The sequence below is a fragment of the Saccopteryx leptura genome, chromosome 3 (genome assembly GCF_036850995.1).
Source record: "Saccopteryx leptura isolate mSacLep1 chromosome 3, mSacLep1_pri_phased_curated, whole genome shotgun sequence".
In the NCBI taxonomy this organism is placed as follows: Eukaryota; Metazoa; Chordata; class Mammalia; order Chiroptera; family Emballonuridae; genus Saccopteryx; species Saccopteryx leptura.
The window spans coordinates 80,918,152-80,979,099 of NC_089505.1; the positions used below are offsets into that span (position 1 = coordinate 80,918,152).

The 60,948-nt window shown below is 50.2% G+C and overlaps 2 protein-coding genes across 5 annotated transcripts in view; both read left to right on the forward strand.

Annotated features, from left to right (window-relative positions):
* Positions 1–5,776, forward strand: part of EPN1 (epsin 1) — a 15,461-nt gene extending 9,685 nt beyond the window's left edge. For all 4 annotated transcript variants that reach the window (XM_066374561.1, XM_066374560.1, XM_066374564.1 and 1 more), the window contains 6 exons: positions 275–358; positions 1,827–2,121; positions 2,422–2,532; positions 2,638–2,724; positions 4,397–4,654; positions 5,216–5,776. In XM_066374561.1, the coding sequence (XP_066230658.1) occupies positions 275–358; positions 1,827–2,121; positions 2,422–2,532; positions 2,638–2,724; positions 4,397–4,654; positions 5,216–5,424 (1,044 nt within the window). In that variant the 3' untranslated portion in view covers positions 5,425–5,776. The remainder of the gene's footprint in view (positions 1–274; positions 359–1,826; positions 2,122–2,421; positions 2,533–2,637; positions 2,725–4,396; positions 4,655–5,215) is intronic.
* A 26,691-nt stretch (positions 5,777–32,467) lies between these two features.
* NLRP9 (NLR family pyrin domain containing 9) lies at positions 32,468–56,170 on the forward strand. The gene is made up of 9 exons (XM_066371968.1): positions 32,468–32,747; positions 36,322–37,891; positions 40,564–40,725; positions 41,245–41,406; positions 49,940–50,110; positions 52,793–52,963; positions 54,308–54,478; positions 54,963–55,133; positions 56,038–56,170. The coding sequence occupies exons 1-9, from the start codon at positions 32,468–32,470 to the stop codon at positions 56,168–56,170; spliced, it is 2,991 nt and encodes a 996-aa protein (XP_066228065.1).
* The last annotated feature ends 4,778 nt before the right edge of the window (positions 56,171–60,948 follow it).

A 60,948-nucleotide genomic window follows, 5' to 3' on the forward strand; every position in this document is an offset into this window, starting at 1 on the left:
CCCCGGTCGCCAGGGCTGCCCTCCCCCCGACGGAGGCCGGGGCCCTGACAGCCCCACCGGTGCAGTACCCTGCTTCGCGTCCTCGTCCTCTCCACCCCTCACCCCAGCCTATGGCCTGTGGCCTGCGGCCTGCGTCCCACCCCATCTCACACATCGTCCGTGTCCCATTTTAATTTTCAGTTGCCTTTGTCTGGGGGGGGGGAGAGGGTTCTCGGGCCGTGTGGTCACTGAGACTCTGACCCTCCTCTGCCGCCCGCCTTCGCGGCCCAAACAGGAGGAGCGAATCCGGCGCGGGGACGACTTGCGGCTGCAGATGGCCATCGAGGAGAGCAAGCGCGAGACTGGCGGCCAGGAGGAGGTGGGTGCGGGCGCGCCACCCGCCCGGCCTGTCCACGCGGGCCTGCTCCTTCGGCCCCTCCTCCGGCCTCCTCGCCCTGGCCGCTGCACTGTCCTAGGTGTCTTCACAGCGCGGCGGGACTCCCGGGCCGTGGCCGCGCATCACAAGGCTGGTCCACGTTTTCGGGGTGGGAACTGGGCCCCCTCCCAGTGGGGGTGGCAGGGGGTTCACGGCCCCTGTGCCCGATGGGCTTGAACAAGGATCTGGAAGCTCAAGAACCGGGGGCTGCGGGGCCTCGATGTGTTGGTCCTTTCTGCGGCTCCTCCCGTCCTGAGGGTTGGAGTGGTTTACCTCTACAGAGAGGGGGATCTGGTCACCTGGGTCCGCACAGGGCACAGGGCAGTGTGTATGGGTGCGTATGCAGTTCTGGAAGGTGTGGTAGAGCGTGTGCAGCCCTGGGAGATGTGGGGGGCGTGCGGTGATGCGCATGCGCAGTCCTGGGAGATGTGGGAGCGCGTGGTTGTACGCATGTGCAATCCTGGGAGATGGGGGGGGGGCGTGCGGTGATGCGCATGTGCAGCCCTGGTAGGTGTGTAGCGTGTGGTTGTACGCATGTGCAGCCCGGGGAGGTGTGTAACGCGAGGTCACGCGCATGTGCAGTCCTGGTAGATGTGTAGCGTGTTGTACGCATGTGCAGCCCAGGGAGGTGTGTAGCGCGAGGTCGTGCGCATGTGCAGCCCTGGTAGGTGTATAGCGCGTGGTTGTACGCATGTGCAGCCCGGGGAGGTGTGTAGCGCGAGGTCGTGCGCATGTGCAGCCCTGGTAGGTGTATAGCGCGTGGTTGTACGCATGTGCAGCCCTGGTAGGTGTATAGCGCGTGGTTGTACGCATGTGCAGCCCGGGGAGGTGTGTAACGCGAGGTCACGCGCATGTGCAACCCGGGGAGGTGTGTAGCGCGAGGTCGTGCGCATGTGCAACCCTGGTAGGTGCGTAGCGCGTGGTCGTGCGCATGTGTGCAGCCCGGGGAGGTGTGTAGCGCGTGGTCGTACGCATGTGCAGCCCGGGGAGGTGCATAGCGCGTGGTTGTGCGCGTGTGCAGCCCGGGGAGGTGTGTAGCGTGCAGTTGTGCGCATGTGCAGCTATGGAGGTCTGGACTGGACGGTGTTGAGCTTGTAGTGGGCCCCGGCCGTGGGTGCTCATGCCGACCTGTTTCGGAGGCTAGGCGTGCTCGTCAGTTGGGCTGTTGGAGGGTGTGGGGACAGCTGTGCATGGCGTCTTGGGCCTCTGTCCTCTCTTGTTCAAGGGTGGGTGGGACGGGCGGGGTGTGGGAGGGCCACTGCTGGGCTTGGGCACCGGGCTCTCCGCGCGGGCCACGTTCCTATCTCTGCACACCCAGCCACTGCCCGGGCTCCTGCGCCTGCTCCCCCGCCCCGCCCCCCGCTGTCCTCCCTGGTCCCCTGTCTACTCACCTCTCACCCTTTCTCTGCAGTCGTCCCTCATGGATCTTGCCGACGTGTTCACGGCTCCGGCGCCTACGACGGCCTCAGACCCCTGGGGGGGTCCAGCGCCCGTGGCCGCTGCCATCCCCACCGCCAACCCCACCTCGGACCCTTGGGGGGGGCCTCCTGCTGCTGACCCCTGGGGCGGTCCGGCCCCGAGCCCGGCCTCTGGGGACCCCTGGAGGCCTGCTGCCCCTGTGGGTCCCCCGGTGGACCCTTGGGGTGGGAGCCAAGCCGCTGCCGCTGGAGAGGGGCCCACACCCGACCCCTGGGGGAGCTCGGAGGGTGAGTGCCAGCCCCCAGGTCCAGGGTGCAGTCCTGGGCACAGCCAGGGGCCCCACGGAGGAAGGGACGCACGAGACAGTCTAGGGGAGCGGGGAGGGGTGGGCTGGTCTGGGGACTTGTCGGTGAGGCTGTCATCCTGGCGGGACAGTGTGACTGAGACAGGTGGGGGAGGGTGTGACCCGGAGGGGGTGGGGGACGGTCTGGGGGTGGAGGGGTCAGGAGGGGAGAGGACCCGGAGGAGCTTGTGCTTGGGGGTGGCCACAGGTGGCCGCCTGGCTCATTACCTCCTTTCTTGTTCAGGTCGGGCCCGAGCTGGTGGGCCCCCAGCCCCTGATCCTTGGGCTCCAGCCCCAGCCTTCTCGGACCCCTGGGGGGGGTCACCAGCCAAGCCCAGCACCAATGGCACTGCAGGTACTGGCTGGAGCACAGAGTGAAGGGCCCAGTGCCCTGGTTCCCGAGGAGGGCGGGGCGGGGGGCTGCCTCTGGGGGAGCTGAGTGGACATCCTGCCCCCACAGTGGTCGGGGGCTTTGACACTGAGCCTGATGAATTCTCTGACTTTGACCGGCTGCGCACAGCCCTGTCGGCCTCAGGGAGCAGCACAGGTAGGTGCCTGCCCACCCAGGCTCGCTGTACCCCCTGGATGCCCGCCCCACCGGGGTCCGAGGTCAGCAGGATGAGTATAGCAGTCTCGGTTCAGGCTCAGCGCCCGTTTTTAAAAACAAAATACTTAGCTTTAATGAGGTGTAATTGGTTATCCTTGCTCTATTTTTAAAAAGAAATTTTAATTTTGTTTTGAAGTAATTTCAGACTTAGAGGAAAGTTGCAAAAGTACATACAGTAAAGAAGTTTTTCAGGCTTTCCCAAATGCTGACCTCTGGCCTCTGAACCCCCTGGTCCCTGGAATGTTCATGAGTGTGTTGTAGAAGCCTCAGATGCTTCGGTGTGTGTGTGTGTCTCCCAATGTCGGGGTTGGGGCTGTGCACTTACACATGTCCCTTCTCCCAGGGCGGTAAGCACTTGCTTGCTTCCTGGTGGGCGGTAGGCTCCTGTCTGGTGGGTGATCTTTGGTTTCGGTTTGTCTCTGCCATGATGGGGGTTCTCATCCAAACCTGTCTTTAATTTTATTTTTTTTAAGTGAGAGAGACAAAAAAGGAGAGAGATGAGAAGCATCAACTCATAGTTGTGGCTTCTTAGTTGTTCATTGATTGCTTTCTCATATGTGCCTTGACCGGGGGGCTACAGCAGAGTGAGTGACCCCTTGCTCAAGCTAGCGACCTTGGGCTCAATGTGGTGACCTTGGGGTTTCGAACTTGGGTCCTGGGTTTTATCCCAGGTCAACACTCTGTCCACTGCACCACCAGCAGTCAGGCTCACTGGAGCATCTTACCAGGAGATGTTGGGTGTCCATTTTCCCACCAGTGGTGATCACCTCTTCTGTCTCGTATTTTTTGTCTATTCCAGTGAGGTGGACTTTTACAGAAGTAGTAATCCCTGGGGCTGACAGGGCCTGCAGGGAGAGGTGGGGCACCCGCCCTTTCGCCTCTCCTCTGGGATTCCCTTAGATCCCTACCCAGCCTTCAGTCTCATTCTCCCGGGCCTTTGGTTCATAACAATTTGTGCTTTTTTGTGTGTGTATTTTTTTTATCTGAAGTTAGAAGTGGGGAGGCAGTCAGACAGACTCCCGCATGCGCCCAACCGGGATCCACCTGGCATGCCCACGAGGGGATGATGTTCTGCCCATCTGGGCTGTTGCTCTGTTGCAACGGGAGCTATTCTAGCGCCTGAGGCAGAGGCTATGGAGCCATTCTCAGCGCCTCAGCCAACTTTGCTCCAGTGGAGCCTTGGCTGCGGGAGGGGAAGAGAGAGACAGAGAGGAAGGAGAGGGGGAGGGGTGGAGAAGCAGATGGGCGCTTCTGTGTGCCCTGGCCGGGAATCGAACCCGGGACTTCCACACGCTGGGCTGACGCTCTACTGTGTGCATGTTTTTTTAATGTTAGGATCCCTAAATCAACTATCTAAAAAAAAGTTAGAGCTCCAACTGACATCATTTAGCCCCAGAATGGCTGCTGGTCCCCCTATCTGTCCCCACATGCCCCCCCCCCAGTGCAATCTTATTTGGTCTGTGAGCTGGGGAGGCGAGACCCAGCTCACAGAGGTTGCTGCTCCAGAGGTTGTCGCATGGTGTTCCTCCCGCCATGGCCCCTTGGCCTCAGACCCTCCTGGCTGTGGCCCCAGGCTCGGCCCCTCCGCCCTGAGCCCCTCTGCTCCTTGCAGGGGAGCTGCAGCTGCTCACTGGGGAGGGGCCTCCCCCCAGCCCCGGGGCCTTCAACATGAGTGGCGTCGGGGGCTCTCTGGCTGAGGCTATGGGGAGCCCCCCGCCCGCAGCCACCCCGACTCCCACGCCGCCCACACGGAAGACACCGGAGTCCTTCTTGGGGCCCAATGCAGCCCTCGTAGACCTGGACTCACTGGTCACTCGGCCGGGCCCCACACTGCCAGGAGCCAAGGCCTCCAACCCGTTCCTGCCGAGCGGTAAGTGTGGCCTCCGGAGTGCTGCTCCCCCTGCCAGCCCTGTGCCTCTGTCTCTGTCTCTGTCTCTCTCTCCCTTCTCTTTTTTGATTGCATTTGGTGGGGTAGCGTTGGTTAATAACATTACATAGGTGTCTCAGTTGCACAATTCTGTAATATATCACCTGTGCACGACATTGTGTGCTCACCCCAAATCAAGTCTTAATTGTCACCATTGATTCCCCCTTGACCCTCTTTTACCTCCCCCTCCGTGAGTTTTGCTAAATCCTTATTCCCCCAGCCCCCACCTCTGTTGCAGACATTATGGAAAGTGGTATGGAGTTAGATCAAAAAATTAAAGCTGGGACTTAGGATGCAGGGATCCCACTTGTGGGAGTTTATCTGAAGAAACCCAGACAGGGATTGGACAGAAAGCTCAAGCCTGTGTTCACTGCAGTGTCATTTACAATTGTCCGGATCTGGAAGCAGCCCAAGTGCCAGTCCCCTAACTGATGGTACATTCTCACCGTAGAATACTACACAGCCCTGAAAAAGAGGGACTCAAATTCGTGTTTTTTCTTGCAGGAGCCTCAGCCACAGGTCCCTCTGTCACCAACCCCTTCCAGCCAGCGCACCCAGCGACGCTTACCCTGAACCAGCTCCGGCTCAGCCCTGGGCCCCCAGGCCCGGGGGCGCCACCTACATACATCTCTCCCCTGGGTGGGGGCCCAGGCCTGCCCCCCATGATGCCCTCGGGCCCCCCGGCCCCCAACACTAATCCCTTCCTCCTCTAAGCCAGGGCTGGAGGGGCGTGGCCTGGAACAGCTCTCCTCTGCCCCCTGGACACCAGTGTTGTGAGTGCATGTGAAGCGGACCCCAGCACCCTCCCCCCTGGGGCCACTCACACTACACCTCTCCCCACCTCCCCAGGAGACACTGGATGTGGGGGATGCGCAGGGTGCCGGCCAGAGTAGGACTTGTGCATCCCGTGGCATGAGACAGGGAGGGACAGCTGCGACCCGCCCCCCTCTTCCCACTCCTGACTGGCCCTCAATCAGTGTTTGAGCCTCCTTCGCCCCTTGCGCCCTTGGTGAATCCTTGGTGATGATTTTGGCAACTCCAGGAATAAATGGCAATTCTCATGGGCGTGGCTTCCGAGTTCTTTTTTGGGGTTCAGGCAGCCCCTCGCCCTGGACCTAGGTTGTGAAAGCAGTACCCTCTCTCAGAAGTCTGATCTGACCCCTTGGGAGCTAGAGCCGTGGGGTCACGCTGAGCCAGGTGGGGTGGCAGCTGCTCAGGGCCAGGTGCCGCCCGTCTGGGCAGTCAGGTTGGGCAACCACTCCTAGCCAGACCTTGTTCTTGCCCAGGAGACAGTGGGCACAGGTGAGGGGACAGGCAGTGGGGGAGGGCCGGGTTCCAGGTCAGAGGTAGCAGCTAGGCTGGCCACGGAAGGCCAGGGTTGAGGTGGTGGCGTGTGACCCTAAAGGAATGGCATGGGTAGTAGGCACGTGCGGGCAAAGCTGGGCGTCCCATAGTCACCCTTCTGCAGACCGGGCTGATGGGAAGGTGGTTTGGGCTGACCGCAGGGAGTGAGCCACGAGGGCGAGGGCGGCTGGCCCAGGATCGCGGTCAGGACTCAGTTGCCGAGAGGGCGGGGTCCTGTGCTGTAAGGAGCACGTTCCCCGCAGAGCTCCAGCTGTGGCCGTCCTGGCAGCCCTCCAGCTGTGGCCGTCCTGGCAGCCCGTTGGCTGGAGCGGGGAGCCATCGACTCATTGCCGGTGCCTCCCGCCTCGGAGCCGCCTTCTGCTTTAGGGAGACCCGGGAAGGTGGTCAAATGTACTGTGGTTTCCTCCAGCGGGAGGGCTCCAGGTGAAGCTTTCCTCGGGCTCCCTGCGTGTGACTGGGAGAAGAGGACAGAACAGGATGTGGCCGCCGTGCGCACGGGAGGCCTAGTGCCCGCACTCCGTCCCAGGCGCGTCCGCTCAGGAGAGGGACGGTCAGGAGCCCGAGTCCCCGCCGCCCGCTGCGCCTCCTGCACTGGATGTGTCAGCCACCCTTCTCCCTGGGGCTGCCGGTCAAGGTCCCCCACCATGAGGCCTGAGCGTCAGGTCGCAGGGGCGCATCCCATCTGGATGTCACAAGAAGGGTCATTGCTGCGTCGTCGGTTGGCCGCCGCCATGTGTGCTCCGTGGTTTTCCTCCAACTGCATTTTCAGGCGCTGGTGCGGGTCAGATACTGGGCTCAGGGCCGAGCTGCTCGCGCCTGTCCTAGTTGCTGGGCAGGTCATGTGGGTCCAGTTCAGACCGGGGCTGGGGTGGACAAACGCCTGCCAAGGGCTTTCCTGTAGAGGCAACTGACCACGGGGCTCCGGGTTGGGTCTGGCTTGAGGGTCCAGGGACCAGGGCGCGGAAGGGCGTGCTGCCTGCGGCTGCGGGGGGGGGGGGAGGGCGCGGGGGGAGCATCAGAGACTGAGGCCTGGCGAGTCCTGGGGGTTCTCCTAGGCTGGAGCTGGGGAGCCTCAGCCACCGTGTGGGACAGGCCGTCACAGGGCATGCACCCCCCCCCCCCACCTCGTCCCCTCCCGCTCACACGTGCTCTAGAACGTTTGTTCTCTGAACTGGTTCTCTGTGGGACTAGGGTGACCCCTGCTCAGCCACCTGATAGCCCGCGGTGCCTGACCTCGGACATCACTCACTCCCGTGGGTTTCCAACACCCCCCCGCCCCCACCCGAGGACTGTTCTTACTGCTGTCCTTGGTCCCCCCGTGAGTATGTCGCCGTGCTTTTATTCTCCTTAGTTTATGGATCATCCACAGTATTTTATATCAACTCAAACATTTGTCATTTCAAAGATCACTGTGTAACAAGTGCCCCTTAAAACACACCTTTCACAGCTTTCAGTTTCAAGCACAGAAAACCGTGCAGCGTCGTCACCCGCCCACACCTAGGGAACGACCTTGTCTTCTTGCCACAGTGGCTCAGAGTCGGGGTTCGGTGTCCCGCTCCCAGAATCCCCCTCCTGTTCCCCCACGGAGGATGGTGTGACTGTGAAGACGGACACCAGGCTGCGCTCATGGGCTGAACCACTCGGCCGAACCCACGGCTTTCACGGGCGAGAGACCAGCAGGCTGTGACTGTCACAGAGTCATTTTTGGGTTGACATTTGGAGAATTGGTCCCGGTGGACCAATTCACGCCTCCGTTGCACAGCTAAACCTAGTTGAACACCGTATAGTCAAAGCATTGTAGAGGAAATCACGTTGTTTGCGTGACACGCTCAAATTAACGAAAATGTCATAAACTGCGGCGTCGGCGGAATGGGTTGGATCTCTGCACAGGCCTGTCTCCCAGCAGACGTGCTCAAAAGCACTCCAATACAGAACCGGGCGCAGGGCTCAAGGAGGCACTTTTTTTTTTCTTTACAGAGACAGAGAGAGGGATAGATAGGAACCGAGATGAGAAGTATCAATCATTAGTTTTTCCTTGCAACACCTTAATTGTTCATTGATTGCTTTCTCATATGTGCCTTGACCATGGGGCTACAGCAGAGCGAGTAACCCCTTGCTTGAGCCAGCGACCTTGGGTCCAAGCTGGGAGCCTTGCTCAAACCAGATGAGCCCGTGCTCAAGCTGGCGACCTCGTGGTCTCGAACTTGGGTCCTCCGCATCCCAGTCTGACACTCTATCCACTGCGCCACTGCCTGGTCAGGCGAGGAGGCACTTTTGCAAACACACACACACACACTGTCAGGGGGCTTAGGAGAAGATGTTCGACGTCATTGGTCACCCAGGGACATGCAAACCCAAACCGTGGGGAGATAGCACGTCCCACCTGCTAGGATGAACGTGATCAGAATAATGGACACGACCTAGTTTCGGCCAGGATGTGGAGAGACTGGGACCCCGTGCATCGCTGGTGGGCACGTGACACGGTGCCGCAGCTGGGGGGAGGGAAACACTGGTGATATCTCTGACGGGTAAACATAGAACGACCACAGGGCGGCAGTTTCCCCCATGGGGGGAGGTAGACTAAGGAATGAAGGTGAGGACTCGACCGATGTTTGTACATCTGTGTTCATGGCGGCATTATTCACAACGGCCTACAGGGGGATGGGACTCAAGTGTCCATCAACAGGTGATGGATAAACAAAATGTAGGATATATGTAGGAAAGAAGAGACTTTAGCCCTGAAAAGGAACAGAATTTTAATATCTGCTACCACACGGGATGATGACCTTTAACACGTTGTGCTTCGCTAGATAAGGCAGACACAAGGAGAAATTCTCTGTGGTCCCACTGAGACAAAGTACCCAGAAGAGGTACGTTCATAGGGACAGAAAGTACAATTGAGGATCTCTGGAGCTGGGAGGAGAGGGGGAGGGGCAGTTACTCTCCACGGTCAGACTTTTTGTAGGGGGTGATATGTAAGTTTTGAATAAAGACTGTGGTGATGGTCATACAACACTGAATGTGTCTAATGCCACTGGTTTGCACTCAGAAATGGCTAAAGTCATAAATTAGATCTTATGTATTCTTTATAAAAATAACAATTTACAAAATGGGCAATCAGTAAATGATTACTAAATACAGTATTTATGGAGGGTGTAGAACAGTGGTAGTCAACCTGGTACCTACCGCCCACTAGGGGGCGTTCCAGCTTTCATGGTGGGAGGTAGTGGAGCAACCAAAGTATAAATAAAAAGATAGATTTAACTATAGTAAGTTGTTTTATAAAGATTTATTCTGCCAAACTTAGCAAAAATCTGACATAAAGTACTTGGTAAGTAATTATTATTATATGCTTTAACTTGCTGTAACTCTATAAATTTTATAAAGTAAAGTTACTTCCCTACTTTATAAATCACCATTACTGTGGAACCGGTGGGCGGTTAGAAAATTTTACTACTAACAGAGATACAAAAGTGGGCAGTAGGTATAAAAAGGTTGACTACCCCTGGCGTAGAAGCTGATTCCATGCATTTACCCGTTCCGTGGCTTTCACAACTCAGGAGCAGAAGGAGTTCTAGGACCTCTAAGGATCAGCAGGAAGGGGCTCACGGTGGGAAAACAAAAAGCTAAAACATGAGAGGACTGTATCAACCATGGATGAAAATGTAGGAAAACAGTAATACAGTGTGTCCGTAAAGTCATGGTGCATTTTTTTTTTTTTTGTATTTTTCTGATGCTGGAAACGGGGAGAGACAGTCAGACAGACTCTCGCATGTGCCCGACCGGGATCCACCCGGCACGCCCACCAGGGGGCGACGCTCTGCCCACCAGGGGGGGATGCTCTGCCCCTCCGAGGCATCGCTCTGTTGCGACCAGAGCCACTCTAGCGCCTGGGGCAGAGGCCAAGGAGCCATCCCCAGCGCCCGGGCCATCTTTTTGCTCCAATGGAGCCTCGGCTGCGGGAGGGGAAGAGAGAGACAGAGAGGAAGGAGAGGGAGAGGGGTGGAGAAGCAGATGGGCGCTTCTCCTGTGTGCCCTGGCCGGGAATTGAACCTGGGACTTCTGCACACCAGGCCAACACTCTACCACTGAGCCAACCAGCCAGGGCCCATGGTGCACTTTTGAGTGGTCAAAAACAACAAAAGACAATAGAAATGTGAAATTTACCCAAATAAAAGAAAAACTCTCCCAGTTTCATACCTATTCAGTGCAGTTCGATGTGGCTCACGCACAGATTTTTTAGCACTCCTTAGGAAGCTATCCCGTGTAGCCTCTACAGACTTGTCACTGACAGATGGCCTACCAGAAGGGGGTTTCTCCACCAAACTACCAGTTTCCTTCAACTGCTTATCCCACCGAGTAATGTTATTCCTATTTGGTGGCGCTACGTTATAAACGTGCTGACATTCATGTTGCACTTTGGTCACGGATTCGAATTTAGCGAGCCACAGAACACACTGAACTTTCCTCTGTACCGTCCACATCTCGACTAGCATGGCCGTGGGCTGCTCCTCTGTATACACGGTGTTACGTCATCATCTGTGCATGCGCACATGCTGCTACATCATCCTACAGAAACTGGGAGGGTTTTCCTTTTATTTGGTGCAGATTTCACATTTCTATCGTCTTTTGTTGCTTTCCTGTGACCGGTCAAAAGTACACCATGATTTTACGGACACACTGTACAGTATTTTTTTTTATTAAAACCTGGGTGTATTATGGAATCTATGCCAATTTTGCATCCATGTAGAGGAAAAATGAGAGCTCCAGCAGGCACGGGTGGGGGCTTGCCCACACCTCGTCCCCTTTACATGCCGGGTCTCACCACCCTGCCCCAGGCAGCGCCACATTTCTCTGCAAGCACAAAACCCTCCTCCCACCCCATGTAGGCCAGCAGGCCAGGGGACGAGCCACCTCTGGTGGCAGCCCTCAGTCACTAGCACCAGAGTTGGAGTTTCAGTGCTCTTGGAGGTGGGTGGTAGAAAGGTAGATGGCTGAGGTGTGTGTGCTCTGAGGCAGGGGTCTCAAACTCGCGGCCCGCCGAACAATTTTGTACTGATTTTTTTTTTTGTTTTCAACTGCAGTGAGAAAAGTGTTGCGTAACAGTTGCCTTTTGTAGACCTAGTGCGGCCCGCTGAACGGCTGTGATCTTGCTCTGCGGCCCACATGCTGAGTTGAGTTTGAGACCCCTGCTCTGAGGTGTGTCAACTCAGAGCCCTGTATCACTGAGGTGTGCAGGCTCTGAGGTATGTGTGCCTGGAGGCCCGGAGGGAGGCCTGGAGGCCTGAACCGGCCCCGCCCCATCTCGTGCTGCTCTGCACCCCTCCCTGCTGGTGGGCACTAGCTTCCTCTCGCTTGTCATTGGTCAATGCACCGAGAGCGCGCCCCTCCCCTCGCTAGACCTTTCTCCATGCAGGTTCCCCCTGCCCGCACACCCTCCCTCACTCCCTCTTTTCCCTGCTCAGCTGATACCTCACCTGACACGCTGCCTCCTCCTGGAGGCCTGGAGGCCTGGCCTGAACCTGCCCGCCCCATCTCGTGCTGCTCTGCACCCCTCCCTGCTGGGTGGGCACTAGCTTCCTCTCGCTCATCATTGGTCAATGCACCGAGAGCGCGCCCCTCCCCTCGCTAGACCTTTTTCCAGATCAGAAACTTTGGAGTCACACTCGGGACATTCGTCCTTCTGTCCTCGTTCGCCAGGCGGTGACCCTGGGTCCTGCCAGTTCTTCTGTTGGAGCTGCTGGGTTTGGTCCTCTCTCCCAGCCCAGCCAGGGAACCTGTCTTGGCAGCCTCCTCGCTGTCGGCCCCGTCCCCAGTTCGGTCTTCTCTGATCCCTTCTCTGCAGTCACCACAAGGATATTTCTGAAACACAGGCCTGACTGCACACCCTCTCCTGGGAGACTTCTGGTCCTCAGAGGCCATTTCCCCAGAGAGGGCGCCTAGTGGAGCCACGCTGTAGCCTGTGCTCCTCCTGGTCTGGCGGCCGAAGGCGGTTTTCACCTCCTTGCCAGCCTAGGTCTAAGCAACTCACTTAACACCCTAGGCCTCCGTTTCCTCAGCTGTGAAGTGCAGATAATACGTGCCCAGTACACAAGATTGTTGTGAGGGTCAAATGGAGTAAGTTCTATCCAATGTTTACAGACTGGGTCATGCATATTCCGTTGTGTGTGTGTGTGTGTGTGCGCGCGCACGCATGCAGCAATGTGCCAGGGAGCACAGAGAATTGCAGGGTAAACTTGAGGCACTTTCTTATATCAGTTTTACTCAATTCTTGAGACCCAGTATTTACTTATTTATGTATTCATTTATCCAATATACAGTGTGTCTGTAAAGGAAATAAAAGGAAAACCCTCCCAGTTTCATACCTATTCAGTGCAGTTCGATGTGGGCTCACGCACAGATTTTTTTAGCACTCCTTAGGTAGCTATCCCATATAGCCTCTACAGACTCGTCACTGACTGATGGCCTACCAGAACAGGGTTTCTCCACCAAACTACCGGTTTCCTTCAACTGCTTATCCCACCAAGTAATGTTATTCCTATTTGGTGGTGCTTCGTTATAAACGCGCTGACATTCATGTTGCACTTTGGTCACGGATTCAAATTTAGTGAGCCACAGAACACACTGAACTTTCCTCTGTACCGTCCACATCTCGACTGGCATGGCTGTGGGCTGCCCCGCTGTATACACGGTGTTACGTCATCATCTGTGCATGCGCACATGCTGCTACATCATCCTACAGAAACTGGGAGGGTTTTCCTTTTTTTTTTTTTTTTAATTTTTTTAAATTTTTTTTTTTTTTTTACAGAGAGACAGAGAGAGTAATAGGGACAGACTGACAGGAATGGAGAGATGAGAAGCATCAATCATTAGTTTTTCGTTGCACATATAGGTGCGACACCTTAGTTGTTCATTGGTTGCTTTTTCATATGTGCCTTGACAGCAGGCCTTCAGCAGACCGAGTAACCCCTTGCTCAAGCCAGTGACCTTGGGTCCAAGCTGGTTAACTTTTGCTCAAACCAGATGAGCCTGCGCTCAAGCTGGCAAGCTCGGAGTCTCGAACCTGAGTCCTCCACATCCCAGTCCGACGCTCTATCCACTGTGCCACCGCCTGGTCAGGCAGGTTTTCCTTTTATTTGGTGCAGATTTCACATTTCTATCGTCTTTTGTTGCTTTCCTGTGACCGGTCAAAAGTGCACCATAACTTTACGGACACACTGTAGACCAGATAAACATAACATTCAGCACGTAAAAGGTGACAAAGGTGACCACCAGCATCAGGATGGTGTGGGTGCTCTTCACCCCTGGGGCTGTGAATATGCCTCCGTCTCTGATGGTGTCCGTGCAGGAGAAGCACCATGCAGACACTGGGCCAGACCATGAGGACAATGAATATGGCGTCAGAGATGGCCACGATGGCCGTGCCCTCATCGGGACTGGGGGCCGCACAGAACTGCCTACCTTCGCTGTCAGCATCGTTTTGCCTATCCTGTGAATTAGTGACTGTCGCAGGAACGTGGATGTAGATGAAGAAACTGGACACCCAGCAGCAGCCATAGGAAGGACTGATGACCTTGGAGGCTCCTTCTGGGAGCGTTGGCCACTGCGCTTTTGTGGGGATGAGTGTGAAGCACTGACGGGTGCTTAGGAGATGGGTGCCGCGAGCTGCTCTCTGTACATAATAGACACCTTTACACTTGAGAATGGGCATGGGGGTCCTCACAACCATGCCTGCCGACACGTGGGGGACTCCAGAGGGAAGACCCACGAGATGGACCATGGCCATGTGGCGGAGGATTCTGTGTGTGCTGGCTGCAGCCCTCGGCCAAGCGGGAGGGGAGACACATTACGGCAGAAGAGGATGACACTGGCTGGAGCCTCAGCTCCCTTCTGCAAGAGGAGGGTGCTTTTCAGAGCCACTTTCCCTGTGGCTCCTAGGAGACTGTTCTGAAAACTCATGGAGAGGATTCTGAGAATCCCAGAGCAAAGTGGAGGCTGTGCCCATGAGGAGACCAGCAGTCTTTTTACTCAAGCCTCACTGGAGGGACCCTCGCTCTCCTCCTGAGAAGTAAGACAGTGTCATGTCCACAGAAGTGGCTTTCCCTGTAGAACATACACCTGACACCAGTTACATCTTTCTCCATTTTTTTTTTTTTTTTTGTATTTTTCTGAAGCTGGAAACGGGGAGGCAGTCAGACAGACTCCCACATACGCCCGACCGGGATCCACCGGGCACGCCCACCAGGGGGCGATGCTCTGCCCATCCGGGGCATCGCTCTGTCGCGACCAGAGCCACTCTAGTGCCTGGGGCAGAGGCCAAGGAGCCATCCCCAGTGCCCGGGCCATCTTTTTGCTCCAATGGAGCCTTGGCTGCGGGAGGGGAAGAGAGAGACAGAGAGGAAAAAGAGGGGGAGGGGTGGAGAAGCAGATGGGTGCCTCTCCTGTGTGCCCTGGCTGGGAATCGAACCCGGGACTCCTGCACGCCAGGCCGATGCTCTACCACTGAGCCAACCGGCCAGGGCCTTCCATTATTTATTTTACACTTATTTCTATTTCACTTTTAAATTGACTTCCTAGTGAAATGTCAGGACCATGAACTGAGGAACCACATCTGTCTTGGTCAACGATACGTTTGACCTACAGTGGGTGTTAAATACTACGTCCTGAGTCTATGAGTGCATGACAGGGATGCAGACAAAAGGCCACTGCACCCCCACCTCCCCTGAGAGTTCATGGTAGCCCTATTATAAGTACATATTCACTTAAGAAGATGAAACTAAAAATGCAAACATACTATTGAGCTTATAAGAATAACTAACTGGGCCCTGGCCAGTTGGCTCAGTGGTAGAGCGCCAGCCTGGTGTGTGGAAGTCCTGGGTTCGATTCCCGGCCAGGGCACACAGGAGAAGTGCCCATCTGCTTCTCCACCCTTCCCCCTCTCCTTTCTCTCTATCTCTCTCTTCCCCTCCCGCAGCCAAGGCTCCATGTGAGCAAAGTTGGCCCCTGGCGCTGAGGATGGCTCCATGGCCTCCACCTCAGGCACTATAATGGCTCGGGTTGCAACGGAGCAACGCCCCAGATGTGCAGAGAATCGCCCCCTGGTGGGCATGCCGAGTGGATCCTGGTCGGGCGCATGCAGGAGTCTGTCTCTCTGCCTCCCCACTTCTCACTTCAGAAAAATTAAAAAAATTTAAAAAACTATTGAGCTTATCAGAATAACTAAGTGGAATGCAGTTGTCCACATTTGAGGACTAATTCATCAGTGACTGCAGAGAAAAGAACCGTTAAAAAAAAGCAATTGTGGACTTCCGATTTTGGTTCCTCATGTAAGGAGATTGCAAGTCTCCACTTTATCCTGACAAATGATAAAACTGGACTGACTGAAAATGCTTGAATCCATGAGAGAGGTGAGGACAAGGGACATTGCGATCTGAGGGTCTGGAGGGGCCAACAGGTGCAGCAAGGGGTCCGGGATCCCTGGAGCAGAACCACGGAGGGACAGGCCTGCAGTGGCTCAGCCTGATCAGTAATCTAGGAGTTGCTGGAGGCTCCGCAGAGAAGTCTGAGTTAGAAACTCCACACCCATGAAGTGATGGTGGGGGGCGCACCCAGTTTTGTGAGTTGTCCTTCCAGGGACTCAACCTGATTCTCCTATAAATATCCAAGGAAAACCTTTAGAAATGCAGAAGAACCCTGTCTCTTTTATTATTATTATTATTTTAAAGAATTGATTTTAGAGCCTGACCAGGCAGTGTGGTACAGTAGATAGAGCACTGGACTGGAACCCGGAGGACCCAAGTTCGAAACCCCGAGGTAGCCGGCTCATCTGGCTTGAGCCCAAGGTCACTGGCTTGAGCATGGGATCATAGACATGACCCTATGGTCGTTGGCTTGAGCTCAAAGGTCGCTGGCTTGAGCAAGGGGTCACTCGCTCTGCTGTAGGCCCCCCCCCCCCACCGTCAAGGCACATATGAGAAAACAATCAATGAACAACTAAGGTGCTGCAACGAAGATGCTTCTCATCTCTCTCTCTCTCTTCCTGTCTGTCCCTATCTGTCCCCATCTCTCACTCTTTCTCTGTCCAAAATAAATAAATAAATAAATAAAAATAGATTTTAGAGAGAGAGGAAGGGAGAAAGAGAGCTAGAAACAGTGATTTGTTGTTGCTCTTATTCATGCATTCATTGGTGGATTCTTGTACGTGCCCTGACCAGGGATGGAACCTGCAACACTGGCGTGAGAAGAGGAGGCTCTGCCCGACAGAGCTACCAGGCTGGGCGAGCACCGCCTTCTTCACGAGACCGGGAACTCATTAACAGGAGAGCCGCACCTGCAGGGACGTGGTCCAAGCGCCCTGACCTGCGGAGGGAAAAACGCCCTAGTCCGGGCGGGCAGCACGCATTCTCCCCTCGAGAAGGCAAAAGCTCAGCCCCAGGACGGTCCAGCGCCCTCATGGGGGCTGGAGAGAACGGGAGAAACATTGGCAGAGTTTGATCCGGTGGCACGAGGTCCCCGCACTGGCTGCAGAGCGGCTCCTCTCCCTCCCCGCGGGTTACAGAGCGCAGTGCCCCACCGCTCAGGAGGGTGCAGGACGTCGCTTCCGGTTGTCAGGGCAACAGGGCAACACGCGAGCCGCGCGCAGCGGCAGGCGAGCAGCAGGCGCTGAGTGGGCGGGGCCAGAGCGGCGGCCGGGACGCACGCGCAGAGTGTCGGAGCGTGGCAGACCCGGCGTTTAACTCTGGTGCCATGAGGCCACTTGCTGGGGGTTTGGGGGCGCGCGGAGATGGGAGGCGGCTCTCGATGAAGCCGAGGCCATGTGAGGACGTGGGGGCTCAGCGGAAGCAGAGACGCAGAGGTCCTAGCCTAGGAGGGAACCAGCAAAAACGCCTGGGATCAGCCCTGGCCGGTGGCGCAGAGGACAGGACATCCTCCCGGAATCCCAAGGCCACGGTTTCGAGCCCCGGTCAGGGTACATAGGAGAAGCCATCAAGGCCACAACGCGTGGAACAACGAGTTGATGCTTTTTTTTCTCTGTCTCTCACACACACACACAAAAAATGCTAAAGATCAGAAACACTGTCGCAGATGTGAAGAGTACCCTCAGTGGGCTTGTTCTAGATAGGATATGGTGGAGAAAAGCATCTCTGAGGTTGAGATACATCCACAGAAACCTCCCAAAAAAAGCAAACAGAAATAAAACAAAATAGGAAAATAGAATATCCAAGAACCGTGGGACGACTAGCAAAGACGTGACGTACCCATCGTGGGAAGACCAGAAGGAGAAGAGAGAAAGGAACAGAAGAAATGTTTGAAACCAGGACTGAGAATGTCAATAGCAAACCGCGGATGCAGAAGCTCAGAGAATCCCAAGCAGGATAAACTCCCATGCCAACAGTAACCCCCATAAACCTACACCCAGGGATATTGTTTTCAAACTACAGATAAGTAAAAAGAAAAAACTCTGAAAAACAAACAAACCCGCCTTCACCTACTGAAGAGCAAAGAGGGACTTCCAACATCACCAAGACCGTGCGTACGTGCAAGGGAGAAGAGAGCAGGGAATGAAATATTTATGGTGTAGCGAGAAAAATCCCGTATCACTCCAATCTGGGCCCTAAATAGCAACAGTGTGTTTGTATATGCACTGTGTGTGTGTGTGTGTGTGTATATATGTATGTATATATGTATCCTACTCCTTCTGGGGTCAATTCCACAGCCGCCCCTTCCTAGCAGTCCTCCGGATACACCTGAACGAACTCTCACCAGAAGACTGACCAGAACATCAACTCTTCCGAGTGCAGTCCCCTCTGCGTGCAATCACCTTCATGGCTTCGTGGTGCTCCAGTGGGTGAAGGTCCCCTCAGGCCCCAGTGAGTGCCACGGAACCTGCTTGTCTCTCAGGTCCACTGGGGCTCCAAGTCACACCTCCCTGGGACACCTGGTGCATGCAGGGCCCCTCAGCTCCTTGGCTGGCTCACCCACAAACATGGCCCAGGGCTCCTTCCTAGGGGGACCCAGACTCTACAGAGGTGGACAGTTGGTCCAACCTGCTGATGCACATTCTGTGGGGCTCAGAGATCCAAACCTCGAGGTGCGGGGCTTCACAAACACCTGTCCCTGCACGGATGATGACCAGCAGTTCCGTGCAGTCACACCCAGGGGCACAGTCACAGCCAGAGCCAGAAACCAACCACAGGGGGTGCCCTGTGCTGTTGTCCCAAGGAGGCATCTCCCAGACCTGCTACCCCTCAACCCACAATGATTGGGACCAGCTGGTACAAACTGTTTTTGAGGAAAAAGAGAGAACCTGGGAGCCCTATTTTCCAACCACTGCCCTGATGACACTGGTCTTCTCTCACTAGGGGCAGAGCAAGAGGCCGTCCTCCCTCCTGGGCCTGGGCTCTTTGGCTCATGGGCCTCTGTGTCCCTCCTGGATCTTGTGAGGGCTGACTGAGATGACACCCACGTGGGGACAGCAGGGATGGGTCCCCAGGCTGGGCACAGAGGCTGGGCTGGCATGCCCACCTCCTGGGAGGATGTGATGGTCCTGCTAACTGAGCTCGTCCTGTGCTGAGGACAAGGAACATAGGAGTTGGGAACGGGGCCCTGGACAGAGGGACGCAGTCAGAGCCAGGGAGGGTGGCCTCGCATAGGGGAGGGGCCAGGGCTCTCTCTGGAGCCTCTTCTGTAAGAAACTCCATTCACGAGACTCCACCCTCAAAATCTGAGCATTTTCCAGGCCCCACCTCCTACCACCCTCATCCTTGGGGGTTACAATTTTTCCTTCCTTCCTCCCTTCCTCCCTTCTTCCCTCCCTCCCTCCCTCCATCCCTCCCTCCCTCCCTCCCTTCCTTTCTCTCTCTCTCTCTCTTTCTTTCGGGAAGGGCGGACAGTGACACACTCAGGTGGGGGTGCAACTGGGAAGGAGAACTCCAGGTTACAATGTCAACATACAGATTCATGGACAGAAGCATGCAGACCATAGCCTGGCCTATGGTACATTCAGGCCTCCGTATTTCCATACAGAAAGCCCAATGTGGAATTACTGCAAAAGGTATAGTTTTTTTTTCTTTAATTAAAAAAAGTGTAGGCCCTGGCCGGTTTGCTCAGTGGTAGAGCGTCGGCCTGGCGTGCAGGAGTCCCGGATTCGATTCCCAGCCAGGGCACACAGGAGAGGCACCCATCTGCTTCTCCACCCCTCCCCCTCTCCTTCCTCTCTGTCTCTTTCCCTCCCGCAGCCAAGGCTCCATTGGAGCAAAGTTGGCCCCAGCACTGAGGACAGCTCTATGGCCTCTGCCTCAGGTGCTAGAATGGCTCTGGATGCAACAGAGCAACGCCCCAGATGGGCAGAGCATCGCCCCCTGGTGGGCATGCCGGGTGGCTCCCGGTCAGGCACATGCAGGAGTCTGTCTGCCTCCCTGTTTCCAACTTCAGAAAAAAAAAGCATATTTATTTATTTATTTATTTATTTATTGTAATTTTCTGAAGTAAGAAAAGGGAAGGCAGACAGACTCCCACATGTACCCAACCGGGATCCACCAGGCATGCCCACCAGGGGACGATGCTCTACTCATCTAGGGCATTGCTCCGTTGCAACCTAAGCCATTCTATCGCCTGAGGCAGAGGCCATGGAGCCGTCCTCAGTGCCTGGGCCAACTTTGCTCCAATGGAGCCTTGGCTGTGGGAGGGGAAGAGAGAGATAGAGAGAAAGAAGAGAGGGAAGGGTGGAGAAGCAGATGGGCACATCTCTTGTGTGCCCTGGCTGGGAATCAAACCTGGGACCTGCACATGCTGGGCCTGCACTCTACTGCTGAGCCAACTGGCCAGAGCTGTGTATTGATTGATTTTAGAGAAAGAGGAAGGGGAACAGAGGGAGAGGAAAAGAGAGAAACATCAACCTGTTCCTATATGTAACCTGACCAGGGATTAAATCCTTAATCTTTGTGTTATCAGGATGATGCTTTAACCAACTGAGCAATCTGGCCAGGGCTGCAGGAAGTATGGACCTAATGCCTGATTATAATTTTCTTTTTTAAAGTGGATATTGGTTATTTCCCAACATTCACACTGTTCCGGCAGACTTCAAAATCAACTGGACTGCACCCCACCCCAAATTCTTTTTTTTTTCTTTCCTTGTGGCCTCGGGTCAAGAGAGGTCAGAGGGGTGTCCCCATTCAGTTGGAGAGACAGAAATGTGAGCAGAAGTTACACACACAGCATGGACACAGCAGGCGACACTGTGTGTGTGTGTGTGTGTGTCATTGGGTCTTATTCCATCAGGATTTTTTTTTTTTTTTTTACAGAGAGAGTCAGATAGAGGGATAGATAGGGACAGACAGACAGAAACAGAGAGAGATGAGAAGCATCAATCATTAGTTTTTCGTTGTGACACCTTAGTTGTTCATTGATTGCTTTCTCATATGTGCCTTGACCGTGGGGCTAAAGCAGACCAAGTAACTCCTTGCTCGAGCCAGCGACCTTGTGTCCAAGCTGGTGAGCTTTTGCTCAAACCAGATGAGCCCGCGCTCAAGCTGGTAACCTCGGGGTCTCGAACCTGGGTCCTCCGCTGAGCCAGTCTGACGCTCTATCCACTGTGCCACCGCCTGGTCAGGCTCATTCAGGATTTTTAAAGTCATACCCCACACTCTGCATTGAAATTTGCACGCCTGTCTTCACACTCATTCCTAACTCCATGTGGTCTGAGAGAATCAGCATTTTCTCCAGGGTTGAGGACCTTAGTGCTTCCAGACATAAAAGGCTTGACATAAAAGGCACCACGGGGAGCACCCTCAACACCTCCCCACCTCCCCACCTCCCCACTTGCCCAGCCAGGGCCTGAATAGGGCAGCTCAGGACAAGGCAGGGCCAGCACCATCCTCCCCACCCCCACAGCCCTGGGTCCCTCCCGTGTGGACCCCTCTCCTGACGCTGACCTAAGAGGGGACACGAGGAAGAAGATCATCCCTGGCTGGTGTGTGTGCTCTGAGCTCTGTGCAGGGACATGGCAGGCGGGGTGGGCACCTGACCACAGTGACAGGGATAGAGTGCGTGGACCTGCGCTCCCCACGGAGATACCATTCTCCTGTCCCCTCTGCTGTGAGCAACGCTGTCTGCGTGCGGAGTCTGGGGCATCTCCAACGCAAAGCCAAAGATGGCCTCCAGTGAAGAACACCCAGAGTGCACCTGGTGGTGGGGGGTGGGGGAGTGGGGGGAGTTGGGGGGCGGGGTGGGGGGAGTGAGGACCATTGTTGAGAAACGGAGAGTTTCCTGTTCCCTGCGGAGAATGTGAGTTTAGAGTTGATGTCATCATCGATGGACCCCCTGTGCACAGGGGCCCTGCTAGCTGTTTCTCCCTGGGCGCTGTCCTTCCACGCCTTGCCCTGTCCACCCTGCGCCCCCAAGTCCTTTCACTCTGGTTGTCCCTGTGACCTGGAGGCTGTCTCTCCTTGAGTTTCAGCTCCACACCAGCTCCACACCTCTCGCTACTTGTGGCCTCAGGTCTGTGTCATCTGGAAAATGCCCCCAGGGGAAGCCAGTGTCTCCCTGCTCAGGTCCTGGGGTCTCTCTCTGTCCACGTGACCCGAACGGAGCCGGCGATGTGCTTCTACATCACCCACAGAGCCCTGTGCCTGGGGTCTGCATTGGACCACAGCCCTGGAAGGAAGCTCTCCTGGTCAGTCGTACAGGCTGGGATTAGGAATGCTGATGATTAGGAAATACAGAGAAATAGCATCAGAATTCCTGAAGCCTGGCCTGCGGTATCACAGTGGATAGCGCATCGACCTAGAGCGCTGAGGTTGGCTGTTTGAAACCCCAGGCTTGCCTGGTCAAGGCACATATGTCACACAATCAGTGAACAACTAAAGTAAAGCAACTATGAATTGATACTTCTCGTCACCCCCTCCCCCCATATTTCTCCTCTCTCTATAAAATCAATAAATAAAATCTTAAAAAAAAAATCCTTAAAATCGATCACTGGAATTTTCAATTGATCATTAGAAATGTCAGTTGAGAATTAGATCTTAGAAACCAGCTCTTGCCAGCTGGAAGCCATCCTTCCGGGAGACTGCCTGGAAGGATGGACGCAGGACATCGTCCCCGCCTGGGTCCTTCTCCCGAGAGTCAGCCCACTGGACACAGCAGATGTGTCATTTTGTGCACATGGTCATTCAAGATGACACAGGCAGACAGGACATCTCTGGCTTCTGTGAAGTATCCAGCTATGGCCCCTTGCTGGGAAAAAAGAAATACCACCTGAGGTCTAGTCTCCATCTATCACCATTTATCCTTTCTTTACCTTCTTTTCCTCCCCTACCTCCTTCCCCTCCTTAATCCCATCATGCTTTTCCCTCAGCCCCCCACCCCCATCCCCTTGGACCACTGCCTGTCAGTTCTCTATCTGTGAGTTTATTTTGATTTTATGTGTTAGTTCATTTTGTTCATTAGGGTCCACTTCTGAGTGCAATCACATGGTACTTGTCCTTTTCTGACTGGCTTGTTTCACTTAGCACAATGCTCTCCAGGTCTATCCATGCAGTCCCAAAGGGTAAGATTTCCTTTTTTTCCCCCAGTATTTTTCTGAAGCGAGAAGCAGGGAGGCAGACAGACAGACTCCCGCATGCGCCCTACCAGGATCCACCTGGCATGCCCACCAGGGGGCGTTGCTCAGCTGCAACTGGAGACATTCTAGGGCCTGAGGCAGAGGCCATGGAGCCAGCCTCAGCGCCCAGGCCAACTTTGCTCCAATGAAGCCTTGGCTGCGGGAGGGGAAGAGAGAGACAGAGAGGAAGGAGAGGGGGAAGGGTGGAGAAGCAGATGGGCACTTCTCCTGTGTGCCTTGGTCAGGATTTGAACCTGGGACTTCCACATGCTGGGCGGATGCTCTACTACTAAGCCATGTGACTCTTCTTAAATATATGCTATCTTGGTCTTAAACATATCCTAACCTTAAATAAAATCCGATTCCCACAGTGTTTACAGGTGAAAGATCTTAGATGTTTGAAACTAAGGAAAAGTGAAGAAAATCTTGAGTTGTTTTTACTCTGATATGTGGTCCTCTCTTGGGAAATGATTATCAAAAATGACAAAAGATAGTCTCTCTCAATAATGAGATTTAATCTTTTTGAATGTTGGTGACTAATTTGCCCACAAAAATTTTTGGAATCATCAAATTATCAATGGTGATATTTTTTTTTTTTGTATTTTTCTGAAGCTGGAAACGGGGAGAGACAGTCAGACAGACTCCCGCATGCGCCCTACTGGGATCCACCCGGCACGCCCACCAAGGGGCGATGCTCTGCCCCTCCGGGGCATTGCTCTGTTGCGACCAGAGCCACTCTAGCGCCTGAGGCAGAGGCCAAGGAGCCATCCCCAGCGCCCGGGCCATCTTTTGCTCCAATGGAGCTTCGGCTGCGGGAGGGGAAGAGAGAGACAGAGAGGAAGGAGAGGGGGAGGGGTGGAGAGGCAGATGGGCACCTCTCCTGTGTGCCCTGGCTGGGAATCGAACCCGGGACTTCTGCACGCCAGGCTGACGCTCTACCACTGAGCCAATCGGCCAGGGCCTCGATGGTGATATTATCACTTGAGAATCACCAGGTGTTACTTTTTTTTGTTGTTGTTTTAACAATAGCCCCAAACGAGCCTTTTAAACCTCTTTTGTTATATATATATAATTTTAAGAATGTTATTTTAAAAAGAAGACTTTTAAATCATGCTTTATTATTGTACAAGATTGGATATCATGTAAAAATTAATTACATAATAAGAAAATCCTTTTTGGTGTTTGGATATATTACAAAACCTTTTTATTTTTTAAAAAAAGATCTTACTTTTTTTCTTTTTTTTTTACAGTTGATATAAAATGCTATATTAGTTTCAGGTGTAGAACAGCGATTAGACATTTATATAATTGACAAAGGGATCTGCTCACTAAGTCTTCCCACCTGGCCCCATCCATAGCTATTGTATTGCCTACATTCCCTGTGGTACTTTATATCCCTGTGACATTCTGTAACTACAGTGACCAACCTGTACTTCTTTTTTTGACAGAGACAGAGAGAGAGTCAGAGAGAGGGACCAATAGGGACAGACAGACAGGAAGAGAGAGAGATGAGAAGCATCAGTTCTTTGTTGTGGCTCCTTATTTGTTTATTGATTGCTTTCTCATATGTGCCTTGACCAGGGGTTTACAGCAGAGTGAGTGACCCCTTGCTCAAGCCAGTGATCTTGGGCTTCAAGCCAGCGACCATGGGGTCATGTCTATGATCCACACTCAAGCCAGCAACTCCGCGCTCAAGCTGGTGAGCCCGCGCTCAAGTCCGGTGACCTCAGGGTTTCGAATCTGGGTCATCTGAGTTCCAGTCTGACGCTCTATCCTCTGTGTCAACGCCTGGTCAGGCCAGCCTGTACTTAACCCCTTCACCTTTATTCCTCCGCCACCTGATTCCACTCCCACCCAGTGATCATCAACCTGAGATACCTGACATGATCTTGTCTCTCTCTCTCTCTCTCTCTCTCTCTAGGGGAAGGAAAAAAACTCTCTAATTCTAATTTGTGGTTAAGAGGTTGATTTAGGAGAAGATGATTCCTTATTACAGAGGGAAAAAAAAACACAACAAAACAAAAACCCAATGCTCTCCTTTTCAAAAATGATTGTTGCGTGTTTTGTATTTCTCCCTTCCGTCTCTCCAAAGTGTTAACTACTTAACAATGTGAGGCAGTGACCTGTGTTAACGTGAGTTATGAACTTGGTTGGGTCCTCGTTGGAGCATTCTGCCTGGAATCCCACAAGCAAGTTTTATCAGCTGCAGAGAGAGCAGTAATAAGCCCGCTAAAAGGAAAAAGGAATGTTTGGGCCCTGGGGTCTGTCTTTTTTGTGAAATTACATTTATTTTTCCCCCTCCACGGTGGACATGAGCTTGGAGGTGACCCTTCTGGATGACCCCGGGAGGATGAGATGTGGGTTTATTCTACAGATCCCCAAAAAATCATGCTGAGAGTTCACATATCTGAAGCTTGACGGGTGGCATTTGGCTCAGTCCTTTCCTACTTGTTGGGCCTTGGTTGCCCAGATAGAAAACTCCCAGGTAGGATTTGCTTTGGGAGCGACAAGGGCGTATACATACATTCCTAACAACCTTTGATAAAAGGGACTAGTAGAATTCTAAAGTTTGTTTGGGGTGGGCACAGAGGTGACCACCAGGAGGCACCCTCGTCCAGGTCTGGTGCAGCCTTTAGGCCTTTGCTCGAATCTCTGAAACCCCCCTTTAGACGTCCAGGCCTCCCCTGGTTTGCAGGACAGCTCAGTCTAGTAAGTAAACTTTGAAGTCTCTTGATACCTAAGGCCATCTTGAGGCAGCCTGGAATTTTTGATATTCGATAATGGAGAATGTGGCACACCACATCACATTATTTTGAACTTTTCTAACAGCAGATCCCGGGGCAGTTACCAAGGAATCAAACACAACATCACAGAACTACAACAACAACAACAAAAAGGGAAATAAGACACATTTCTCTAATGCGTGTGCACAGTGGCCCAGCCAAGGATGGGTTAGGATGGCAGCGTGAGCATGGTCAAGTCTGATGTTGGGTGGAGGGGGTCTGGGTGCACCTGTAACCGAGATCTTGGGCAGGGAAGACCCACTGAGTCTCTTCGCCCAGCCTCCCTGGAAGGGCCGAAGTCACACTGCCCATTCATCCATCCCAGACCTCTGTAAGCCCCCTCCACCCCGGGGGTCAGTGCTGCCCAGGACTGTCATGTTTGGGCTGGTGGAATAGGAGTGTTCTTCACCCCAATGGCCTCAAGTCCACTTAGTAATAACCTTGCCGAGGCCAGAGGGCCGAAGAGAATCAGGTCTTAGATCATGAGCGCCCAGTTCATGTTAGAGTCAGGGGAGCCAATTAGGACTGTCGGTGGCTGGTGAGGTGATGAGAGTGACCACGAGACAGGGCTCACACAAGTATCCATGATGAGAGTAGGGGGTTGTTCACAGAGACCTTTGATGGACTATATATTATCCAGCCTTAAAAAAAAAGAAGGAAATCCTACCAGATGCAAACAGCACGGGTGAACCCGGAGGACATCACGCCGAGTGAAATAACCAGTCACAGAGAGGCAAATCGGGGAAGGTGACCCTTTCATGAAGTTATCTGAGATAGGTCCCCAGAAACGGAGAGCGGAATGGTGGTTTCCAAGGCCTGGGGGAAGGGGAAAGTGGAAAATCATTTTTCAATGGGTCTGTAGTTTCAGTTATGAGGATGGACGCGTTCTGGAGAGCTCCTGAACAACCCTGTGGGTCTCTGGCGAACAACACCATATCGCACACTTAAAAATAAAACAAAACAGCCTGACCTGCGGTGACGCAGTAGATAAAACGTCGATCTGGAAATGCTGAGGTCGCCGGTTCGAAACCCTGGGCTTGCCTGGTCAAGGCACATGTGGGAGTTGATGCTTCTTGCTCCTCCTTCTCTCTCTCTCTCTTTTTCTTCTCTCTCTCTCTCTCTCTCTCTCTCTCTCTTTCTTCTCTCTCTCTCTCTAAAAATGAATAAATAAAATCTAAAAAACAACAACAACACAACAAAACAAAACAGAACATCCTTGGTAACAGTGAAGAACTCATGTCCAAGTGTTCCTATCACAATGAACAAAAACAGGCATTTGCCAATTCTCGCTTCTCTGCCCTCTTCACCAGGAGCTTGTTACACAAGAATAGCCGTTGATAGCCTCATGCAGGAGAGCTCCATCCCGGGTGCTGCTGTCCAAGTTGGGAAGACGCACGAGACAGCTTCCTCCGGGACGCGGTCGAAGGCCAGGGGAAGCGGGTGCTCTGATTAGGAGCAGAGTGGCTCTCGCTGCCCGTCTCCATGTTGTCCGTCCCGTCATTGGTACCAGGATGAGATCCTGCTCAGAAACCCAGGGATTCTGTGATGGATGGACGAACGGGGACTCTATTAGTGGGATCGTGAGGGGAGTTGTGCCCGAAGGAAGATCGCTCACACCTGAGGGGCCAGGAACATGCCTCACCGGTTCCACATCATCCTCGGAGTCTCATCAGTCAAGAGTCACGCCAGCCAATGGGAGGGGCGAGACCCTATATATAGCCAATCAAAGGGCAGGCTCAGCCTTTTAGGCTGGGCATCACAGATGCTCTTGCTGGGTACCAGCCTGGAGGGACCAGCCACCGGGATTAGGTGAGGAAGTCTTCCCTCTGGTTTCCTTTCTCCATTTTTTCCCTTCCTCTCAGCACTTACAGCAGGTGTGGTGTGCATAAAAAGCAAGGTGGAGGGGTCCCCAACAGAACCAAGTCCTGCCCCCCCCAGGGTTGTGGGGGCAATGGTCTAAAGAGGAAAAGCGTTTAAATTCACCAGAGATGGGGCAACCTGCCTGCGGTTCTTTGGAAACTTCCAGGCCTTTCATGCTCAAGTCGGTGAGAGGAGGGGACTGAGCCTTCCTAGTTTTCTAAAGTGGAACCAGAGACAGAATGGGAGGAACTTGGGTCCAGGAGAAATAGAGGACAAGACCCAACGTCATCGTCTTAAGACTTCGGTTGGTCTCTGTGCTGACGGGGAGATTCATGTCACCTGGGGAAGGCCAATGCAAACCGGGTTCTGGGTAAAGTTGCGGAAGTCGGGGAGCGCACGGGCCAATGGGAGGTGATTGGCTTGCAACGACTGGTCCTTTTCACCGTTCAGGAGTTCTGGGTGGGTTCTTGTTTTAGGCTAAATCATATGTAGATCACTGCGGCCAATGTTGAATTCGTGTGAGGGCAGAAGTTGCAGGATAGCGGGAATGCGTGTCAGGTGGTGTGCGTTGTGGGGAAGGAGGCAGGTTGTGCCGGGGGTGGGGGTGGGGAACTGTGGTGTCTACAGCACAAAGGTGGTGGAACCTGATGACCAACTACTGAGAGTCCCCAAGGTGTCAGGACGTTTGCATGGGGATGCCCACCCCTCGTCTGGACCCTGGGTTGTGATGGGTGGGTGGGTGAGGGGTTAACCAGCCAGCATTGGAAGGGCTTTGGGGGCCACAAGTACCCTTTCACCTAGAAAAGGAAGGGAAAAGGAAAACCTTCCAGCACACGATTTATTCTTTAATATTGCGGTAAAATATGCACAAAAGAAAGTTATCTATTTTAACCATGTTTGAGTGAAATGTACTGGCCTGGTATTTCAGTTAGTTGGAGGGTCGTCCTGATATGCCAAGGTATGGTGGGTTTGATTTCTGGTCTGGGCACATACATGGCTCAACTGGTGAGTGCACAACTCTCTCTCTCTCTCAAATCAATCAATCCATTTAAAAAATTAAAAAATGAAATGTATTGGGGTGACATTGGTTAATAACATTATATTGGTTTCAGGTGTACAATCTCTAACACATCATCTGTATCTTGTATGCTCGGCGCCCCAGGTCTCATCACCTTGTGTCCATATGTTTGAGCCCTTTGACCCTCCTTCATTCTTTCCCACCCCCTGTCTCCTACTTCCACCATGTTTAAGAATATAGTTGGCCTGGCCGGTTGGCTCAGTGGTAGAGCATGAGCCTGGTGTGTGAAGGTCCCAGGTTTGATTCCTGGCCAGGGCACACAGGAGAAGCACTCATTTGCTTCTCCATCCCTTCCCCTCTCTCTTCTTTCTCACTCTCTTTCTTCTCCTCCCCTCCTGCAGCCATGGCTCAGTTGGAGCGAGTTGACTTCCGGGCACTGAGGATGGGTCCATGACTTCTGCCTCAGGTGCTAAGAAGAGCTCAGTTTCTGAGCAATGGAGCAGCGCCCCAGATGGGCACAGCATTGCCCCCTACTGGGCTTGCTAGGTGGATCCCGGTCAGGGCACATGCTGGAGTCTGTCTCTCTGCCTCCCCTCTTTTCATTGAATTAAATAAAAAAGTATAGTTTAGTTGCATTTAAGGGTATTTATGTTGTTACACAACCGTCACCACCATCATCTCAATAACTTTTTTATCCCCAGACTGAAACTCTCCTCTAAACACTCCCTCATTCCCTCTCCCCCAATACCTGTATTCTACTTGGCCTCTGTGACTTTGCCTCTTCTGGGAATTTCATAGGAATGGAATCATACAAAATTTACCCTTGCCTGCCTGGCTTATTTTACTTTGTATAATGTTTCCAAAGACCTCTGTATGGCACATATCAGAATTTCATTCCTTTTTTTTTTTTTTATGGCTGAGTAATAAATATTCCATTGCACGTCTAGACCCTGTTTTGTTTATACAATTTCAAAAGTTTTTTTTCTTGTACATGTATTTTATTATTTTATTCATTGAATTTATTGAGGTACATTGGTTCACAAAACCATACAGGTTTCAAGTGTACAACTCAATAAAACGCCATGTGCACAGCACCCCAAGCCAACTCTCTTTCCTTTCCCATACCCACCTCTACCTTTCCCAACCCCCTTTCCTCTGGCTGTCACCACACTGGTGTCTATGTCTGTCTTGTATTTTTGTTTGTTTGATTGTTTTTGTGTGTGACAGACAGAGAGGGACAGATAGGGACAGACAGAAGAGAGAGAGATGAGAAGCATCAATTCTTTGTCATGACACCTTAGTTGTTCATTGATTGCTTTTTCATATGTGCCTTGATGGGGGAGGGGCCACAGCAGACCGAGTGACCCCTTGCTCAAGCCAGCGACCTTGGGTTCATTGGGTCATGTCTATAATCCCGCACTCAAGCTGGCGACCTCAGGGTTTCGAACCTGGGTCCTGTGCGTCACCGCCTGGTCAGGCTGTGTCTATGTCTTGTGTGGGGTTTTATCGATGATGGTGACTTTGTTATTCTGGTTGTTTGTTTTAGAATATTAGCCCACAATAAATCTATAGTAACAAGACGGCACAGCTCCCAGATAAGAGGAAACATTGCTGGGATGTTCTCTCCTCACCCTGTATTTCTGTCTTCTAGAATGAGATCACCCGTGATGTTTTAAAAATTGAATTTATTAGGGTGACATTGGTGAACATAATTCCATGAGGTCCAGGTGCACAATTCTTCAACACACTTCTGTACACTCTGTCATGAGTTTGCCCCCCTAAGCCGAGTCTCCATCCATCACCGTCTGTCCCCCTCGCCCTTCCTCCACCTCCCTCCATGTTGGTTTATTTTGTCTGTCACCGACATGGGCTTAGACCATGTGAAGCACAGTGCAGCAGAGAAATTCTCACATGATGCTGGAGGGGATGTAATCATATTCATGAGAGAAAACTGTCATAAACGTGATTCCTATAGGGGACAACTTAGAACTATTAGTCCAGAGCCATGTCTGCATCTGCGCACCAAGGCACATGCGAGAGCTGTTCCCAGAAGCAGCATTCATGTTGTAAATAAAAAACTAGAAGGAGATCTATGAGCCAGTCAACTGTAGCATTAAGAAAGAGGAATAGGGCCCTGGCTGGGAAGCTCAGTTGGTTAGAGCATTGTGCTGATATGCCAAGGTTTTGGGTTCAATCCCCTGTCAGGGCACACACAAGAATCAACCAATGGCCCTGGTCAGTTGGCTCAGCAGTAGAGCATCGGCCCGGCATGTCAATGTCCTGGGTTTGATTCCTGGTCAGGGCACACAGGAGAAGTGCCTATCTGGTTTTCCACCCTTCCCCTCTCCCTTCTCTCTCTCTCTCTCTCTCTCTCTCTCTCTCTCTCTCTCTCTCCCTCTCTCTCTCCCTCTCTCTCTCCCTCTTTCTCCCTCCCCTTCCCTCCTGCAGCCATGGCCTGACTGGTTTGAGCAAATTGGCCCCAGGTGCTGAGGATAGCTCCATGGCCTCACCTCAGGCACTAAAATAGCTCAGTTGGCAAGCAACAGAGCAGTGGCCCCAGATGGGCAGAGCATCACCCCATAGAGGGCTTGCTGGTGAATCCTGGTTGGGGTGCATGTGGGAATCTGTCTGTCTGATGGTCTGTCTCCCTGCTTCTCACTTAAAAAAAAAAAGAGTCAACCAATGAATGCATAAATAAGTGGAAAAACAAATTGACATTTCTCTGTCTGTCTCTCTCTCCCCCCTCCCCCCCTCTCTCCCTTCCCTCTTCCCTTTCTAGAATGAATTAAAAACAAACAAACACTGGGATTGTAACAGTGGATAGTAACTACACAGCAATACCAATGCAGCAACAAGATGAGTCTTAGAAACAAAGTGCTAACCGAAACAGACCCTCTGCTAAAATGAGTCCTATAACATCAAGCTATACTGCTGAGAATGCATACCTAAATTTAAAATTATACCCATTTCTCCTCTTTACTTTTTAAATAAAAAATGTACTATTAAAATGAGTTTTACCTGGTTCTCATTACCTTTTCAACGTGTTGATTAGAAATTTTTTTTTTTCTGTTAAAGTATCCTTTTTAAAATGTGCTTTGAAATTACCATTGACATTCAACATTCTATTGGTTTGGGATCCACCCGGCATGCCCACCAGGGGGCGTGCTCTGCCCATCTGGGACGTTGCTCTGTTACAACCAGAGCTACTTTTTAACAGCCTGAGGTGGAGGCTATGGAGCTGTCCTCAGCGCCCTGGGCCAACTCACTTCTATGGAGCCATGGCTGTGGGAGGGGAAGAGAGAGAAGCAAGAGGGGAAGGGGTGGAGAAGCAGATGGTTGCTTCTCCTGTGTGCCCTGACTGATAATTGAACCGAGGACTTCCACAGGCCAGGCCGATGCTCTATCACTGAGCTAATTGGCCAGAGCCTCTTTTTCAACTTGGTTCATTTATTTTGTTCTTTTGATTCCATATATAAATTAAATCACAGGGTATCAGTCTGTCTCTATCTGACTTATTTCACTGAACATACAGTAATGTCTAGGTTCATCTGTGCTGCCACAAATGGTAAGATTTCACTTTTTTTTTTCTTTTTAAAGTGAGATGAGGGAGATAAAGAAACAGACTCCAGCATGCACCCTGACCGAGATCCACCAGGCAACCCCCATATGGGGCTGATGCTAGAATCAACTGAACTATCCTCAGTGCCTGAGGCTGACACTCGGACCAACAGAGCCACTGCCTGCGAGAGGGAAAGAGAGAGAGAAGGGGAGAGGAAGGGGTGGAGAAGCAGATGGTTACTTCTCACATGTGCCCTAACCAGGAACTGAACCTAGGATGTCTGCATGCCTGACCAATGCTCTATCCACTGAGCCAAATGGCCAGGGCCAGATTTTACTCTTTTTTATGGCTGAGTAATATTCCATAGTGTAAATGTACCACATCTTCGTCCACTTGGTTTGGTTCCCTATCTTGGCTACTGTAGGTAATGCCCCGAAACCACCTTCAGCTGCTGAGATTTAACTGTGATCATATCCTTCTTCCTCAGAATCACCCATTTCTCATTTTTTGAACATTTTCTTCCGCCCCTCCCCCCTACTGGAGAAGTTCAAGCTCACCATCCCAGGACAAGATGGCCGAATCTTTCTTCTCTGAATTTGGCTTGTTGTGGTACCTGGGGGAGCTCAGAAAGGAAGAGTTCTGGAAATTTAAGGAGCTCCTCAAAGAAGAGCCTCTGAAATTCCAACTGCAGCCCATCCCGTGGCCTGAGCTGAAGAAGGCCTCGAGAGAGGACCTCGCAGCATTGTTGGACCAGCATTACCCAGGCAAATGGGCATGGGAGATCACACTGAGCCTGTTTCTGCAGGTCCATCGGCGCGATCTCTGGGCCAGGGCTCAAGATGAGATCAGAAGTAAGTGTGCAAGGTGAGGGGTGGGGCTCGTGGAGGCGGGGAAGGTGGCTCTACTGAGAGCTCACAGTCACGAAGGTGATACCGTCATGGATTCACGGTCACCCCGCCATCCACTGGGAACGGATGTGTGTTACGGATCAAGGGGAGACTTGGAGGTGGTGGAACTGTCACAAGCCAACTCGGCTCATACGTGGGCCAGCAATGGCCGGTGGGTGGGTGGTGTCTGAGACGGACTGTTTACCTAAGTGGTGTCCCCATTTTTCTGTTCCAAGTTGATTTGATGCTACCCCAGGAGATGACCTGGCACTTGGCATCTGCTGAGAGGGAATTGCCTATTTATGGTAGTTGTCTGTCCTTCTGACCGAACCCACATGAGGGACCGGGCAGCATCCTGACAGTAGGGAATCATTACAGAGAGTGAGTGCCCCCAGGTACACAGAAGCACCTTTTTTTTTTTTTTTTTTTTTTTTTTCATTTTTCTGAAGCTGGAAACAGGGAGAGACAGTCAGACAGACTCCCGCATGCGCCCGACCGGGATCCACCCGGCACGCCCACCAGGGGCGCCGCTCTGCCCACCAGGGGGCGATGCTCTGCCCATCCTGGGCGTCGCCATGTTGTGACCAGAGCCACTCTAGCGCCTGGGGCAGAGGCCACAGAGCCATCCCCAGCGCCCGGGCCATCTTTGCTCCAATGGAGCCTTGGCTGCGGGAGGGGAAGAGAGAGACAGAGAGGGAAAGCGCGGCGGAGGGGTGGAGAAGCAAATGGGCGCTTCTCCTGTGTGCCCTGGCCGGGAATCGAACCTGGGTCCTCCGCACGCTAGGCCGACGCTCTACCGCTGAGCCAACCGGCCAGGGCCAGAAGCACCTTTTGAGCATAATGTCTTTGCATCCTCACCATGGCTCTGGGGTTTGCAAGTGGGGAGACGCTCCTTGATTTTCCCAGAAAATATATGAAGAGGCGGTGAGTTCCAAGTCCCAGCAAACAAACAGATGACGTGTCAGACGCATCACTCTTTTTAACATTTCGCTGAGAGAGTCATCGAAGGCCGCAGGGGGCTGTGCCCAGTTTCACAGGCCCGCCTCTCGTTGATTTTTATCTAACTGTGGGAGTAGGCTTTTTGTTCTGATAGGTGAACTGAGACTTGGGTGGGTTACAGTAGCATGGAAGTCTCAGGGCAGAAGCAGCCAGACCATGGCGACCTTCTGGTTTATGGACCTGAGGTTAGTGACTTGCACCATCAATGGCGAAGGCAGTTCCTAAGCAGCAAGCCACCGTCAGGTCCACTTGCGACACTCCCCTAGCTTGGGTGTCTAAGGACATGACAAGCCCAAAAAGATTTAGAACATTTATTACTCGCCGCACAATGGGACATGTGAGATTCATGTGGACATCGGTTCCTCTTGACTCTGAGTGTCTCGGTGGGACTACAGAGGTGGGCTCAGGTGGCCAGTGTGCACAGAGTAGGTCTGTGTCTTAGGGGAGGGACCCGGAGATTCAGAGATCCTGATCTTAGGTCGCGACTGCTGACAACCCTGCCCCTTTCTTTCAGAGAGAGAGAGAGACAGACAGACACAGAGACAGAGACACTCACAGAAAATGAGAAACACAGTGAGAGACAGTGAGACAGAGAGAGAGACAGAGACAGAGAGATGAAGACAGTGAGACAGAGAGAGACAGAGAGACAAAGATAGTGCGACAGAGAGACAGAGACAGACATAGAGAGACATCTTTCCATCCCAAGGTATTTTCCAGTCATACGTCTTTTAACAAAGCCACCAGTGCCCTTTGCTCGGACGACACGCAGAAGTGTGTACCTTCTCTAGTGTGCACCTGTTCAGGGCCGGGCACGGTCCCTGTTGATATCTGTAGCTGTGTCCACCCCCTCTCCTGGGCTGCTTGGCCCTGGAAGGAACACAGAAAGGGCAGGTTGAAAGAATGACAGTCCAAGCGTGTGTCTCTGAAATCAGCTGCACTCAGCACAGGGCAGTAGAAACCGTCTTGGACTTTATGGTTTTTAAGACAGACACACGTGGGATAGACCCTGGACCCTGATGTTTATTCATGAGTCCACATTTGCTGGCTACCATTAAGTCCCTCAACATTTTCTTGTAAAGTGAGAGGAGAGTGAACCTTAGTGGATTTCTGAGGTGGCGGAAGACACAACAGCACTCGCAATGTCCTCGGCCCTGACCCCTGGCAGACGCTGTGTCCACCCTTCCAGTTTAAAATGTTGTCTCCATGTGTCCACCGCTTGGTGTAACCAGTAACACGGAGGTGGGCTTCCAGCTTCAGTCGGGTTCTTTCGTGGACAGAATTTCAGATGGATTCCAGTCCTAACCAAACAAAGGTAGCCACCCTGGTCATCCATGGATGGACATTCGTCCTCATGTGTGTGTTTAAGTCCATATGTAAGGGTTATTCTGAGTAACAAAGAATGAGTGCATTAAAAAAAATTAAAACAATCGGGTGGCTTTGGTTAATGACATTGTGTAAGTTGCATTATGCCAGACGTACAATTCTATATAATACGTCCTCTGTGCCTTGCACTGTGTGCTCACCACCCCAAGTCAAGTCTCCTCCTGTCACCATGTACCCCCCCCTTTACCCTCTTCTACCTGCCCCCATTCCCTTCCCTTCCCTTCTGGAAGCCATCATACTGTTGTCTGTGACCTTGTTTGCTGCTTTCCGTTTTACATCCCACAAATGAGTGAAATCGTACAGTCTTGTCCTTCCCTGTGTGATTTATTTCACTCAGCGTGATACTCTCTGAAGATCCATGCATGTGGTGGGCATGTGGCAATATTACATTTTTAAAAGAATTCCTGAAAATGTAGCATTCAAACTTTCCTTACTATTATGTTGGGGATTACAATGGAATTGTTTTAAGAGTTTTAGTTTGTATAGAATCATACATTGGTTATATTAGTTTCAGGTGTATATAATGTAGTGATTTGATGTTTTTAGACCTTATGGTGTGATCGCCCCACTGATTCTAGTAGTTGTCTGTCGTTGTATAGACTTATCGCAATCTTATTGATGATAGTCCCCTTTCTTCTCATCCACCCACCCCTTCCTTTCTAGTAACCACCCCTTTTGTCTCTGTTTCTATTTGTTTGTTTTTATTTTGTTTGTGTTTGTGTAGTAGACAACTCAGCAATTCTACTCTGGGTGTTTATCAAAAACACTCACTTGAAATAGATATATGTATTCCTATGTGCAGCATTATGACCAAGAGCCAAGCTATAGAAGCAACCCATGTGTCCATCAATAGAAGGTTGGATAAAGAAGATGTGGTGCATATATACAATGGAATATTACTCAGCCATAAAAATGTAAAACCTCACCATGTGCGGCCATATTGATGGATCTAGAAGGTATCACGCTAAGTGAAATAAGTCAGACAGAGAAAGATGAATTCCATAGGGTTTCACTTACAGTTCATCATTTTTCATGGCTGCGTAGTATTCCATGTCCACATGTACCACACCTTCTCTATCCCACCATCCTTTGTCTTCGTGATGGCGAATGAGTGGATGTTTAAAGACTGTCTTGTGTTCTGCCCTGTTTAACTCAGACAAGTTCAACCCCTATAAAAGTCACATGAAGGAAAAATTCCGTCTCATCTGGGACAACGAGACCTGCCTCCAAGTGCCTGATGACTTCTACACAGAAACCACCAAGACTGAGTACGAGGAGTTGTGTGCCGCATACGCAGCCCGCCCAGCAGCCGGGGACCCCTCCCTCTCAGTGGTCTTGGGGGGCCCGGAGGGGATCGGGAAAACAACCCTTTTGAGACGAGTGATGTTGGAGTGGGCAGAGGGACACCTGTGGGAGGATCGGTTCACCTTCATCTTCTTCCTGGCCGGCTGCGAGATGAACAGCACCCCAGAGACCAGCCTGGTGGAACTCCTGTCCAGGGACTGGCCCGAGGCTTCCGAGCCCATTGAAGCCATTCTCTCCCGGGCAGAGAGGATCCTGTTCATCGTGGATGGCTTCGAGGAGCTGAAGTTCACCCTGGACGCCAGTGACCTCTGTGATGACCCCGGACGGCGCCGGCCAACACCGGTGATCCTCAGCAGCTTGCTGCTAAAGCACCTGCTGCCAGAGTCATCCCTGCTGGTCTCCGTGGGCGAGCTAGGTTCGCGAAGAATGGCCTGCTTGTTGCAGCATCCCAGATCCATCACCCTCCCGGGACTCTCCGAACGGGACAGGGAGCTGTATTTCTCCCACTTCTTCCTGGGGAAGGACATAGTCTCCACAGCCTTCCGTCTGGTCAGGGACAACACGGCGCTGTTCATCCTGTGTCGCTACCCCCTGACGTGCTGGCTGATCTGCACCTGCCTGAAATGGCAGCAGGAGAGAGGGGACGCCCTGGGAGTTGTCTGCGGAAGCGCCACCAACCTCTACGCCTCCTTTGTCACCAGCGTGTGCAAATCGGGGCTCCAGGGCTGCCCACCCAGGCAGGGCCGAGCCCGGCTCCGAAGCCTGTGTGCCCTGGCGGTTGAGGGCATCTGGACCGACATGTTTGCCTTCCAGCCCGGGGACCTCAGGAGGAACGGGGTCTCGGAATCCGAGGCCACCAGGTGGCTGGACATGCGGCTCCTCCGGAGGAACGGGGACCAGTTCACCTTCTGCCACGCCTGCGTCCAGGAGTTCTGCGCTGCAGTCTGGTACCTGCTGCGACGGCCCCAGGACGGCAGCCCTCCCCCGGCTGTTGGGACTGTCACCCAGCTAGTCATGGCTTCCGTGGTGACAAAAGGAGGCCCCACGTACATGCAGCAGGTGGGGACCTACCTGTTCGGGCTCTGCAGCGAGGACACAGCCAGGCTGTTGGAGGCTGCCTTCGGCTTCCCGCTGTCCAAGAAGGTGAAGCAGGAGGTGGCCCGCTGCCTCTGGGGTTTCAGTCGCCGTGACCCCAACACGTCGGTGCTGAACTTTCAGGAGATGCTGAACAACCTGTTCGAGACCCAGGACAAAGCCTTCACTGCGCAGGTGATGAACTTCTTCCACAATGTGAACATTTACATCGGCAACGTGGACGACCTGTCCGTGTCTTCCTTCTGCCTCAGTCATTGCCGGAACGTGCAGAAGCTGCACCTGTGCGTAGAGAATGTGCTTTCAGAGAACTCGGAGGATGCCTTAGAGTAAGTCCACCTGCTACGACCCGCCCTGCCCCCCCCACCCCCTCACCTGTGGCTTGCTCCATTTCCTGTTGGGTATTTCACGGGTCCTTATACTTCTGTCCTTAAAAAAACCACAGCCATGCCTGACCAGGCGGTGGCGCAGTGGCTAGAGCGTTGGACTGGGATACCGAGGACCCAGGTTTGAGACCCCAAGGTCGCTAGCTTGAGCACGGGCTCATCTGGCTTAAGCAAAAGCTCACCAGCTTGGACCCAAGGTCTCTGGCTAGAGCAAGGGGTTACTCGGCTTGCTGTAGCCCCATGGTCAAGGCACATATGAGAAAGCAATCAATGAACAACTAAGGTGTCGCAATGAAAAACTAATGATTGATACTTCTTATCTCTCTCCGTTCCTATCTGTCTGTCCCTATCTCTCTCTCTCTCTGACTCTCTCTCTGTCTCTGTAAAAAAACAACAAAAAAAACAAACAAAAAACCCCAACAAATCATGGCCTTGGTACTCAAAGTTGCTAGCTCTGTGACCGTGAGTAGTGACTTCTGAAAGGTTTTCCATCTGTAGAAACATGGGGGAAATGTGTTAACTACTTCACAGAGCCGAGCTGAAATAGAAAGACAAGTAGGTTTTGTTGTTGTCATGACAACACTTTTGTTTTGTCTCATGGCATTTTATTTATTTTTATTTGTTAAAAACTAATTTTTTATTTTTTTGTATTTTTTTAAAGTGAGAAGTGGGGTGGCAGAGAGACAGACTCCCGTTTGTGCCCGACCGGGATCCACCCAGCATGCCCACCAGGAGGTGATGCTCTGCCCATCTGGGGCGTTGCTTTGTTGCAACCGGAGCCATTCTAGCATCTGAGGCAGAGGCCATGGAACCATCCTCAGCACCCAGGCCAACTTTGCTCCAGTGGATACTTGGTTGAGGGAGGGGAAGAGAGAGACAGAGAGGAAGGAGAGGGGGAGGGGTGGAGAAGCTGATGGGTGCTTCTCCTGTGTGCCCTGGCTGGGAATCAAACCTGGGACTTCCCCATACTGGGCCGATGCTCTACCACTGAGCTAGCCTGCCAGGGCTAATAACTAACTTTTTTAAAAAGAAGTTCTTCTTAAACAATTTTACTTATTGATTTTAGAGAGAGAGAGAGAGAGAAACATCAATTTGTTGTTCCACTTCTTTATGCATTCATTGGGTGATTCTTGTATGTATGTGCCCTGACCAGGGATCAAACCCACAACCTTGGTGAATCAGGACGGTGCTCTAATCCACCAAGCTACCCGGCCAGGGCTCATGGCATGTTAGCATATCCTGGTGCTTACACTGAGAAGGGGCTCTTGGAAGCTTCTGCCTAGTTTCCTCTGAATTTTTCTGTTTTATCTCTTTGCTGATTTTTAACTTGTTACCCTTTCATTGGGGTTAGATTATCAGCTTACACTTTAGCCCTCAAATACATTGCACCTTTCAAATTCATGTTTAAGTTAAAAAAAAATCTTGCCTGACCTGTGGTGGTGCAGTGGATAAAGCATTGACCTGGAACGCTGAAGTTGCCAGTTTGAAACCTGGGCTTGCCTGGTCAAGACACATATGGGAGTTGATGCTTCCTGCTCCTTCCCCCTTCTCTCTCTCTCTCTCTCTTTTTCTCTCTTTCCTCTCTAAAATGAATAAATAAAAGAAAATATAAAAAAATCTTAATTGTGATATAATTGACAAATAACAGCCTATTTATTTCAGCTGTACAACATAACGATTCAATATTTGTATATATTGCGAAATGGTCACAAATCTAGTTATTACCCATCACCATACAAAGTTGTAGAATTTTTTTTTTGTCTTGTGACGAGGACACTTAAGATCTAGTCTCTTGGCTCTGGCCAGTTAGCTCAGTGGTAGAGCGTCGGCCCTGGCGTGTGGAAGTCCCAGGTTCGATTCCCAGCCATGGCACACAGGAGATGCGCCCATTTGCTTCTCCACTCCTCCACTCCTCCCCCTCTCCTTCCTCTCTATCTCTCTCTTACCCTCCCACAGCTATGGCTCGATTAGAAAGAGTTCACCCCGGGTGCTGAGAATGGCCCTGGTTGCAACAGAGCAATGACCCAGATGGGCAGAGCATTGCACCCTAGTGGGCATGTCGGGTGGATCCTGTTTGGGCACATGCCAGAGTCTGACTCTCTGCCTCCATGCTTCACACTCACACACACACACACACACACACAAATATACATATATATAAAAATATAAATAGATATAAATATATATATTTATATATATCTAAACTCTAGTTGTCACCCTGTACATTACATCCCCAGGACTTATTTATTGTACACCTGTGCAGTCATGTTTTTGGACACAAAACCCATTCACCAATGGGTCACCCAGCACCAAGCTTTGTTTGCAATAACCAAGCACAATGACCCGAAAGAGGAGGAAATGGAGGCAGAATGTGATTGACTAGCCTGCCCAGGGCCCCACCACTAACAACGTGGTTCACAGGGGTTTTGATCCCATTGCTGTGGCCTCAGGGTCCCCTCTCTCAACCACTGTGCCACATGGACTCCGCTTACCTGTCTTCCCCCCTCCCTGGTCAGGCCTGGGTGTCCCTCCACTTGGAGGGGCTCTGGGAATGGCGTGCTTCCTGTTCTGAGAAGGTCTTGAGTTGAATTCAGCCCCTGTCCGTCCTCCTACAGTTACAACCAGAAACTCGCCTACTGGCGGGACATCTGCTCCGTGTTCACCACCAGCCAGGACTTCCAGACTCTGGATTTGTACAACTGCAGTTTCGATGAGGCCTCCCATGCGATCCTTTGGAAGGCGCTGGCACAGCCCACCTGCAAACTTCAAAAGTTGGTGTAAGTTGGATATCGGCCTCTTTTTTTTTTTTTTTTTTAAATAGGAGAGCTTCATTCTTTCCACTCTGGCTTTACAACAATTGAGTATATAGTTAGTATGTGCCCGACCAGGTGGTGGTGCAGTGAATAGAGCGTCAGACTGGGAGGCGGAGGACCCAGGTTCGAAAACCCCGAGGTCACCAGCTTGAGCGCGGCCTCATTTGGTTTGAGCAAGGCTCACCAGCTTGAGCCCAAGGTCACTGGTCAAGCAAGGGATCACTTGCTCTGCTGTACCTACCCCCCCCCAATCAGGGCACAAATAAGAAAGCAATCAATAAACATCTAAGGTGCCACAATGAAGAACTGGTGCTTCTCATCTCTCTCCCTTCCTGTCTATCTCTATCTGTTCCTCTCTCTGCCTCCCTCTGTCTCTGTCAAAAAAAAAAAAATTATAGGCGAGAGTAACCAGATTTCTCAAAACAGTGATGTGACCCTTTGTTGGATGGGTGGGTTCCAATTTCTCGTTCTTTGCAGGTACAGTTTTGCTTCTGATCTTGGAAATGGTATCGATTTCTTTAAAGCCATTCTTCACAGTGCTCATCTGACCTACCTGAACCTGCATGGCACCAATCTCTCCCAGGAGGAAGTCAGGCAGCTGTGTGAGACTCTGAAGCATCCCATGTGCAACATACAACAGCTCATGTAAGTGCCTGGGGTGTCGGTGAGGAAGAACATATATTCCCCCCTCCCCATGAGGACTTGGCAGTTTGAATGCACCCATTTCCATTCTTTCCTGCATCAGCCTCTGACTCGCATATCCATCACTTCTGTCACAGTATCTGCAAAAATGCTGATGAAGGGAGCCTGACCAGGCGGTGGCGCAGTGGATAGAGTGTTGGACTGGGATGCAGAGGACCCAGGTTCGAGACCCTGAGGTCGCCAGCTTGAGCGCGGGCTCATCTGGTTTGAGCAAAAGCTCACCAGCTTGGACCCAAGATCGTTGGCTCGAGCAAGGGGTTACTCGGTCTGCTGAAGGCCCACAGTCAAGGCACATATGAGAAAGCAATCAATGAACAACTAAGGTCTCACAACAAAAAACTGATGATTGATGCTTCTCATTCTCTGTTCCTGTCTGTCTGTCTCTGTCTATCCCTCTCTCTGACTCTTTCTGTCCCTATAAAAAAGATGCTAATGAGGGGAGATGGAGTCTGTTGGGCAAGGTGTCCTCTCAGAAAGGTCGTCTCATCCTCCCTGTCTGTGTGACCAGCTGACTTCTCACAGGCACCTTACCTGACTGCTCTTTTTTTTCCCCATATTTTTCTGAAGTGAGAAGTGGGGAGGCAGAAAGACAGTCTCTGGCATGTGCCTGACCGAGATCCACCCACATGCCCACCAGGGGGCGATGCTCTGCCCATCTGGGGTGTTGATCCGTTGTGGCCGAAACCATTCTAGCGCCTGAGGCGGAGGCCATGGAGCCATCCTCAGTGCCCGGGCCAACTTTGTTACAATGAAGCCTTGGCTACGGGAGGCAAAGAGAGAGATAGAGAGAAAGGAGAGGGGGAGGTGTAGAGAAGTTGATGGGTGCTTCTCCTGTGTGCCCTGGCCGGGAATCGAACCCGGGACTTCCACACACTGGGCCAATGTTCTACCACTGAGCCAACTGGCCAGGGCCCATCTGACTCTTCTTATGTCTGCCCTCAGCCAACCATGCCAAAACCAGAACCCCAAATATTTTCCCCTGAAGATATTTGTAGAAACGTAAAATAAGGAAGGATGCAATGACCACAAATATGATTGTCTAATGCAGCTGATGATGACATTGAGTCCAGAGGGGAAGTGACTGGTTTGCCTAAAATGATTTCTACTCTTTTTTTTAATTTAAAAACTTTTTAAAATTGGTTTGAGAGAGAGAGGAAGAAGAGATGAAAGGAGAGAGAGAGAGAGACATTGATTTGTTGTTCTATCTATTTATGGACGATGCTCTAACTAACTGAGCTACCCAGGCCAAGGCCTTTCTTTCTCTTAAAACTGATCTGGGATGATGCTCCCCTGGTTGGGTGATTTCTAGACAGGCTCAACCTATTTTTTTTTTTTTTTCAGTAGAAGGAACAAAGGGAAGGAATGGAAGTAGCAGTAAACAAAACCCGGAGGAGGCAGGTTCTGTGCATAAGAGTTGTTGGACCATTTAAGTTTACTGTAGCTCCTATTTACTGTTTGAGGTGTTTCCATACTTTTTTTTTTCTTTAAAAATAATTTTGTTTTTTAGTTTTGTTCTACAACAATTTTTTTTTTGTATTTTTCCGAAGTTAGAAGCGGGAGGCAGTCAGACTCCCACATGTGCCTGACCGGGATCTATCCAGCATGCCCACCAGGGGGTGATGCTCTGCCCATCTGGGGCATTTCTCTGCTGCAACCAGAGCCATTCTAGCGCCTGAGGCAGAGGCCATGGATCCATTCTCAGCGTGTGGGTCCAACCTTGCTCCAATGGAGCCTTGGCTGCGGGAGGGGAAGAGAGAGACAGAGGGAAAGGAGAAGGGGAAGGGTGGAGAAGCAGATGGGTGAGTGCTTCTCCTCTGTGCCCTGGCCAGGAATCGAACCTGGGACTTCCACATGCTGGGTCGACACTCTACTGCTGAGCCAACCATCCAGGGCCACAACAATTCTTTTATTATTTTTCTACTCTAGCTTTCTCTACTCAAGGGGAACTTGCAGAATTCCTGAGTATTTTTGCCCCATTTCATGTTATGCCATTTACAAAGAGTTTTATCTACTGTTCATTCACCTAAGTATTATTGGGTATCAGATATAGGAAAGCAGGAGTGAGTTGTCGAGATATCTTAGCTGGAAACTTGGCCTCTTTGGGGCAGACCAACTCTTCTCTTGACTTCAGTTTGGTAATGGATCTGAGAGGTCCTCAAAATCCGCTATTCTCTAGCCTAGTATTTCTCAACAAAGGGCCGTGTTGTCACTGTGGAGATGCCGGTGTCTGGGGATACTTTTGAACATCACAAACGCATGGGGAAAATGCTGCTGCCATCTAGTGGGTGGAGGCCTCAGATGCTGTTCAACTTCCTCCAATGCACAACAAAGAATCATCCAGCCCAAAATCCGGAAGTGCCAACAGTGAGAAACTGGCTCTGGCTCATGGGATGCCTTTTGAAGGTGCATTAGAGCTCAGACCCAGAGCTTTTCAACCTCAGGACTATTGACAAATAACCAGATAATCAGATTGAAGTCTGGATAACCCTTTGTTGTGGGGGACTGCCGGTAACAATGTGGAATGTTGAGCAGCATCCTGGCCTCCCCCCATTAGATGGCAGTGGTGTGCTTCTCCCCAGATGTGACAACCACAAATGTCTCCAGACACAGAGAAATGTCCTCTGGAAGTCAGTGATCACCCCTGTTGAGAACCATTGGCTCTGACTTGTTCCTAACTTCAGTGGAAAGTAACCAAAGGTTAACAAGGAGAGTTATGTAATTATATTTGCTTTTTTATTTAAAAAAAAATCTGGGCAGTGTACAGTGGATAGAGTGTCCACCTGGAATGCTGAGGACCCAGGTTTGAATCCTGGAAGTTGCCAGCTTTAGCGCGGGCCACCAGCTTGAATGTGGGATTGTCGACATGACCCCATGATCACTGGCTTGAGCCCAAGGTCACTGGCTTGAGACCAAAGGTTGCTGGCTTGAGCAAGGGGTCACTGGCTCATCTGGAGCCCCCAGTCAAGGCACATAAGAGAGAGCAATCAATGGATAACTAAGGTGCCGCAATGAAGAATTGATGCTTTTCATCCCTCTCCCTTCCTGTATATCCCTTTCTCCCTCTCTCTCTTTCTCATTAAAAAAAAAAAAAAAAAAGGCCCTGGCCGGTTGGCTCAGTGGTAGAGCGTCGGCCTGGCATGCAGAAGTCCCGGGTTCGATTCCCGGCCAGGGCACACAGGAGAAGCGCCCATCTGCTTCTCCACCCCTCCCCCTCTCCTTCCTCTCTGTCTCTCTCTTCCCCTCCCGCAGCCGAGGCTCCACTGGAGCAAAGATAGCCCGGGTGCTGGGGATGGCTCCTCGGCCTCTGCCCCAGGCGCTAGAGTGGCTCTGGTTGCAACAGAGCGACGCCCCGGAGGGGCAGAGCATTGCCCCCTGGTGGGTAGAGCGTCGCCCCCTGGTGGGCGTGCCGGGTGGATCCCGGTCGGGCGCATGCGGGAGTCTATCTGACTGTCTCTCCCCGTTTCCGGCTTCAGAAAAATACAAAAAAAAAAAAATCTGAAATGTGGACATTGAGTTGGCAGGTGTGAGATTAGAAGTCAGGGTGTGGTCCAAGACCAATTAAAAAATTTTAAAATAATTTTTATTTTTCCATGACAGTTGACATACAATATCATATTGGTTTCAGATATATACTCCAGTGGTTAAACATGATATAACTTACTAAGGGATCATCCTGATAAATCTCATACCCATCTGACACCATACATAGTTATTAGAATAAATATTATTGACTATTTTCCCTGTGCTATACTTTGCATCTATGTGACTGTTCTGTAACTACCCATCTGTACCTCTTAACCCCTTTACTTTTTTCATCTGGTCTCCCAATCATCCTCCCATCTGGCAGCTGTCAAAATGTCCTCTGTATCTATGATTCTGTTTCTGTTCTGCTTATTTATTTTGTTTTTTAGATTCAATTTTGATAGGTATGTATTTATTGCCATTTTATTGTTCATGTTTTTTATCTTCTTCTCTTCAAGAAGACCCTTTAACATTTCATGTACTACTGCTTTGGCAGTGAGGAGCTCCTTTCACTTCCTCTTGTCTGGGAAGCTTTTTATATGGCCTTTGATTCTAAGTGATAGTTTTGGTGGGTAGAGTCATCTTGGATGTACGTCCTTGCTTTTCATCACTTTGAATATTTCTTGCCAACCCTTTCTGGCCTGAAATGTTTCTGTTGAGAAATCAGTGGATAGTCTTATGGGAGCTCCCTCATAGGTAACTTTTCAATTCCACTTGATGTACAAGATTATAGTATACTAGAAAGCCCGGCGGTCATACAAAATGACTGCTGTTCTAGATATTATAAATTATAATTAAAATGATTTGTGCAAAGGTGTCTGCTAATTCAAACTGAATTACCCAGGGCAGGCGGCGAGGATGCCCCTTTGCTTAGTGCCCCACGGGGTTTCCCCCTTCTACTTGCTTAATTGCTTAAAGTAGAGTGCAATGAAGGAAACCACTGGTGGTACATTTCTTAAGAGCCACCGCTAGCTCAATAAATAAAGGTGATTTAAATAATAAAATATTAATTCACATGTCAAAGATCTCTTTGTACACACCATTTCTTGTGTAGATCTTTCCATCATTTTTTATATAAATAAATTTTTATTAATGTTAATGGGATGACATTAATAAATCAGGGTACATATATTCAAAGAAAACATGTCTAGGTTATCTTGTCATTAAATTATGTTGCATACCCCTTGCCCAGAGTCACCCTCTATCTAGTTTTCTCTGTGCCCCTCCCCCTCCCCCTAACTCTCTCCCTCCCTCCCTCCTGCTTCCTCCCTCCCCCCACCCCTGGTAACCACCACATTCTTGTCCATGTCTCTTAGTCTTGTTTTTATGTTCCACCAATGTATGGAATCATGTAGTTCTTGTTTTTTTCTGATTTACTTATTTCACTCCATATAATGTTATCAAGATCCCACCATTTTGCTGTAAATGATCTGATGTCATCATTTCTTATGGCTGAGTAGTATTCCATAGTGTATATGTGCCACATCTTCTTTATCCAGTCTTCTTTTGAAGGGCTTTTTGGTTGTTTCCATGTCTTGGCCACTGTGAACAGTGCTGCAATGAACATGGGGCTACATGTGTCTTTACGTATCAATGTTTCTGAGTTTTTGGGGTATATACCCAGTAGAGGGATTGCTGGGTCATAAGGTAGTTCTATTTGCAGTTTTTTGAGGAACCACCATACTTTCCTCCGTAATGGTTGTACTACTTTACAGTCCCACCAACAGTGGATGAAGGTTCCCTTTTCTCCGCAGCCTCTCCAACATTTGCTATTACCCGTCTTGTTGATAATAGCTAATCTAACAGGGGTGAGGTGGTATCTCATTGTAGTTTTGATTTGCATTTCTCTAATAACTAATGAAGCTGAGCATCTTTTCATATATCTGTTGGCCATTTGTATTTCTTCCTGGGAGAAGTGTCTGTTCATGTCCTCTTCCCATTTTTTTATTGGATTGTTTGTTTGTTGTTGAGTTTTATGAGTTCTTTGTAAATTTTGGATATTAGGCCCTTATCTGAGCTGTTGTTTGAAAATAACATTTCCCATTTAGTTGGCTGTCTGTTTATTTTGATATCAGTTTCTCTTGCTGAGCAAAAACTTTTTATTCTGATGTAGTCCCATTCATTTATCTTTGCCTTCACTTCTCTTGCCATTGGAGTCAAGTTCATAAAATGTTCTTTAAAACCCAGGTCCATGAGTTTAATACCTATGTCTTCTTCTATGTACTTTATTGTTTCAGGTCTTATATTTAGGTCTTTGATCCATTTTGAATTAATTTTAGTACACGGGGACAGGCTGTAGTCGAGTTTCATTTTTTTGCATGTGGCTTTCCAGTTTTCCCAACACCATTTGTTGAAGAGGCTTTCTTTTCTCCATTGTGTGTTGTTGGCCCCTTTATCAAAGATTATTTGACCATATATATGTGGTTTTATTTCTGGGCTTTCTATTCTGTTCCATTGGTCTGAGTGTCTATTTTTCTGCCAATACCATGCTGTTTTGATTTATCGTGGCCCTATAATATAGTTTAAAGTCAGGTATTGTAATGCCCCCAGCTTCATTCTTTTTCCTTAGGATTGCTTTGGCTATTCGGGGTTTTTTATAGTTCCATATAAATCTGATGATTTTTTGTTCCATTTCTTTAAAAAATGTCATAGGAATTTTGATGGGAATTGCATTAAATTTATATATTGCTTTGGGTAATATGGCCATTTTAATTATATTTATTCTTCCTATCCAAGAACAAGGAATATTTTTCCATCTCATTGTGTCTTTTTCTATTTCTCTTAACAATGCCTTGTAGTTTTCGTTATATAGGTCCTTTACATTCTTTGTTATGTTTATTCCTAGGTATTTTATTTTTTTTGTTGCAATCGTGAAGGGGATTTTTTTTTTAGTTCGTTTTCTAATATTTCATTGTTGGCATATAGAAAGGCTATGGACTTTTGTATGTTATTTTTGTATCCTGCGACCTTACTGTACTGGTTTATTGTTTCTAGTAATCTTTTTGTGGAGTCCTTCGGGTTTTCGATGTATAGGATCATATCATCAGCAAAAAGTGATTCCTTTACTTCTTCTTTTCCGATATGGATGCCTTTTATTTCTTTGTCTTGTCTGATTGCTCTGGCCAGAACTTCTAGCACCATGTTAAATAAGAGTCTTTCCATCATTTTTAAGCTCGCCTTGCAGAGGACCATCAATTATTTTTAATTTTACATCCGTTCTTTCATGAACTCTTTTTTTTTTTTTTTGTATTTCTCTGAAGCTGGAAACAGGGAGAGACAGACAGACTCCCGCATGTGCCTGACCGGGATCCACCTGGCACGCCCACCAGGGGCGACGCTCTGCCCACGAGGGGGCGATGCTCTGCCCCTCCGGGGTGTCGCTCTGCTGTGACCAGAGCCACTCTAGCGCCTGGGGCAGAGGCCAAGGAGCCATCCCCAGCGCCCGGGCCATCTTTGCTCCAATGGAGCCTTGGCTGTGGGAGGGGAAGAGAGAGACAGAGAGGAAGGAGGGGGGGTGGAGAAGCAAATGGGTGTGTCTCCTGTGTGCCCTGGCCGGGAATCGAACCCGGGTCCCCCGCATGCCAGGCCGACACTCTACCGCTGAGCCAACCGGCCAGGGCCCTTTCACGAACTCTTGAACAGGCAACATAAAGTTGACCGTGTCCAAATGCAGGCTCATATTCATGTCACCAGAGGAGTGCTCAAAAATTAAAGTTTCTCCGTTTGAAACTGTTTTAATCCTTTTTGCGTTTCGGTCAGCATTACTCTGTCGTTTTTTTTGCATTTCTCTCCTGCCTTTGTTCAAGGGACTCATTTTGTCGAGACAGGCTTTTTTGTCTTGCATCTGAGGCAAGCCTTGTTTCTCTATGCTCATCAGTCTCATTTTGCTGAGAAAGACGCATTGCTCTGTGACTGAAGCAAGCCTTGTCTTTCTTTGCTCAGTGGTTTCTTTTTGTGGAGAAAGCTGTTTTTGTGCAGCTTTAGCTCCTTTTCTCTTCTCTTCAGTGTTGTATTTTCTAGGAGGCATTCTTAAAAGAAATTACGTTAAGACGTAGTTTTTATGTAAAACAGATGATTGCCAATGCAAACAAATGTTCACCTTCCCCCTGACCCGCTCAATTTGTGTTCAGCCGTGGCAACTTCACCCCATTGGCTAGTACAGTTACGCAAGCAACCAATAAGCTATTGGCAACAAACAGACACTTAAGCTGCATATAATAAAGATTAGTTTCAGGTACATAGCATAGTGATTAGACTTTTATATACCTTATGAAGTGATCTTCTCAATAATTGTAGTCCCCACATGACACCATACATAATTATTTTTATATATATATATATATATATATATATATATATATATATATATGTGAGAGGAGGGGAAGAGGAGGAACAGATTCCCACATGCACCTGTACTGGGATCCACCTGGCAAGCCCACTAGGGGGCGATACTCTGCCCATCTGGGGTGTCGCTTTGTTGCAACCAGAGCCAGTTTTTTAGCACCTGAGGTAGAGACCATGGAGCTGTCCTCAGTGCCCAGGCCAACTCACTCCAATTGAGCGATGGCTGCAGGAGGGGAGGAGAAGAGAGAGAGAGAGAGAATCGAGAGGGGGGGAGGGTGGAGAAGCAGATAGTCACTTCTCTTGTGTGCCCTGACCGGGAATCAAATCTGGGACCTCCACACACCAGCCAGCCGACGCTCTACCACTGAGTCAAACAGCCAAGGCCTATTACAATATTATTGACTATACTTTCTGTGCTGCACTTTATACTCCCATGACTGTTCTGTAAATACTGATCTCTATTTCTCAATCCCCTCTCCCCTTCCACCCGGCCCCACAACTCCCTTCCCACATGCCCCACCATCTGTCTATTCTCCGTATCTGTGAGTCTGTTCCTGTTGGTCAATACGCCCTGTGACCCCTCTGCTCACACCCTGTGTCTCACCTACAGGTTGGGGAAGTGCGACATCACGGAGGAAGCCTGCGAAGATGTCGCCTCCATCCTGGTCTGCAACCAGAAGCTGAAGCTGCTCTCCCTGGTGGAGAACCCCGTGAAGAACAGAGGTGCCATGCTTCTGTGCGAGGCTCTGCAGCACCCATGCTGCTCCCTGGAGATACTGTTGTAAGTTGGTCTGCCCGGACGTGTGATCGCCGTACGCTCAGTTGTCAAGGTGACCGAATGCTCACCGAGCAGGGGGCTGCGGAGGGGAGCCTATAGACAGGCCTGAGCTAGCTCTCCAGCCTCCGCAGCTCCATGTGTAAAAATGGGGTGCATGCACACGCTTGCCCCCTATAGGCACCACGAGGCTGGATTCAGGAGATGCCAGCTGGTTCCTAGGTGCTTGGCCTTGAATTTGCAGCCAGATGAATCCTCGTTGTCATGACGAGGGACACTGTGTCTGTAAGTGTGCTCGGTGCTGGGGAAGTGAGAGTGGAAATCATTAAGAAAAATGAAGTCAGGTCTGACCCGGTGGTGTCGCAGTGGATGGAGCGTTGGACTGGGATGCGGAGGACCCAGGTTCGAAACCCCGAGGTCTCTGGCTTGAGCGTGGGCTCATCTGGTTTGAGCAAGGCTCACCAGCTTGGACCCAAGGTCGCTGGCTTGAGCAAGGGGTCGCTCTGTCTGCTGTAGACCCCGGTCAAGACACATATGAGAAAGAAATTAGTGAACAACTAAGGTGTCACAACGAAGAATTGATGCTTCTCATCTTTCTCCCTTCCTGTCCCTCTCTCTGTTTCTCTCTGTCTCTGTCACACAAAAAAAGGAAAAAAAGGATTCACGTGATTCCTCTGAGGCCCGGGGCTTCATATGTTCTGTGTTATCACCAGGCACCCTCCCTTGTCTCAGTTTCTGTCTTGCATCTGGTATAGAAGGCGGACAGCGTCCTCTGCTGGGGTGTGTGGCTGGGGTAGCAGCAGCATTTGTGCTTGATTAGCCTCTGAGGCCACACAAGAAATGTAGCGTTAAATCCTGCAAAATTCTGTGGTGTCTTAAAGGGCGACAGGTGCAGGAACACCCATGTCCATGGGAGCAGTTGAGTCATTTAGAAGCAACGCTTTTATTTGTGCATGTGTGCATGCTCAGGTGTGCATGTGTGTATAGATGCATGCAATGCACACACACACACAGTGGCATTTGGTTAGAGTATCATCTCGATCCACCAGCGTTTGGGTTTAATTTCCGGTCAGGGCACATCCAAGAGTCAACCAATGAATGCATGAATAAGTGCAACAGCAAATTGATGTTTCTCTCTCTCTCACTCACTCTTTCTTTCTTCCTCTCTCTCTCTCTAAAAAGCCATTAAATTAAAAACATTTTTTTATTCAGATGGTAATCTAGATTATTTTTAAAATTTTAAAGAGAGAAGGGGAATGAGAGATACAGACAGGAACATCAATCTGTTCCTGTCCGTGCCCTGACTGGGGATCGAACTAGCAACCTCTGCACTCCAGGACGATGCTCTAACCAACCCAGCTATCCAGCCAGGGTAATCCAGATTAATTTAAAATGGGAGAAAGTGAAAGAACACCCATGGAGGTGTTCAGAGGGGCTGTGAGTCTGGAGTAGTGAGTCATTGGGAAGTTATATTATGCAACCAGTAAAGTATTAACCAATTTTCAAAATGCTTATTTTATTGGAACAAAGTATGAATTAGATGCCTATTGTCTAATCTCAAAAATCAGAAGAGCTAGAAAGGAAGAACACCCACAAGGGAGTGGTGTTTGCCAGAGGTCACGATCTCAGGTGCTCCTGAAAGAGAAAGGGTCAGATAACAGGCGTGAGTGAGGGGCTGGCAGGGGTGACAGTGACATGCACAGGGCCTGCCCCACCCAAGGGGCACTCTCTGTCCCCTTATACTTGTCTTTGCCACGAGACCGTGGGCTGTGGCTTGTCTGAGGTAGCTAGAAAGTGTGGAATTCCATGTGACATCTCTAGGTTGTGACATGTTGACTGCTAATTTTTTTTTTAAATGTTTAACATGATGCCAACTAAACCAGATACATCCAGGATGTCATATTGAGTTCTGAGCGACTTCTACCTTAGGCTTCTTGTTATGTTCCAAATTCCCAACAGTGCATATGCAAGAACCCATAAAGATACAGTTTATTTTTATTTTTTAGTGACAGAGAGAGAGAGACAGAGAGGGACAGCGAGAGGAACAGATAGGGACAGAGAAGAAGGGAGAGAGATGAGAAGCATTAGTTCTTCATTGTGGTACTTTAGTTGTTCATTTATTGCTTTCTCATATGTGCCTTAACCAGGGGGTTACAGCAGAGCGATTGACCCCTTGCTCAAGCCAGCGACTATTGGGTCATGTCTATGATCCCACGCTCAAGCCAGCGACCCTGCACTCAAGCTGGTGACCTTGGGGTTTTGAACCTGGGTTCTCTGCATCCCAGTCCAACGCGCTATCCCCTGTGCCACTGCCTGATCAGGCAACACAGTTTAATTTCAAATATTAAAAAAAAAATCATGTGAAATAGGATGTCATCCAGTACATCACACTAAACGAGTCAGCAAGCTGTGTCACCTGAGAAGGGGTGGCTTTGCCCGAGGTCACCCAGCTGGAGTGGAGCCCTGACTTAGAGTTGGAATCTGAGATTCTGTTCCCCAGTTGGGGACTCCGTCTTCCACCTTCTTGCCTTTGTATTTTTACAGCTGCTTTGCATTTTACCCCTATTTGTCTCAGGTGACTATGGAGTACAAGGAATGATAGAGATTCTGCACGTGGCTTCAGAAAAGATGACCACGTAGAGCGTCAGCAGGCGGATGCATTGGTTGTGTGTGTGCCTCTCTCTGCAGGTTGCAGTACGGTTGCCTGACTTCTGTCGCCTGTGACTACATTTCCCAAGCCCTTTTGTGCAACAAATCTCTGTCCGTTCTTGATCTGGGGTCCAACTTCCTGGAAGATGGTGGGGTGGCGTCTCTGTGTAAAGCGCTGAAGCAGCCAAGCTGCAGCTTACAGCAGTTGTGGTAGGTCTGCTTATGACTTAATTCCAATGTCAGCTTCTTCCTCTTCCTCTTCCTCTTCCTTCCTCCTCCTCCTTCTCCTCCTCCTCCTCTTCTTCTTCCTCTTCTCCTTTCTTCTTCTTCTCTTTTATACTGGTATCCTGAGGAGGAAACAGGATGGGGGAAAATCATGGGGTCTGCTGAAAAAAAAAAAAAGGCTAAGCGTGGACCCCGCCTGGCACTTCTAGAAATGCCCAGTGGTGCGCTGATGTGGGTATGTCTTAATTAAAGGATTCGCCAGTCCATTTGGGACATGCTACTCGATGGTTGAGTCTCTGGTCTCAGGGAGACTGGAAATGGAGCCCTCAGTGCCCAAGACTAGTTAGGTGAACTTGTGAGGGTTCCTCACCTCTCCCCATGTGCAACATGGGGGTAAATTACATGCCCTGCCTGAAAGAACTGAGGGAATGATGGACATACAGAACTATCATCAGTGACTTGCCTGGGACAAGAACGATAAACGATAGTAGGAGACACATCACGAAAGTCATGCATGCCTCCTGTAGGTACTAGAAGCTCTTCTGGGTAGATGAGGGAAGTGCTGAATGAGATGCTCCATCATCCGGTTTCCACGGAAGTCGATGTTGTGGAGTTTCACATACACACGTATATCTGCATACACAAAAGTGCATGAACACATATGTGAGTGTGAGGCTGCACGTAAGTGTGAATTGAGTGTTTTCTCAATCTTGGCACTTATAAGTACTGTGGGGACTCGTGAGCTTAAATACAGCACAGAGACTGGGACATGATATTATATAAAATACTCAGGGAATTCCTCAGCAAAAGCTGACAATTGTGTGGATTGATATGAAGGGTATGATGGGTAGCCTTACTGGTATTTGAGTCAAGAGCATCCCAAAACAGCAAGGAAAAGAAGAGCAGAGGGGCCCTGGGCAGAGAGATCATGAGGACAGGAAAAAGGCAGGGAGCCCAGGGTGTTAGCTTGAGAAGAAGGAACTGAGAAGTTATAGGGTCTTCACCATCACATCATCACCATCAACACCATCAGCACTGTCGCCATGACCACCATGACCATTATCATCCATATCACCATCCTCATCATCACCACCATCTCCAACGTACACTATCATCACCATCTCCATCATCATCATCACCATCTCCATCATCATCATCACCATCATCAGCATCATCATCATCATCATCATCATCATCGTTGTTATCATCTCAAAAGAACTTGGGCTTTTTATCCTTCATATCAGCACGTGAAAATTAGCTGAGGCACTCAAGATTGAACCTCATAATAGTATCTATTTGTGTGTGTGTGTGTGTGTGTTTATCCCTCAGGTTGATAGGTTGCTACCTCACTCCTGCTTGCTGCGAGGACCTCTCTGCGGTTATTATTAGCAATGAAAACCTGAAGACCCTGAAACTGGGAAACAATAAAATACAAGATGCCGGTGTCCAACGGTTATGTGAAGCTCTAAAGCATCCTAACTGCAAACTAGAAAATCTTGGGTGAGTGTTTACTGAGTGTCTTAGGAGAAGTCTCCCCTATTTCAAAAACAGGAGCGGCTGGAGGATTCATTGGACTGAAGGAAAGCAGGTTTAAAAACAAGTGGGGTCTTGAAAAACATCGAAAGTAAAATGTTGTCCTGGGAAACAAGGGTTTCTCCATCTTGGCACTGTTGAAATTTGGGGACTGAATAGTTCTTTGCTGTGATGGAGAGGGAGGACTGTCCTGTGCATTGTCGGATGTTTAGCTGCATCCTGGCTTCTTTTTACCCATGATATGCCAGTTCGCATCCCCTGGTGTGTTGAATATCTCCAGCCATTGCCACATGTTCCCCAGCGGGGGCACAGTGGTCCCAGTAGAGAGCTGCCGGTTTAGAATGTAAAGTCTCCTGCTCAGAGGCATGGAATTAGCATCTCACCATGGTGTGCCTTCCAGTTCACCCAAAGCTGGGGCGGTTTCTTTGGTGTGTGTGTGTCCCTCTTGCAGGCTGGAAATATGTCAGCTCACCTCTGCCTGTTGTGAGGACCTGGCCTGGGCTCTCATTGTCTGCAAATCACTGAGGGGCCTGAACCTGGACTGGAATAGCTTTGACCATGACGGGATGGTCATACTGTGTGATGCCTTGTGCCACCCAGACTGTGTCCTGCAGCTGCTCGGGTGAGTGGATGTTTCCCTGGGTGGTGAGTGACCTCAGAGTGATGTTCGTCTACAGGGCAGGTTGGCTGAGCTCTTGTACGATGGACATTTGGGCTGCAGAGTTCTTCATTGGGGGGAGCTCTGCTGTGCATTGTGGGATGTTAGCAGCATCCCTGGTCTCTACCTGCATGTCCCACACCCCTAGCACCTCCCTTCAGTCACGACAATCAGAAATGGAAACATCAAAGTTGCCAAGAGATCAGACTTAACTATTCTCACCACGAAAAGGAAATTGTAATTATGTGACATGATGGAGGGCAGGATGTTGCAATATATAGATGTATCCGACCAACGCATTGTGTACCTTAAACATATACCATATTACGTGTCAATCAAATCGCAAGAAAAATCAATTGATTTAAAAAATACTGGTGATTATATTCATTCCCGGAAGTTAGGAATATATCTTTAGACATTGTTGAATGTTCCCAAGAGGCAAAATTTCCCCAGGCAAGAACCACATTTTTTGTTGTTTTTTTTTTTACTAGAAATAACCACCTTATACTTACATTGCCCAAAATGATACAATCCCAGCTTAGAGGTGGGAGGGGTTCTATAAAGACGTGAGCAGAGTCTTGACCCAGAAGTCCATTCCTAAATCAAGAGTAGCAGTTAGTATTATTCTGAACATTATATTTTCACTTAAGAGTATATATGATGGACACCTGTAGAGTGAGTATTTGAATGCCTTCCAGATGTTGGGCTCCCAGGTGAACAAAATGGTTCACATCTCTAGTGTTCGTATCCCCTATTCTATGGAAGAGATCTGTGCTTTCTCTGCACCTTCGATGCAGTTCTCCCAGTCTTAATCTAGGGAAGAAGGGCATGAAGACAATTAGGGGGCCAAATATGTCTGTCTTCTCAGGCTGGAAAAATCTGCATTTGATGAGGAAACCCAGCTTCTGCTGAAAGCTGTGGAAGAGAGAAAAACCCACCTGACCATTGTCCACCAACCTTGGAAAAGGGACGAGCTCAGTATGAAAGGTTCCCTCATCTGATGGGGGCACACCCTGAAGTCACCTTCTCACAAAGTCTCCTCCTTGGTTACAATGGGTGTTTCTCCTTCCAGCACATCCATCCTGTAAACTGTCTCTCATGGAAGAGGGGCTGCTGTGAATTCATAGTTTCTCCTCTGCAGTAAGTCAGTAGGTGCATGCTGTCTTGCCTTAAAACCTTGATCCCCCATCCCTAACATTCCCATCCTACCTTGTATGATTTAGAAGAACAAACGCATTAAACGGATAAGCACTTTGGAAAGCATGCCTTTTTATTTTTGTCCAAATGGATTTCTTGGAATGTAGGGGTTTGGGTTTGAGGGAACCGTGATCCTCTGACAGTTAAGACTTAGAAGTGATGCTAGAATGTGTCCATAGATTTTCAATTTTATTCTTATCACTACATCTAACATCCACCCAAACAGTTTTTAGTTTGACTGTTAAGTTAGATTTTTTTTTTTCAGGTGAGAGAAGGGGAGATAGTGAGGTAGACTCCTGCATGTGCCCCAACCAGGATTCACCTGGCAACCCCCATCTAGGGCTGATGCTTGAGTACTGAGCTATTTTTAGCACTTGAGGCTGAGGCTGATGTGCTTTAATGGAGCTATCCTTAGTGCCTGAGGCCATGCTTGAACCAGTCGAGCCACTGGCTGTGAAAGGGAAAGAAGGAGAGAAGGGGGGAGGTGGGAGAAGCAGATGATCACTTCTCCTATGTGCCCTGATCAGAAATCAAACACAGGACATCCACATTCTGGGTCAATGCTCTAACCACTGAGCCATTGTCCCGGGCCTAAATTAGATTTTTTTTTTTTTTTACAGAGGCAGAGATAGACAGGGACAGACAGACAAGAACGGAGAGAGATGAGAAGCATCAATCATTAGTTTCTCGTTGAGCGTTGTAACTTCTTAGTTGTTCATTGATTGCTTTCTCATATGTGCCTTGACCGCGGGCCTTCAGCAGACCGAGTAACCGCTTGCTGGAGCCAGCAACCTTGGGTCCAAGCCGGTGAGCTTTTTGCTCAAACTAGATGAGCCCACGCTCAAGCTGGCGACCTTGGGGTCTCGAACCTGGATCCTTCTGCATCCCAGTCCAATGCTCTATCCACTGCGCCACCGCCTGGTCAGGCCCTAAATTAGATTTTTAAAAATTAAATTTATTAGCCCTGGCTGGGTGACTCAGTGGATAAAGCATCATCCTGGCATGCCAAGGTTGCAGGTTTGATCCCCAGTCAGGGCACATATGTGAAGCAATCAATGAGTACACAACTAAATGGGACAACTAGTGGAATGGTGATTTGACACTTCTCTTTCTCTGTCTCCCTTCTCCCTCCCTCTCTCTCTCAAATCAATAGAAACATTAAAAAGAAATTAAATTTATTGAGGTAATGTTGGTTAATAACATTATATGACTTTCAGGTGTACCACTTTATAATCTGATATCTGTATACACTACAGTGTGCTCACCACCCAAAGTCTAGTTTCCTTCTGTTACCACATATTTTACCCCCTTTACCAAATTTTCCCTCCCCCCACTCCCTTTCCCTCCGGTGACCACCATTTTGTTGTCTGTATCTATAAATTTGCTTTTATTTGTTCTGTTAGCTCCTTTGTTACTTTTTTGTTTTATAGTCCACATATGAGTGAAAATAATGTTTTTTTGTCCTTTCCATCTGCCTTATTTAATGTAGCATGATATTCTAAAGAGCCATCCATGTTGTCATCAAAAATAGTGATTTACCTTTTATTACGTCTATTTCATTGTGTGTATGTGTGTGTATATATACATAAATATATATACAAATACATATAGGGTGGGACAAAAGTAGGATTATAGTTGTTAGTGTGGAAAATGCAGTAATGATACAAGAATAGACTCTTGTGTACTCACAACTGTAAACCTATTTGTAAATAATGTTGTAATGAACGTAAGGATACATATCTTGAAAAAATTTTATTGACTTAATTGGGGAGACATTAGTTAATAAAATTATATAAGTTTAGTCTGACCAGGTGGTGGCGCAGTGGATAAAGTGTTGGACTCGGACACAGGACCCAGGTTCAAAACCCTGAGGTCACTGGCTTGAGTGCAGGCTCACTAGCTTGAGTGCAGGGTGGCTGGCTTGAGCCAAAAAGGTTGCTGGCTTGATCCCAAGGTCACTGGCTTGAGCAAGGGGTCACTCGGTCTGCTGTAGCCCCCTGGTCAAGGCACATATGAGAAAGCAATTAATGAACAACTAAGGTGCTGCAATGAAGAATTGATGCTTCTTATTTCTCTCCCTTCCTGTCTGTCTGTCCCTCTTTCTGTCTCTATCACACACACACACAAAAAGACAGCTGGTCTCCTCACGGGCACAGCCTCCACTTTGCTCCTGGATTCTCAGAACAGTCTCCTAGGAGCCACAAGGAAAGTGGCTCTGAAAAGCACCCTCCTATTGCAGATGGGAGTCAGGGCTCTGGCCAGTGTCATCCTCTTCTGCCATAATGTGTCTCCCCTCCCGCTTGGCCACGAGCCGTGGCTGACACACAGAATCCTTCCCTATGTGGCTGTGGCCCGTCTTGTGGGTCTTCCCTCTGGAGTCCCCCACGTGTCGGCAGGCATGGTTGTGGGAACCCCCATGTCCGTTCTCGTGTGTAAAGGTGTCTATTATGTACAGAGAGCGGCTCACAGCACCGTCCCTTGCTCCACCCATCTCCTGAGCACCCGTCAGTGCTTCACACTCATCCCCATGGGAGCGCAGTGGCCGATGCTCCCAAGAGGAGTCCCCAAGGTCATCAGTCCTTCCTGTGGCTGCTGCTGGGCATCCAGTTTCTTCATCTATGCCCACGTTCCTGTGACAGTAATTCACAGGATAGGCAAAACGATGCTGACAGCAAAGGGAGGCGGTTCTGTGCAGCGTGCAGTTCTGGTACAGGCACGGCCATCGTGCCATCTCGGACACTGTGTTCATTGTCCTTACGGTCTGGCCCAGTGTCTGCACGGTGCTTCTCTTGCACGGACACCGTCAGAGATGGAGGCATATTCACAGCCCCAGGGGCGACCACAGGTGCTTGCCGGAGACCAGAGCACCCACACCATCCTGATGCTGGTGGTCACCTTTGTCACCTTCTATGTGCTGAATTTTGTTTATCTGGTCTATTACTATTTTTTTTATAAGTTCTCATCCATGGTTGATAGAGTCCTCTCATATCTTGGTTTTCTGTTTTCCCACCGTAAGCCCCTTCCCGCTGATCCTTAGAGGTCCTAGAACTGCTCCTAGAACCTAGGTTCTGCTCCTGAGTTGTGGAAGCCACCGAATGGGTAAATTCGTGGAACCAGCTTCTACACCCTCCGTGAATACTGTATTTAGTATTCATTTACCAATTACCCACTTTATAAACTTTTATTGTTATAAAGAATACAGAACATCTCATTTATGATTTTAGCCATTGTGAGTGTGCAAACTAGTAGGGGCATGGGTTTGAGGGAACCGTGGCATTAAACACATTCAGTGTGGTGTGACCATCACCACAATCTATATCCAAAACTAATCCCCGACAAAAAGTCTGGTGGTGGTGGGTAACTGCCCCTCCCCTCTCCTCCCAGCCCCAGAGATCCTCAATTGTACTTCCTGTCTCTATGAACGTACCTGTTCTGGGTACTTTGTCTCAGTGGGACCACAGAGAATTTCTCCTTGTGTCTGCCTTACCTAACTAAGCACAGTGTGTTCAAGGTCATCCTGTGTCATAGCAGATATCAAAATTCTGTTCCTTTTCAGGGCTGAAGTCTCTTCCTACGTATATCCTACATTTTGTTTATCCGTCACCTGTTGATGGACACTTGAGTCCCATCCCCCTGTAGGCTGTTGTGAATAACGCCGCCACGGACACCGATGTACAAATATTGGTCGAGTCCTCACCTTCATTCCTCAGTCTACCCCCCCCCCCCTGCGGGGGAAACTGCCGCCCTGTGGTCATTCTATGTTTACCCATCAGAGATATCACCAGTGTTTCCCTCCCTCCTTCTGCGGTACTGTGTCACGTGCCCACCAGCCATGCACAGGGTCCCAGTCTCTCCACATCTTGGCCGAAACTAGGTCGTGGAGACCTATTATTCTGATCACGTTCATCCTAGTAGGTGGGACGTGCTATCTCCTTGCGGTTTGGGTTTGCATGTCCCTGGGGTGAATAACGACATCGGGCATCTTCTCCTAAGGCTCCTGACAGTGTGTGTGTCTTTGCAGTAGTGCCTCCTCAAGCCTTGCGCCCCGTTCTGTATTGGGGTGCTTTCTGTTGTTAGTGTCAGGAGTGCTGTATGCGTTCTGCACAGTGACCGCATCCACTGCGCGTGCGCCCTGCAGTGCGCGCTGAGCGCACCTGCCGGGAGACAGGCCTGCGAGGAGGTCCAACGCGTTTCGCCGCAACCGCAGTGCCATTTATGACATTTTCGTTAATTTGAGCGTGTCACACAAACAACCGTGATTTCCTCTACAATGCTTTGAGTGTATGGTGTTCAACTAGGTTTAGCCGTGCAATGGAGGCGTGAATTGGTCCACCCGGACCAATTCTCCAAATGTCAACCCAAAAATGACTCTGCGATGGTCATAGCCCACTTATCACTCGCCCGTGAAAGCCGTGAGTTCGGCCGCGGGGTTCAGCCCATGAGCGCAGCCTGGTGTCCGTCTTCACAGTCACACCATCCTCCGTGGGGGGACGGAAGGGGGATTCTGGGAGCGGGACACTGAACCGCGATCCTGAGCGACGGTGGCAAGAAGACAAGGTCGTTCCCAAGGTGTGGGCGGGTG

What these genes read in the sequence shown, in the direction of transcription:
- NLRP9 (XM_066371968.1), top strand. Translation starts at nt 32,468, where the DNA reads ATGGCCGAATCTTTCTTCTCTGAATTTGGCTTGTTGTGGTACCTGGGG. An exon ending in TGCAAACTTCAAAAGTTGGT is followed by an intron (nt 40,726 to 41,244) that starts GTAAGTTGGATA and finishes TTGCAGGTACAG; the next exon opens with TTTTGCTTCTGATCTTGGAA. An exon ending in TGTGTCCTGCAGCTGCTCGG is followed by an intron (nt 55,134 to 56,037) that starts GTGAGTGGATGT and finishes CTGTCTTCTCAG; the next exon opens with GCTGGAAAAATCTGCATTTG.